At 60.6% G+C, this 68,522-nt stretch overlaps 2 protein-coding genes and 1 long non-coding RNA gene across 5 annotated transcripts; 2 read left to right on the top strand and 1 right to left on the bottom strand.

Annotated features, from left to right (window-relative positions):
- Window positions 1–28,696: 28,696 nt before the first annotated feature.
- GATA2 (GATA binding protein 2) lies at window positions 28,697–40,629 on the top strand. 3 transcript variants are annotated; one of them, XM_070777022.1, is made up of 6 exons: window positions 28,697–29,257; window positions 34,984–35,260; window positions 35,653–36,294; window positions 37,680–37,825; window positions 39,615–39,740; window positions 40,090–40,629. In XM_070777022.1, exons 2-6 carry the CDS (start codon window positions 35,032–35,034, stop codon window positions 40,387–40,389), a joined length of 1,443 nt encoding a protein of 480 aa, XP_070633123.1. In that variant the 5' UTR covers window positions 28,697–29,257; window positions 34,984–35,031; the 3' UTR covers window positions 40,390–40,629. The 3 variants fall into 3 exon arrangements, with proteins under 3 accessions (XP_070633123.1, XP_019840481.2, XP_019840478.2); XM_019984922.2 differs by lacking the exon at window positions 28,697–29,257 and adding an exon at window positions 33,702–33,716; XM_019984919.2 differs by lacking the exon at window positions 28,697–29,257 and adding an exon at window positions 34,140–34,326.
- A 305-nt stretch (window positions 40,630–40,934) lies between these two features.
- On the bottom strand, window positions 40,935–51,391 carry LOC139178669 (uncharacterized). The gene is made up of 2 exons (XR_011563101.1): window positions 45,704–51,391; window positions 40,935–44,936 (listed from the first exon to the last, which is right to left on the bottom strand). It is a non-coding gene; the product is annotated as an uncharacterized lncRNA (long non-coding RNA).
- A 5,816-nt stretch (window positions 51,392–57,207) lies between these two features.
- DNAJB8 (DnaJ heat shock protein family (Hsp40) member B8) lies at window positions 57,208–58,199 on the top strand. The gene has a single exon (XM_019984306.2). It carries the CDS (start codon window positions 57,436–57,438, stop codon window positions 58,129–58,131), a length of 696 nt encoding a protein of 231 aa, XP_019839865.2. The 5' UTR covers window positions 57,208–57,435; the 3' UTR covers window positions 58,132–58,199.
- The last annotated feature ends 10,323 nt before the right edge of the window (window positions 58,200–68,522 follow it).

A 68,522-nucleotide genomic window follows, 5' to 3' on the forward strand; every position in this document is an offset into this window, starting at 1 on the left:
CGGGAGCGACTGGGGACGCAGGCTGCAGGAAGCCGTTCCCTGCGCACACCTGCGCCCTGGTGTGCGCTCGGCGTTGTTCTCCACCCAGAGCTGAACAGGGGGGCCTTTCTCTCAGGAGCCTCCAGGTCGACCTGGAACGGAGCCCACGGAGCCTTCCCTCTGCCCGACGCGCCATTTCCTGGGGACGGAGACCCTGGATGACACGCGTTGAATAAGCCCCCTTCAGCTCAGGGTCCACAGACTCAGGCTCAGAAAGGCCCCCCACCAGGCACAGGACGTGGACCTGAGCCGGCTGGTCACCCACAGGTCTCTCCCACCAACTCTCGTCTACACAGGGCAGGTCATGGCTTGCGTGCGCCCCGCCCGGGCACCCCGGTGCAGGCAGGCACCCAGGTGACGTGCCCACAGGCCAATTCAAGCATTGGCACTTAAAGATGGGTACAGGCTACCATCACCCCGCAAGGAAGGGACTTCTAACCCCAGAGGGAGTCCTTGCTCAAGCAAGACTCAGACCAGCATCGTTTTCTTAGGCCAAGTGAGGTCGGGTCAAGGCCGGCTCCCTTAAGTGAAAGCCGTGCAGTCCCTGTAGACTGGAGCGTGCCAGGCCCCTCCTGTAACCTCCCAGGCGGAGGAGCGGCCTGGAGTTAGCTTTAGGGGTACAGCTGTATACTCCTGCCCCCGCCATAGCGCTAACAGCCATTCTGCCCCAGGTAGACGCTGGGTATAGGATCACTGCATCTTTTCCGGAAAAACAGGACCGTGTCTTCTTAGAGAAGGCGAGGAAGCAGGCCAATGTCTGGTTGGAGGGCCTGGGAGGTCCGTTCCAAAAGGCCTGGGCAGGAATCAGGCCTGAGGGCTGCTTCCATTTTTCCTGCAGGATATCTGAACTGCCCAGGAGGCTGCCCAGAGCCGCAGGACAAGGTGCTGGGTGGACAGGCCTCCTCATCCGGGCTGGAGGACTGCCCTGGGGCCTGGGGCTGCGGAGGAGCGGGGGAAAGTACTCCCAGGCCGGGGTCGCGGGCCTTCCATTCCCTTCTCCGGGTGGCGTCCCCACGGCCAGCTCCTCCCGCTCTCAGCCCGGGCGGGGCAGGGCGAGGGGGCGGTGTCCCAGGCTCAGGGCCGCCTTTTCCGTGCCCCGCCCCCTTCGGGAAGAACTGCGATGAACCTCTGTGTGTCTCTCTCTCTTTTCTCCGATTGGCCGTCGGAATCAAAGAGCCCTCTGGTGACTCAGGCGTTTCCCATTGCCCTATTGAGCATCCTCTACCCTCAGCACCGAGAGTGTTTCACGTCCTATTTGGAACTGATAGGAAACCCTTTCATTGTTTCACTACATGGATATTAGCGCTGATGAAGGAAGCTCTCCATCAGATAATCGGCGGCTGCAGGGAGCTGCTTTCCAGCGTCCGGGCCCCTGCCTCATCGCGTCCCTGGGCCCCGCGCTCCTGACGCCAGCCCCCGCCCCGGGCACCCCCGGCCGGAAGGAGGGGCCCTGCCAGCTGAGACACGCGGGGTCCCGCCCCTCCACGCCGGGTGAAGCGGGGCCTCGTGTCCCCCGCTATTAGAGAGGGGTGATGGTCCCCGTCGTCCCCCGTGCCCACCGGGCTGGGACCGCTCGGCCCCCTGCAGACGCTTCCTGCCCTCGCCCTCCACCCGCGCCAGGCTCCCGCTGTAATCCTCCGAGGCGTGCCGCCCCCTCCCCCCCCGCCCCCCGCCCGGCCCGAGATCCCTCCCAGCAGCTGCCCTTTGATCTACTTTTCACTTTCTGTGCTGAACGAAGGGGTCCTAACAAGTTGTTGGAAGAACGTTTGCCTGACCACAACTTTCTAGCTGGGTGTGATGTGTGGCAGTGACTGAAGCTTGACCCTCCCCCGAACCGCCCACCCCGCCCTCCTCCCACCCCTCACCGTCTCCCCTGCCCCCGGGTTGAGGGCCCGACCTCACAGACTCTCAGTAAAAACGTGCGTGAATGAATGCTTGTGACCTTCCTCCCCTGAGTTAGAGATGAGGAGCTCAGACTCAGAGAGGGTCAGCGATTTCCCCAAAACACACAGCAGCTGAGCCCCAGCTGAGCCTCCTCTTCCTGGGAGAGGCCGCGTCAGGGGAGAGACCCAGACAGAGCCGGGGGAGAGAAAGGAGATGGTCTCTCCCTGTCCGCTTCTTGACAAAAAGGCCCGCTCCTTGACAACCTCCGCTCCATTTCTCAGAGCTACAGTGTAAGCCACGTCCTGGACCTGGGTGGAAGGTGCTTCCCCCCAGGGAAACAGGCGCACTCCGGGTGGGCGGAGCCTCTGGGTGAGAGCGCGGGGCGGGGCTGGGGCGGCGGGGAGAGGCTGGCTGTGGGCTGCTCCGATGTCCTCTTTGATGTCCCTGGAGTCCCAACCTCAGTACTACTTGTGGTGTGTGTGTGTGTGTGTGTCTGCTTGTGGGGTGGGTGTGTGTGTGTGCGCGCGCGCAAGCGCGCGCGCGCCCAGCATCATCACAGACCTCAAAATTAGCTCTGCACCCGCAGGCGCGTCTGTGCCCGGAGCAGAGGTGGGACCCTGAGGTCAGGGAGGCTGATGCCCCACAGACCTGCCACCCTCACACCAGGGTTTGCAGGCACCCGGACCCCCAGCAGCCTGGGGGCCAGGGAAGGCTTGGGCAGTGGGCGATGGACGGGGGCTGCATCTCCATGCAGGACCCTCGAGGTGGTGGGGAGGCCACTCAGGGCCACGGCAGCAGGACACGGGCCCAAGCCACAGGCTGAAGGGGGCCAGCCTTCGGGCACCGTTCGGGCCCATGCCATGCCCTCCACGGGGGTCAGACTTCGGGCACTGTTTGGGCATGTTCCTCGGGCTCTCGCTGGTGGAGGGCTGGCTCTGGAACTGATTCCCAGCGTGGATATTCGGCCGTGCTGGTCTGGGCTGGCGCGTCCCCAGGCAGCCGTGGTGAAGATGAACGGACGCCCGTGTTCCCTGCGTTGGGTGATGACTGCGGCCCCAGCCCCCAGCCCTGGTCTCCGTCACCATCAGGCCCTGGGGTCCTGCGGGAGAGGTGACCGCCAGGCTTGGGGCCTCCTCAGGCGCCCGCGGCCATCTATAACTTGTTTATGTGGGAAAGCAGTTCCACCATCCAAACAACAGCCTTACGAAGGAATTTCAGGAACACAATTAGTTCATAAATTGAGAACTTCCTGTCTTTGTTGGGCTGGGGGTTGGGCACAGTCCCTGGTCTCCAGCCCCGAGCGACACAGTAGGTTCAGGGGCCTGGAGCCTGGTGGCGGCACACCAGCCCACCCGGAGCACGGTCGCTGTTCTATTATTATTATTATTGCTGTTATTGCGGTTTTGTGCGGAGGCCAATCTGTGTGGCTCAGGCCGCAGAGCTGGGCCCAGGGTGCTGTAGGGACTGACTTTCTCCTGCAGTAAAGGCTCGCTGGTCCATCAAGGCTTAGCCCCACGTGAAGCCCCATCCCTCGGCGTGTTCAAGCAGAGGCTGCTGAAGAGTCAGACGCAGGGCAGCTGGACTCATGGACGCGTCGGGCCCAAGGCCGAGTGGGCGGGGTGGGAGACGGGCAGCAGCGGCCGGGCCCTGCCTCAGTGGCTGCAGCTTTGGGCCAGAGCTCAGGCTCTCAGAGTGTCCCCTTCTTCCTTTTGTAACATGAAGGGTCACTGGAGAGCTCCCAGCGGCGATGCCAACACCAGGCTCCTCTGGCTGTTAGGGCGGGAACTAGAAATGCTGTTTCTGTCGTTGGGTCAGTCAGCGGCGTCCAGAAGAGACCTTGAGAGAGGCTGAATGGAGGGAAGTGGCTAAAATATTGACCAAGATTTTTCTCAAGACCCTAGAATGTCCACTGCAAGTAAACCCCCGCTTCGGTGAGCGCTGAGGACAGGGGGCAGACAGGCTGAGCTGGGCGTAGGGTGCTGGCCTAAGTCTCTCTTCTCCATGGCCAGTCTTCTGCATCAGCCCTTCCCTGGCGTTTTGAGGCAGGGGTTTGGCCGTCAACCCCCCTGTGGTGACGTTGTCCTAACCAACGGCTTGATTTCGGATCTCTGGTTCCCTCTGGGTAGGACACGCTGCTACCAAACTTCCATGCTATTTCTGTCTTGCCTGCCGGCTCGGGGTGGAATGGTACCTGAGGTTTGCAGGAGTTCAATACATTGGCTTAGCAATCTGTGTGCGCTTGGAAACAGAAGTCTGTGTTTAGCGTTTTGGCTACTAGTTGCCAACTCTGCTCTTACTGCTGTCTGCCTCTGAGTGTCCCTGCTGACGGCCCTCCCCTCTCAGACTTTCATCAGTGGAAGGGAACGCTCCGTGATGTGAAATAAGGCACTCCTTCTCCTGGGGGACCGGAAGCCATGACTTTTTCCTTTGAAAACTCCAGCAAGTTTTGCTGCTTTGTAAAGATGACTGAGTGACGGGTACCCCTCTTCCCATTGAGGACACTTGGAAAAGCTGGACGACACCACAGCCGAGAGAAACGCCAGCTTGAAGGCACTGGAGAGCTAACAGCAGCGAAAAGCTACTGGGCCAGGAGCCTAGTGTCAAGTCAAAATTCCGGAAGCCTGAGTTCAGCGCTTAGGGTCACCTTTTCCTTGACGCTGATTTCGGGAGCAGGTGCCGCCGGGGGGTGCGGGCTGAGGTGGGGCAGGGCTGCTGCCGCTGGTGGGGGGCCTGAAGCCGCACCCCCTCACCCCACCCTCCGGGGACCGAGGGCTGAACGGCAAGCAGAACTGCGTCGCCTGGCAGGAGCGGCTGCTCGGTCTCCCGTGACCTCAGCTCCCAGGACCAGATTTAGGGGTTAGGGTCTAAGGCACTAGAGAGGCTTTCTGGACGTATTTAATATGTGTGAAGATATTGAATACGTGTAAAGACATTTAATACATTTAAATATCTCTCTGAAGGAAGATTTCTGCATTTGAGGCCTCAAATTATTTGTACCAACAACATTTAAAATTTTAACAGCAAGCACCCAATGAAAGGAACCAGGCCAGACAGAGACAAGGCAATGGAATGGAAACCAAAAGAAGCAACAGACAAGGAGAAATAGCCAGAACCACAGAAAGAGCGCCGAATAAGCAGAAGCAGCTCAGGGAGGATGTAAGAGCTTCAAATACCAGCATTGGAGAACTTGACCTGATGGACACATGGCTACTTTAGAAAACACTCTTTTCAAGCACATGTTGGAAGTTTACCAAAAATGTACTCATAGAAGGAAGCAAGTCTGAAAAAGTTTCATTCAAAGAATTGGAATATTACAGGACGTGTTTTCTGACCACAACATATTGAAGTTAGAAATGTTGATTTAAAAATCACTAAAAATAACTATTTTTTAAAAGATGAAACGTTACGCATTTGTTACATAGATAGTAATATAATTGAAATGTTATTAATGCTTACAGTAGACAAGTTCTGAGGTTTGCACTAATAAAACAGTGTATCCTGAAACAATCTAAAGATTATGGAGATGTATTTGAGTGTGACACTTTAAATCTGACTAAAATTTCCAGATGTTAACTATGCACAAGATTCGAGGAGAAATTCCATCAAAAAGAAAGAAGCTGGAGAAAAATGTGGACACAAGTAAAAATGAGTCAGCCTGGGGTCAAACCATGGTTTCTTTGAACTCGGCCTCTCAATTTAAGAAAATTAAGTGACTTTTGCTTTAAAAATTAAGTAAAACAGCATCAACAATAAAAACCAACCCCCAAACCATAAGGGCCAAAGGGAAAAAACACTAGGGCCATAAAAATATATATTTTGACAGAATGCGATATAAAATACGAAACATAAAGCTGTGCGGAATGCAGTTACAGTCATACTTAGAGGGAAAATTATAGCCTTCATGCATATATTAGAAAAAAGGGGAAAGATGGAAAATAAGCGAGCTAAGTGGTCCTTTCTCTTCCTTCCTCTGGTTCTTGGAGTTGCACTGGGAGAACGTGATGTCACAAACGGGGTGTGGGGTCATGCTGTTTTTGCAACTCTCCTGAACGAAGGCTAACAATTCTGTGTGACAGAACGTGACAGACATCCCCCAGACGTCCTCACGCAGTTTGACACGTCAACAGCATTTAATATGAGGGTCACCCTTCCGCTCTTCTAATTCTTTCCCGGGCCTCTTTCTTCACTTGGCTTCCAGGCAGTGCTGAGCAGGAGCCAGTTCATATCAGCTTGCAAGAGTTGACTGTGTGCCAGCAACCTGCTCAGTGACACCACAGTGATGCTCGGAACGGTCCACGGTCAGAGCGTGTCACCGTCGAAACTGGAAAACTGCACATCGGTGCATCTGTCTATGGATAGACCAACCCGTCCATCCGTCCATCCGTCCGTCGCCTGCTGGTCTACTTGCTGTCTATCATCTATTTATCGTCCACCTGTAGTGTATTATCTATCTATTATCATCTGTCTGTTGTTGTCCAGTCGCTAAGTCGTGTCCGAGTCTTTGCGACGCCAGGCTTCCTTGTCCTTCACTGTCTCCTGGAGTTTGCCCAAACTCATGTCCATTGAGTCAGTGATGCCATCCAACCATCTCATCCTCTGTCGCCCCCTTCTCCCCCCACCTTCAATCTCTCCCAGCATCAGGGTCTTTTCTAATGAGTCAGCTGTGCATCAGGTAGGCAAAGTACTGGAGCTTCAGCTTCAGCATCAGTCCTTCCAAAGAATATTCTGGGTTGATTTCCTTTAGGATTGACTGGTTTGGTCTCCTTGCAGTCCAAGGGACTCTCAAGAGTCTTCTCCAACACCGCAGTTCAAAAGCATCTATTCTTTGCCTCTCAGCCATCTTTACGGTCCACCCCTCACATCTGTGCATGACTCCTGGAGAAACCAGTCTAGACTATAGGGACCCGTGTACACAAAGCGATGCTTCTGCTCTTAGTAGCTGTCTAGGCTTGTCATCGTCCTTCTCTCTACCATCTGTAGTCTGTCTGTCTGCCTCTCTGTCTGCCACCTACCGTCAGTGGGCAGGCTCACCAGCTCTGGAACCCCACTCTCTTCTCACCTTCGCTGGCTGATCGGAATCAGTCCTCCTCACGTGGGAATGCTGAACCTCAGACTTGGTCCCCAGACCTCTCCTCTGTCCCCTCCCTCCCTCGGAGATCTCACTCGGTCTCGTGTCTTTACACACCACGTGCGTGCTGACAACTTCCCGCCAAATGATCCCCAGCCCTGACCTCGCCCCAGCTCCAGACTCGTGGACGCCTCTGTGGACTCCACACCTGGGGACAGGCTGGACTTGCAGGGCCCGGCAGACATCCCAGGCGGCATGGGTGACGACGTCCTTGCCCAAGGCGGGGTGGATGGAGCTGCTGCCAGCCTGCAAGGGAGGAGCAGGGTGGAAGGCAGGGGAGAGGCAGCTGCCATGTGGAGCCTTTACAGTGCCCTCAGGAGAACTGGGGCTGAAGTCATAGGATGTAGCTCTGCAGGTGTGGGACAGGTGCCTCAAGGCGGGGGAGAGGGTTTAGGTGTGAGACAAAGGATGTGGATGTTTGTCTAAAGGTCTCAGTGCAAGATTTAAGAAGTGACAGTGACATAGAAGCTTTCTTTTAAAATATCATTTTTTTTTCCTTTTTTGGCTGTGCCACGTGGCTCGTGAGATCATAGTTCCCTGACCAGAGATCAAAGCTGCACCCCCTGCAGTGGAAGGGCAGAGTCTTCACCACTGGACTTTCAGGGAACTCCTGACACAGCATTATTTTTAACAGCCGCAAAGTACAAGCTACCCAAATGCCCATCAGTAAGTTAATAAAAGCATAATTAAAGCATGTGGTGGGACATGCCTGGTGGTCCAGTGGTTGAGATCTTGCCTTCCAGTGCCAGGGTTTGATCCCTGGTCAGTGAGCCAGGCTCCAGTATGCCTCATGGCCAAGAAAACCAAAACAGAAAACAGAAACAATATTGCAACAAATTCAACAAAAGATCTCAAAAAAAAAAAAAAGGAAGTACTCCACATCAAAAACAATCTTTAAAAAACAAAAGGCCACAGACACACACACATTATGGTGTGTCACAGAGTGAGATAACAGAGCATGAATCTATGGCTGGAGCTACAGCAGTCATCCTGTGACCATGAGGAAAGAGAAACAGGGAATTTATCAGCCCAAGCATGGTTCAGCCACTGAACACTTCGGATTTCTCATTATGTGAAAAGAATAAATCCCTATCTGCTTAAGTAGCCGAGATATTTTTTGTGTCAGAACACAATCCAGGCTGTACCCCAGGCTGTCGTCGGCTTAGCCCCCATCACAGTCTTCCTAAAACAAGCATGACTATGCCCCTCTTTGGCTGGAGATGCCCACCCGGGAGATGGAGTTTTCCTCTATCAGATGGAGAGGCGCCACGTCTGCGGAGAGGTGCGCAGACACGGCTGAGCGTTTCCCACTGGTGGGCCATTCGTGGGCGCCACGCCTGCAGAAAGATGGGCAGTGGCTCTGACAAGTAGAGATGCTCGCCAGCCTCTTGCCAGCACCCCGCAGGGTGGACAGAGCCCAGCTCCCCACACCCGGCCCAGCCAAGGCTGCAGTCCTGTGACTGGAGAGGCCGGGCCCGCGGGCGGTGGGGCCTGGTCCAGCCGAGGCCAAGGCTGCCGTGACCGCTGCTGTGGCTTCCACCCAGCTGGACGGGCTGCCTGACGGTGGTGGAGCTCAGGGCCACCTCGCCTGCCCGCCCGCCCGCCCGCCGCGCCCGGGGCAGGAAGCATTCCCAGAGCACCTGTTTCCTGAGGACCCCGCCGGGGGCTCCCGGGCACCATCTGGGCGCTGCCCCACATGCTGTTCGCATCAGGAGTTTAGAAAAACAATTCAGCGTGGACTAATCACTCTCTAATTTTTTCAGGCGCATCCCAGAGTCTCAGCCCTGCCCCCGCCCTCTTTCTTTGCCAGCTCTTCTCTAGGAGTCCCTGGGCTGCCGCACACACAGCACACTCACACACACACCCCAACTTCGTATACACACTCACACGCTACCCACCTACACATCCGCTCACAGCACACTCACACACACGCTCACACACACACCCCAACTTCATATACACACTCACACGCTACCCACCTACACATCCACTCACAGCACACTCACACACGCTCACACACTCACCCCAGCTTCATATACACACTCACACACTACCCACCTACACATCCACTCACAGCACACTCACACACACGCTCACATACTCACCCCAGCTTCATATACACACTCACACACTACCCACCTACACATCCACTCACTCACATGCACACACACGCTCACATACTCACCCCAGCTTCATATACACACTCACTCACACTACCCACCTACACATCCACTCACTCACATGCACACACACACTCACACACACACTAACCCCAACTTCATATACACAATTACACACTACCCACCTACACATCCAGTCAAACACACGCACACACAATGCACTCACGTGCACACGCACATGTGCAATGCACTCATAGTTTACACTCACACACACACACAGACGCCTCCCCCTTGCACAGTTCTGGAAAACGACTTCTTCTTGAGAGGGGACCCTTAGGGGTGGCAGGGGTGGTCAGCTGAGGGCGCTGGTCCTCAGGACCCGGCGTGCAGAGTGGGTTAGGAGCCTGGCCCTTGGAGGGATGCTGGGTTGAACCCCGGTTCTGCAACAGTCCCCCTCTGGCCAAGCTGTCCACCTGTCCAGGCCGCGGGGCCCGCCTCTGGTGAGTGGAGCCGCGGCCGCGGGCGCCGCTGTGCAGGCCGCATGTGGAGGGCAGTGCCCGGAACAAAGCCCCGTGAGTGTTTTGTTTACAAACATTCCCACAAATCAAGTAACATCAAAAGTCGTGCTGAAACCTGGACTTGCCTGCAGACTTCTCTGACTGCGTAATTCTAAATCAGTCCCTGAAGCCGAATGTTTGTCCCCTCATGGGGCCTGAGGCCGTCCATGCCGCAGCGGACGCCGAAGGACCGCAGAGAGGTTAGGTTGTTTTTCTGATGGCGCCCAGTGCTCCGGAGACAGGCAGGCCTGCCGGGTTTGTGCCGTGCCCAGCAGGTTGGCGTGGGGGGCGGTCACGGCCGGGACGGGGTGGGGGACTTTGTGAGGACTTTGTTGCGGGCTGTGGGCCTGGCTGCAGGAAGCGGGGGCCTTGCGGAGCCCACGAGCGCAGCTACACACCTGTCCGGCTGGACGGGGCCCAGGCTCCAGGCGGCTCCAGGGCGGGGGGCCCAGGAGTGGTGGAGGCGCCTGGGTGTGTGTGGGGGGGAGCGTGCCTGGTAGTGGGCCGGAGGGCAGCAAGGGGCAGTGCCCAGCCCCCCGCCAGTGGAGGGCTTCCTGGGGCGGAGCTTGGCCGCCTGGGCCTCAGGGCCCTAGCGGGGGCTGCTGTCTGGGAACAAAGCGTCCTGCAGGAATTCCGGCCACGTCCTGGAGCTGGCGCCCTGCCCTGCCCCCACCCACCCCGTCCCCGCCCCCTCCCCACCTCGCAGGCCAGTTTCCAGTTCGGGGGCGTGGAGGTTGCCATCAGCACGTAAGATGGGGCACCTGGGCCGCCGGCTTCCACAGCTGCTCCGATGTGCATTCACCTCTTCCCTTCCGGCCTCAGAAGTGCTGGCCTCGGACCCTGGCGAGGGCGGGGGAGGGGAGCTTCCTGGCCGGGCGGACTGAGACTCCCAGACTGTTGCAGCCAGAAGGTTTCCTTCCTGAAAAAGCACAGCAGCCCCTGCTTTCCGTCCCTCTTGCTTCTCTCCAGAGAGAGCTGCCCCCCGCCTCCCGCTCGACCCCCAGCTGCGGGCCTAGCCCCCTGGACGACTGGCCTGTGGCACGGGGGGTGAGCTGGGTTCGCAGTAGCCCACGGGCCAGCATGCGGTCCCGGGGGCAGACAGCAGGACCCGGCCTCTCGCCAGCAGGCAGGCACCACCTGCAGTTGCTCTGGGGCCGCCGCTGCAGCCAGGCAGGTGCCGAGACTGCAAACAGCCCGCGTGGTGACTCAGAGCCCAGAGCTTCCTAAGACCGCCTGGTCCGGGTTTCTCAGCGGCCTGTGCCAATCTCTCTCCCTCCCTCCCCCTCACCAGTCCGTCCATCAGCAAATCCTGCTGGCTCACCTTCCCCAAAAGTAGCTTTGTTTGGGGAAAGCCTTCCCTCCCCACCCCTCCCCTCTGACCTCAGCTCCCTCCCAGGCCGCAGTGGCCCCTTCTGCTCCTCAAACCCACAGCAATGGGTTCAGAGGTAGACATGACCTAAAGTTGACCAGACAGCCCGGTTTCCTGATGAAAGGGCTGGAACCGCAGCAGCCACCTCTCCACCAGGAGGAGAGTGTTGCCGTCACAGGAGGTGAAGCCAGTGGGAAAGTGGGGGGAAGGCCGCTGAGCTGGACAGCAGGGACAGCATCTGCTGGATCTGATCTGCCCGCTTGGATCGCAGGCAGCAGAAAGCAGTGCCCCTGAACATTTCCGCTGGTAGCCTCGCTCCCAGGGGCTCAGACACCAGCGGAGCCAGGCCTCCCCGTCCCTGATGGGTCCTCTCCGTGCAGCTCTTGGCAGGGGGATGGAGGGCCCTCCCCTCCCCACAACCTGGGCCATGTTCTCCCAGTTTCAAAGCCTCGTACAGCACTGCCCGCCTGGGTCCTCGTCTCACCCGTGTGGACCACCTGGGTTGACTGCTGTGTGGGGAGGGGTCAGACCCTGATCCGACTGCAGGCTGGGGTTCCAGAGGCCCTCACTGACCGCTGGCCAGATGGACGAGTGGACACGGGGCTGAGCCCCAGGCGTCTGGAGGCCAGTCCCTGTGCCTGGGTGGGTGTGCGGGGCCCCGGGCCAGGAGACGAGAGGCCCAGGTCACACTGGCTGCGGGCAGGCTGGACCGTCGTGCTGCTGTCGTGACGAGCCCTGAGCGGTGTCCCTTTGGTGTTCGGAGGAAGAAATTGGCTTATGTGTGGGCTCGCGTGTTGGGGGCACGTGGGGGACATGGCCAGCGGCCCCCACGTCTGCTCTGCTATTTCTCAGTCGCAGGACCTGCAGAGAAGCAGATGACTGCATGCTAAGGGATGTCCCTTCAGGTGTGCATGGCCCCCGGTAGGTCGGGGTGTCCCCTGTCCCCTTCCAATGTCCTGTTGTGGGAGGCTGGCCGTGGGGGTGTCCGGCTCAGGCACAGACAGCCGGGTCTCTGATGTGTGGACCTGCCTTGTGGGCCCCAAGGCTCCTGCCCACACAGCAGTGGGTTCTCTGCCCGAGGGTCCCTGACCCTGGCCCTCTCGCCACATCCCGCCGGGCGAGAGGTGCGGCTCCCAGGACAGGGTGGCTGTGGGCGTCGGGGGCCCAGGTGCGCCCGACACTGCCCACGCACCCGCCCGCCCTCTCCTCCTGTCGGCCATGCCCCCCCACCCGAGGCCTGCTGAGGAGCAGCCTCCTGCCCTCCTCCCCCACCCCTGCGTGTGCCAGGAAGTGCCGCGGATTCCCCGGCTCTGACAGGCAGGGCAGCTGCCCTGCGTGGGGAGGCCCGAGGCTGCTGGCCCGGCCTGTCCAGGCTGCCCTTCCAGAAACTTCCAGCCCCTTCCTGCCTGGCGTCCTGCCCGAGGCCTTCCTGGAAACCGGGCCCACCCCACCCCCCAGCCCAGGGCGCCAGTCTTTCCACGGTGTGAATCAGCCGACCTCTCCCAGCATCGCTCTCCTCCTACTGGGAACTTCTCACTGATGGGTGCCTAGGCCCAGTCCGGCGGCTGCCCGCGCAAGCCTGGCTCCTCTGTGGAAGGACCTCCATGATGGGGCATGGACGGCAGACCAAGCAGACACGAAATTACAGAAATAATAGCCATCATCACATGCTGTGGGGTTTACAACATTTACAGATGTAGCATGTTTAATATAAAAGACTCTGGTGCTGAGAAAGATTGAAGGCAAAAGGAGAAGAGGGAGGCAGAAGATGAGATGGCTGGATGGCATCACCAACTCGATGGACATGAATGTGGAAGCCTGGCGTGCTGCAGTCCATGGGACACGACTTAGCATCTGAACAACAGCAACGAGTTTAATATAATACTGTAAAAAGGAAGAGACGGGAGCATTATATAAGAGTAGTGTTTCTATATGTCACAAACTAAATTAGTATAAATATGAAGCTGTTGATAAGCCTTAGAGCAGCTACTAAGCAAATACCTCAAAACGATGTAGTGAAACCCATTAAAGAAATTCAAAGGCTAAGGCTGCTGCTGCTGCTGCTAAGTCGCTTCAGTCGTGTCTGACTCTGTGCGACCCCATAGACGGCAGCCCACCAGGCTCCCCGGTCCCTGGGATTCTCCAGGCAAGAACACTGGAGTGGGTTGCCATTTCCTTCTCCAATGCATGAAAGTGAAAAGTGAAACTGAATTCGCTCAGTTGTGTCCGACTCCTAGCGACCCCATGGACTGCAGCCCACCAGGGTCCTCCGTCCATGGGAGTTTCCAGGCAAGAGTACTGGAGTTGGGTGCTGCCTCCTCCGAATTCAAATACTACCTTCACTTAATGCAGACGACAGCAGTAAAGGAAGAGCAGAGGAACAAAAGGACAGGATACACACAGAAAATACAGAATTAGAAAAGCCATAGAGACAGACAGCAAAGCCAAAAGCTGGTTCTTTAAAAAAAATTCAAGAAACCTGGTAAACTTTCAGCTCGATTGAGACAAAGTGAGAAAAAATTCAAATGACTAGAATCAGGAAGGAAAGAGACATTACTACTGACCTTACAGAAATAAAAAGGATTATAAAGGCACCCTGTAAGTAACAGAATGATAATAAACTAGATAACTCAGATGAAATGAACCAATTCCTAGAAAGACACAGAATATCGAAACTGACTCAAGAATGAACAGACAATTTGACTGGGTCTTCAATCTCTCTTTGAAGAGATTGAAATATAATAATTCTTTAAAAATTACCCACAAAGAGAGGCAGCCCAGGGCCAGATGGTTTCACTGGTGATTTCTACCAAACATTTAAAGAATAATTAATATTAACACCAATTCCTCACAAAATCTTCCAAAAACAGAAGGGAACGGATCACTTCCCAACTCATTCTGTGAGGCCAGCCACCATCCGGACGCCAAAAGTGGGCACAGACATCACGTGAAGAGAAAACTACAGGCCTGTATCTCATACGAACATGGATGCAGAAATCCTAAGCAAGACGGCAGCAGACCGAATCCAGCAACATATGTAAAAGAATTATACACACGACCAAGCTGGATTTGCGCAAATTTGGCTTAACATGTGAAAGTCAATCAGTGGAACGCGCCGTATCAATAGAGTGAAGAGCAAAGTACACGTGGCCATCTTAGTAGATGCAGAAAGAGTTTAATGAAACGCAACACCCTTCTGTGGTAAAAAAAAAAAAAAGCACTAAAAAAGCTGGAATGGAAGGGAACTTCCTCGAGCTGATAAAGGGCATCTTTTAAACCACATCACTAACATTATACTTAATAGTGAAACTCTGGATGCCTTCCCTTCAACTACAGGCACGAGACAAGAATGTTCACCCCAGCCGCTTCGATTCAGCGTTGTTCTCAAGGGTCTATCCAGGGCAGTTGGACAACTGAGCGAAAAGATGTGCATCCCCATCGGAAAGGAAGAAGTAGAAATGATCTCTACTCAAAGATGAAAAGATGTTGCATGTAGAAATCCTGAGGAAACCACGCAAAGGCTATCAGCTCTAATAAACAAATTCGGCAAATTTGCAGGATACAAGATTAATACACAAAAATCAGTTGTACTTCTAAACACTTAGAAAGGATAATCTGAAAATGAAATCAAGCAAACAGTCCAATCAGCAACAGCACCAAAAAGAATAAAAGACTCAGCAACACATTTAACAAGTGCATGGTGTATACTCTGAAAACGATGAAAAATTGATGAAAGAAACTGAAGTCCAAATCAATGGGAAGACACTCCATATTCACGGGTCAGAGACTTAATTTTGCTTCCCTGGTTGGCTCAGCTGGTGACGAATCTGCCTGCAATACAGGAGAGCTGGGTTTGATTCCTGGGTTGGGAAGATCTCCTGGAGGAGGGCATGGGCCGTTCCAGAGCTCCTGCCTGGAGAATTCCATGGGCAGAGGAGCCTGGTGGGCTGCGGGCCAGGGGGTCACAAAGAGTCAGGCACCATTGAGTGAGCGCAGCAGAGTTTTGTTTAGCTGACGGTACTCTCTAAACTGATCTGCAGATTCAACACAATCCATGTCAGGATCGCAGATGGTGTCTCCATAAAAATCGAAAACCTAATTCTACGTTTCATATGGAGTCGCAGGGGATGAAGACAAGCCAAAACAATCCTGAAGGAGAAAATCAAAGTCGGAGGACTCGCACCTTTTCGCTTTCAAAACGTTGAGTGAAAAAAGTCAGGAGCAGAATAATATGCAAAGTATAGTAACATTTCCTTACTCTAGTGAGCGTGCATAAATTGAAGTTTCGCACAAATCACAATTTAACTCAGGGCTTCGGTCACAGCCGGTCTTTCTAAGAAGAGGGAAAGGGCACGGGAGAATGTGTCCAGGGATGTGTTCCCACCTGGACTCAGTTTAAGCGCCTCTCGAAGGTGCTGAGCCTCGGTGTGAGGTGTCAGTCTGGGGGTTTAAGGTGGTTGGCTGGTGGAGGCCTCTGACGGGACATGCACTGACGGGGGGCTGAGGTCGGCCTCCCTGTGACGCTCCCGCAGGCCCAGCTTTGCCACCTGTGCCCCTGAATGCCACTGCTCCCCCCGAGCTGGAACCTTCTCCAGGCTGAGCCCACTTCAGCTCCTTCAGCGGGGGGGGGGGGGGTCCCCAGCCTCCTCTGCATTCCAGCTGTCCCCTCCAGCCTCCCTAAGGCCAGACCTCCTCTCTGGGGGTCTGAGATGGGAGTCTGGGGGGTCCATCTCTTGGAGAAGGATAGAGGGACCCTAGACTCCCTCGGGGAGGAGATGCCAGCGTCGAGGGGTCTTGTGGGTCACATGCTCCCACTTCAGGGAAGATCTGTCACGGGTCCTGCCATGCACAGTCTGGGCCAGTCCGGACCCTGAGCCTGTGGCCGGGGTGGCACCACCGGGCTCCTCTCCTCCCAGGAGCGCTGCGAGGTGGTTTCCGTAAGTTGGCGGTGATTGCATAACTCCTTCACCAACTGCCGTGCCGGATATATTTTGCAACCCAGCCCGCTGTGCCACACGTGTTGGCTGGCACTGCCAGGCCCCCCGCAGAGGCTGGAGGAAGTCTGAGAGTGAAGCACACTGACGGCGCTGCCCGGGGACCCGCTCCTGGCCGTTCTCAGGGACGCTGCCAGGGCCCCACCATCCTCCGGCCGGAAAGCAGAGCCGTCGAGCCCACGTCGCAGCCCCAGGAGGCGTGGATCTCCGAGGAGCCGCTGTCACCTGCCAGGAGCCCTTCTTGGTGTTCATGGCAAGATCGGCCCCAAAGGCGCGCTGGAGGGAGACTGGCACACATCAGCCCACGGGCAGACCCTGCAGGTGCCGCTGAGCATCCTTTGGAGGAGGGTGCAGAGGGCATCTGCTGGTGACGGAGGAGCAGAGAGAAGGCCACCAGCCTGGAGACGCAGCTGTCTGCCCGAGCTCCTGGGGCGTCGACGCTCCAGGGACTGGCAGGCGAACCCACCCCCGCTGGGGTGCCCCCACTTCCTGGAGAGGTTCTCGGCAGAGTCAGTAGGCCCAGTGGACACGGTGATGGGCCTCGGGGTCCGCACTCACCCCCCGCCTGCCTGCCGGGAGTCCTGCCACTGGCTCCCAGCCGCATCCATCACTGCAGATCAGGGGAGCCTGTGTCTCCTAAAGTCAGGCCCCGTCTTGGGGGTGGCCGGTTCCCGATACCTACCTAGTGTAGGAGTCTAGAGGTGTGGCCCCCCGCCCCGCTCCCTCTTGGACAGAGGCCACCCCACCACCAGGGCTCCCCGAGGGCTGGCAGAGCATCATGGTGACTGCATTGCAGCCCAGCTTCTCCCTGTCCACTCGGGCAAATAATAAACCAAAATAAAACAAATCTACAAAACCTTACATACGGAGGTGGGAGGTGAATTAACAAAGTGGAGACACGTAGTGCAGTCATGAACCGGAAGTCCTGCAGTGTCCAGACGTCAGTTATCCTCAGACTGCCCGACACGTTCGGTACACGCCAAGTCAAAATCTTATGGACTTGATTAAAAGAAAAACTGACAAATGGATTTTAAATTTTATGTGGAAAGGCAGGGGACCTAGGAGAGCCAAAATAATCTTGAAAAAGACAACCAGTAGAGCTGGAAGACGTGCACAGCCTCCTCTCGAGACTTGTAACGCCTCTATAGCGATGAAGGCAGTGTGCTGCTGGTATTAGGAGAAGCCTGTGGGTCAATGCAAAAGAAGAGAGTCTGGAAACAGACCCCACATGCGTACGGTCCACTGAGTTTCTTTAAACAAATTTTTACTGGAGTGTAATCGACTTGCAATGTTGCTTTAGCTTCAAGTGCCCACGAAGAGAGTCAGTGACACGCACGCACACACGTCCGCTCTTTTTGGGTTCCTTTCCCATGTAGACCTTCACAGAGTATGCAGTAGCCCTCCCTGTGTACATAGTAGGCTGCTTTTCGTTACCTACTGTATATAGTGGTGTGTATATGTCAACCCCAATCTCCTGATTTATCCCTCCCCTGGTCAGTTGATTTTTTACAGAGGCACCAAAGTAATTCGATGGAGGAAAATACTGCTTTTTAAACATGGTGGCTGAACAATTAAATGTCTTTATGGAAAAAAAAGAATTCCAGCTCTTATCTTGCTCCATACTCAGAAATAACCCAAAGGGATCATAGCTCTAAACCTCAGAGCTTTAGGTCACGCAGTACCCATTCTGTGTTAGGGTTTTCACAGTTCTTACCGGTTTTTGTATTACAAAAGGGATATGTTTTTTTATTATAATTCAAGCTATGTCTCTCACAGAGAACCTTGAGGAGTGCACATGCAATTATCATATAGGGTTTTAAAATAACCTAGCGGGATTATACCTGTTGCTTATAACTTGGTTTTCCCAAGTTATTTATTTCCCAAGAAATAAATTGTGGACAGCGTTCCCTAGAGGCACATGCATATCTAAACTCATCCATTGAAAAAGCTGCATAGCAAGCCAAATAATATTTGTTGTCGTTGCCCAGTCGCTCAGTTGTGTCCGACTCTGCGACCCCGTGGACTGCAGCACGCCAGGCTTCCCTGTCCTTCACCATCTCCTGGAGCTTGCTGAGACTCCTGTCCATGTTTATATCAAAATGTATTGAACCAGTGCATATTTATGAATGTTAAAGCTGTTTTCAAGATTCTTTTCTTTGCAAATGAGGTGGGTCGTTTATCTTCTCGTATGCTGTTAGTGGTATTTCTGCATCATCTGCTACTTAGAGCGTGTGACCTGTGACCCAGCGTATGTACACTTTACACTTGGTGGCTTCCAGCTAATTGGTCGTGATACAGGCTTTACCGATCTACACTCCATCAGCAGTGGGGAGCAGGATTCCCGTTTCTGCGGGCTCAGGCTCGCAGTCAAGGGTGCTATCACTCCTGTTGCTGTGTGAGTCTCCGTGCACGTGGCCAGTCTGCTAAACGCCCAGTGCCATCTCGCTGTTCTTTTTCATTTTCGTTTATTTGGTTGCAAAGGAGGGCGTGCTTTCTTTTCATATGTTTATTGACCCTGATGTTTCTTCTTGGCGAATGGCCTATTTCTCTGTTTCTTGCCTTTCCCTTATTGATTTTTAGGAGCAATTTGCATATTACAGATACGACTAGTACTTCTTTATATGCATTGCAAATACTAATTCTCTCTCAGTCTGCTGTTGACCTTTTAAGTTTGTTTACACATCTTTAATTATACAGAAGTTGGCACTTTTTATGTAGTCCAATGTTTCACTTTTTAAATTTCTTTTTAATTAATTAAAAATTTTTTGGTTACACTGGGTCTTCATTGCTGCACACGGGCTTTCTGCAGTTTCGGGGAGCAGGGGCCACTGTCACCGTGGGCGGGCTTCTCAGGGCGGTGGCTTCAGAGCACAGGCTCCGGGCACACAGGCTTCAGTACTTGCAGCACGTGGGCTCGGTCATGGTGGTGCAAGGGCCTAGCTGCCCTGTGGCACGTGGGATCTTTGCAGACCAGGGATCGAACCCGTGTTCTCCGCTCGGGCAGGAAGACTCTTAACCACTGGACCAGCAGGGAAGCCCAATCCTTTTTCTTCATATTTTCTGCTTTCTGTGTGATGCTTAGAAAACCCGTTGCTACCTCCAAGTTACAAATGAAGTTGTAGAATGTAGTGAATTCCTGTGATTCAACTATACTGGTGATGTTTTAATGCTTCAGCCAGCTGTTGGTTATATAGGCATCTTTTACATTACTCAAGTACTTCTGTGTACCTGAAATATTTCAGAGTCTGTTTTTATAATGAAATAAAGGGAGGAGATTGAAGGCAGGAGAAGGGGACGACAGAGGATGAGATGGTTGGATGGCATCACCGACTTGATGGACACGAGTTTGAGCAAGCTCTGGGAGTTGGTGATGGGACAGGGAAGCCTGGCATGCTGCAGTCCATGGGGTCGCAAAGAGTTGGACAGGACTGAGCAACTGAACTGAACTGAAAGGGAGGAGAAAACCAAATACATTTTTGATAGGGTTGCACCGCCAGAAAAAACTCCAAGCCTGGCAAAAACAAACTCACAAAAACAAACAAACAGACTACGTGACATTGTCTGAAAGCAATCTTTAATGTCTGAAATCAGCACCGTCAGGAATCGGCTACCACTGAGCAGATGAAAACCCCCAACGCCCACCGCAGACAGACATGTCCATGGAGTGGGGGGTGGGCAAGGAGAAGCCACCCGGGAAACTCAGGGAGAAGCTTCAAGCATCTACAACACTGACAGACCTTGACATCATGCTAAGTGGAAGAAGACAACAGAGTGGAGTGCGTGGGTCCGTGCACCTCAAACATCCACAGCAGAGACAGCTGCTGGGGACAGAGAGAGGAGAGGGACTGCTGATGGATACAGGGTTTGGGGGTGATGCAAATGTTCTAAACTTACATTGTGGTAATGGTTGCACGAGTCTGTCAATATACTGAAAACCACTTACCACTACCTTCTCCATGTTTTCGTGTGTATCAGGGCTTCGTTCTTTTTTACGGCCAAGTAATATTCCACTGTGTGGCTGGACCACCGTTTGGCCGTTCATCAGCTGATGGGCCTGTCTCCACTCTGGGGCCATCGTGACCACACATGTACAAGCCTGTGTGTGGAAGCATTTTTCTCTGTCTCGGACACACACCTGGGAGTTGTGTTGTTCTGGTGGCGTGGAGAACACGGCGATCCTGCCTCACGTTTCCCAGTGTTCTTGCTCCCAAGCCTGGAGACGTGCTGCACTTTGTGCCCCCGGCTGTGGTCATGCCCTCTTGCTTCGCCGGGGTTGCAAGGCCCAACTATAAGAAGTAGCAGCTGTGCTCTCCTGCAGCCTTGCCTGGGCATGGGAACTGAAGCTGGCTGCACCGCAGTTAGAGCTCCTGGGGCAAAGTCCTGCCTGCCCGGCCATTTCTCACTCCCCTGCCTCTGTCTCTCAGTCTCTATCTCCCTCTCTCCAGAGAGCCTGCAGCACCCATCTGCTCTCTGGCTATTACCCACAGCTGGCCTGGTCGTCACCAGGAGGTGGTCCGGGAAGGCTCTCAGGTTGAGGCCTAGAGGATGTGATGAAGCCATGTGGCTCTCTGAGCAAAGGCAACAGCAGGTGCAAATGTCCTGGGCCGCCGTGCGCCAGGTCGGCTTGAGGAACAGCCAGGAATCCCTGCAGGCTGGATGTAAGCAAGCAAATGCATGAGGTCAAAGGGTCAACAGGGGGGAGATCAGATGGCATGGGCCCCTCAGGGCGAGGAGGAGCAGGCTCACATTTTCCCAAGCTCTCTCTGCCGTGGCAGTCTGAGGGGACGGTGTGGCAGCTGGGGGCCTTCCACCCTGCAGGAATCCAGGAGAGATGCCAGCAGCTTGGACCAGGGCTGGAGCTGTGTTGACGCTGGTAAAGGTCAGAGTTTGGAATAACCGACTGAAGGCAGGTGCGCGAGGAGGCGGGGTGGATGTTCCCCATGACCTTGGCTCACACCTCACTGTCCTCTGGCGGACCACTGCTCCGACCCCCCTCCAGTCCCCTCTGCCCACAGAGAGACTTCCCAAATGCCAACTGAGCCCACCCGCCAAAGTTTTCCATCTTGATGGTCAATACAATTATTGCCACGTGAGTCATAAAATACTAGCCCACTGAACCCATTATCTTGTCAGTAATATAAAATTATCTCTTAGTAACAACTTCCTGTATAAAGACATCCATCGATTTAAAGAAAATGAGGAATGCAACAGCACAGGACGTGAAGCGCTGCGGCAAACGTTCCTACAGGGGTCCGTGGATGCGACCCGGCCTCGGGGAGGCCCCCGGACACACCCGGCCCCCAGCCCCGCGGTGGCTGCCTGCCTGTCCAGGTGCCCCTGAGGCCACCCAGCCTCTGGCTTTGGCATTTCCTCCATCCAGGTTTCCTGTGTCGCCTCCGAGATTTTTTTTCAAGATTTATTTTTCGCGTTTACATTTTTAATCCATCTGGAATGTGTTTGGCTGTATCTGAGCGGGGTCCAGTTTTCTTTTCTTCCAGATGGATGTTCACTTGTGCCAACACCACTTATTTCACAATCTGCCCTCTTCCCACCGAGCCGAACGACTACCTTTGTCGTATATTATGTCCTCGTGTACATGGGAATCTATTTTTGGATTCTCTGTTGTTTTCCGTTGTCTGTTCCTCTGCCAGAGCCACGTTGATTTGATTACAGTGACTCTATACTGTGTTCTTATTTCCGGGAAGGCGAAAACCCCACGTTACTCTTTTTCCAGTTTTCCTTGGTTATTCTGCCACATAAACTTTGAGGTTGTTTTATCCAGTTTTTTTTTTTTTTAAATCACATTGTTGGTATTCCAGTCTGAATTTTGTTAAATTTGTGCCAAAAATATGGGAGAATTGACATTTTTATGGTATTGAGTTTTCCCATCCAAGAACATGGCCTGGCTTGCTCTCTTCCAGATCTTATTATGATATCTTCCAGAAGATTTAATCCCATTTCTGTCTCTATACTTCTGCTTCATGTGCTTTATTTTCACAAACAATATACGGTTCTGTTTTGTGTTTAAAAATTCTGCCCGTTTTCCCTCTGACCGAGCTCTGTGCCGGCCACGCAAGGTCCCCGCTGCAGGGCATCCACCCAAGGGCACTGCCACTCGGCTGATCCAGCTCCCTGGAGACGGGCCTCTACCTCATGTCCAGAGTTTCTTTTTAATTTCTCTCTCTCTTTTTTTTTTTTTTACAAATAGTGCACCATGAATATCCTTGCCTACATCTCTTCTGCTCATGCGTGAGGGTTTCTAAAATGCCTCGACAAGGAAATGCGGAGTCACATGCACTCCTGTCTCCAACTTTACTAGGTAGCCAAGGACTCTGCAGACTGCCTGGACCGACTCGCCTTTCAGCCAAGAGGGCCAGAGAATCCTTCTTGCCCTGTGCTGCAGCCAGTGATGGAGTTTCCTCCAACCTCTCTTCTTGGCAGACTTCTGTTCCTCTCTTTATCTTCTAATCAAAATATTTTGGTTTTTAACCTTTACTTTTTTGTATAGGATATGTGTATATCCATCTGGATCTCAATCTCCATCTATCATCTGTGTAATTTTAAGCAGTGATCAAAGCTTCCACAGTAAGGTCCTTCTCTTCTCCCTACCCCCAGCCACCCAAACGTATATCCTTTCATAGGTGCAACCACTGTTAGCCGGTTCTTTCGTTTTCCATCTAGAGAAATTCTGTAAATATGTGAGCAAATCTGTATGGATCGTCTCGTCTTATCCCTGTTTGTAATCACACCACACTTAGGCTTCTGCAGTGTGCTACTAATTCTCCCTTGGGATCACTTGATATCCATACAGAGAGCGGCTTCTTTCTTTTTTCTGCTTCCTTCTTTCCTCCCTCCCTCCTTTCTTTCCTCCCTCCCTCCTTTCTTTCCTCCCTCCCTCCTTTCTTTCTCAGCATAACAGTCCACTGTTTGGCTGTGTGACAGTACTTTTAAGAGTCTCTTCCAGGAGAGCATCTTAAGTTTCCAATTGTGCCGTAATGTACAAGGCTGCTGTGGATTCCCTTACAGATTGCACAAGTCTGGGAGCGCATCTCTCAGAAAAGTCCTATAAATGGAACTCTTGGCTCCAAGCATAAATGCATTTGTAAATTCGATAGTGTCACATTTCCCATGCCACCCTGACGGTGCATCGTGGACACTCCTGCCAGCTCGTCTCCCCACCCGCTGAGGAACTCATATGCAATCGTGTGTTTTGATACTTGCTAACACCGCTAGGTATCAAGTGGTATCTCAAACTGGTTTTTAGCTTATTTTTAAGCACCTTTATCCTGCTATGATTTATGCCACATAAAGCTAACTTAGTTGTATGTTTCAGTGAGTTTTAGTAAGTTAATGGAGTTACAGCCATCACCACAGTCTAATTTTAGAACATTTCTGTCATCCTGAATCTCTCACATATTTTAAATTTTCTTTTCTCTGACTGAGATCAAGCATTAAGATCACTTTCTTTTTCATTTTCTTTGAATTTTCTTTTTATACCTTTGCCCATTTTTTAGTTGTACTTTTTTTTTTTTCTTATTGATTTGCAGACACTCTTTATATATAATGCTCCCAGACTGGGGCAAGTGCCTTTCCTCACATAAGCACTGGGGATTCCAATTCCCCTAGACTGGGATGAGTGGAATCTGCTGATGTTCCTGTCCCTCCACCACAGAGTGACCATACCTGATCTTATTCCACACCCTCCCAACCTCTCAGCACAGGCCCTGGCCCAGAGTATGTCTCTGCCAAAAAGCCTCGGTTCGGTATTTGTAAACGTGTGGTGTTTCCCCCTCACGGTTCTTCTCAGTTTGCCACAGTGTGTTCATCGCTGTCAGTCTGCTTGCACTCCGAGGCAACCCCTAGACGGGTGCCATGGCCATTTTGTTCCACACTGTGCACCCAGGGTGAGGAACGCTGTTGCCGAGCACTTTAAAGCGGCCGCTGGATCTATAAACGGACAAACACTTACGTAGTTTACAGAACCAAGGGAAAAAGACGCTGGAAATGCCACCAAAGCGTGCAGAGAAGGAACGCAAAAGCAGCGTGGCCACAGCACCCCTTATTTCTACGAAGGACACATCCCCGACCCAGGGGCCTGCAGTGGAGCCCGGGGCTGGTGAGACCACCTCCACCACGCTGAACGTGGGGCTGGGACAGCCAGGTCTGGAAGCGAAGCTGGAAATGAATCTCTTCACGCGAACTCTTCCACTTCCAAATATCGGTAGTAGTGGGTTGTTGCACCCGACTTGCTGTTTACATACATGCTCGGGAGGAATCCTCGTAACAATGCCAGGGCCTGACCTGAGGCTCAGAGTAGGAAAGCAGCTTGCCAAAGGCCATCTAGCCGGAAGGGGCTGTGCGTGCTGGGGGCTCGGGCCCCAGAGCTGAGGTGCTCCAGGAGGAATGGGCACTGCTGAGTAGCCCCTGCCGAGGGAGATGGGCAGGCCGAGCTCCACCTGGAAGCCCACTGGGGCCGTGGCCTCCTGTCGGCCCACTCACAGCAATTCATCATCGAGGTCTGCTGACAAGGCAGGGCAATTATCTTGTATTATGAGTGAAGTCTCCTGGGGCCCAGGCGCGGGGCGACGCCAGGCTCCTGTCCCTGCCCTCGCAAACACACGCTGGGGGTCCTTAAGCCCCCATCCCCAGACTTGAAGGCCGCAGCAGGTCAGTGGAGCCAAGCACCCCGGGGAGCAGGGTGCACCACGCGTGGGTGGTGGGCAGGGTGCTGGGGCCGGCCCACCTGCCTGCATTCCCTCGACCCCCCAAGGATTCCAGGGCTGAGCTGCTGCGGGGAACAAGCCAGGCCTCCAGCCCCTGGAGCCAGCAGAGTCACTGCAAGAGAAACACTCAGTACAGACGGAGAACAGAGGGGCAGGCAGGGCGGGCAGAGAGCCCGGGATGGGGATGTTCCGGCCCCAAAGCGCGGGGAGACGGTCCCTGCGGCCATAGCAGGAGACGGGGACACAGGGTCTGAGGGTCAGTGAGGCCTACTAGGTAGGTTCTCAAGGGTCCTGCTGAGAGGTCATCTTGCTGCCAACTAGGCTGCGTGGCGTTGACAGGCGGCCCCGTCTGTAATTTCCTACCGATCCATCCATCCTTTCGACAGACACTTGTGGGGTATGTCCCGAGGCCCGGCGGGCCTGGGGACGCGTTGGTGGCGGACAGAGACCCCGGCCCGCCGCTCCCGCGCGGGGCCGCCAGGGGGCGCGCCGCGCCCGCGCGCCGGGGGTCGCGGGCCCGACCGGGGGGCGGGGCGGGGGAGGGGCGGCGCCGCAGGTGGGGTGACTTTGGGTTTGACCTGCCTGGCGACGAGCTAATCCCGGCGTATAATAGGCTCCTGGGAGACAGGGAAAATGGCTGCGGCGCTATCTGCGTCGCCATGGGGACCATCGCGTGTGCGTGCGTGTGTGTGTGTGTGTGTGTGTGTCCATGTCGGTGCGCGCGCACGCCTGGAAAGCATGGCCTTTGTGGGCGGCGCGGGTCGCTCGCGGCGCAGGGACCTCTGGCGGCGGGGCTCCGGTCTCTCTCGCCGCAGGTCCTGAGCGAGGGGGCTCTGGGCCCCCGGGCAGGCGCGCCCCGAGGCGTGCGGGGACCCCTAGGTGTTTCTGAACTCCTCGTTTGGTACCTAGCACACACCCGCTCTGGCTGGAGGGGGGCCGGCTGGTGTGTGCGGGGTTGGGGGGCGGCCACCACAGGCAGGCCCAGGGAAGGGCCCCTGCCCCCTCCCCAGGACACACAGCAGATACATAAGGCCGCACCCACCCTCATGCAGACCTGTGCACAGAGTCACGCGTGGAGGCACGCGCCTAGGAGCATGCGGACCCAGGACCTGTGGCACACCCACGTCCGGATACACACCGCCTGGCCTGGTGGCAGGCGACACCTCCTCCCGTGTGCACTCCTAGACCGCCTTGCGGAGGGCAGACACGTGGAACACCCCCCAACCACGTCTGCACCCGCAGGCTGGCATGATCGCTCCTTCTCGCACGTGTCTGGTCACTCAGGGGGACATGCATGCCCGCACGCTCACGCAGCACCCCGTCCTCAGGCAGCCTCACCTGGACCACCCCCTCACTGGGCCTGAGCATACCCCCCCCCCCCCCCCGCCCCCGCGCTTCCTCATCTCACACTTGTTCGACGTGCCCGCAGGTACGCCAACACCCCTGTTCGTTCGGTGCCCACCCACTGGCACACCGCCCCGCTCATCTACACACGCCGGGCACACCCGGGGACACACACTTGGGTGCCTTCGGCAGGCAGGCCGGCCGGCGGCCCGCGCACCGGGCGCCCGAATGCCCCCCGCGGACGGCTATCTGCCTGCCCATCAATGCGCGGATCTGCGGTGGTAAATGATGCATTCGATGGCGGGCGCATTTGTTGTGCGCGCTCTGAAAGGGCTCCGATAATCTGGAAGGCAGAGATAAGGAACACCATTTATTCCGCGGCACTTTGGAAACAATTCCCTAACCCTGTACAGCCCCATTCTCGGGCAGCCTCCGGGAGCCGGGCAGATAACGATTGGCTATTCATTATCTTCGCCGGGAACAAAGATTAGCCGGCCGAGATGAAAAATTACCCCCGGACAGCGGCGCAGCCCCGCGCGGACCCCCCTGCCCGCGCCTTGGGGCCCCGCCCGCCCGCCCGCGAGCTCCACGCTCACGCCCTCCCGGCCGGCGGGCCTGGGCACTCGAGGATGCTCGGACGTGCGGGGAGGGGGGCACGGCTGGCGGTCCGTCCCCTTCTGCCACCCCGCCCAGTCTGTCTTTCACGTCCCTCTCCCGCCTCTTTCCCTGAGGGGCCCTTTCTCCGCTGGCCCTCCCCCGAGAGGTCTAGGAGCCCCTGGGGTGCCCTCCTATCTCTCTCGTCTCTCTGACCGTGTCTCTTTCTCTGGTTAACACTTTCACTGCTTCCCTTCCCATCTCTCCAGGCCTTTCTGCCACTTTTTTCTTTTCTTTCTGCTACTTTTTGGTCCTATCCCTGAGGGTCCCCTAACCCTCCACCAGGCCCTCTATTGCTGTTGCTATTTACAGTCTGTCCTGGGGTCTCCCTGCTTTGTCCCCTTTACCTGCCTCTCTGGACCTTTCTAGCACAGATTCTCCACGTCTCTCCATCCACCCCAGGGAGGCTCCGGCCGAGAGGGGAAGGGAGATGGTAATTGGGGTGAAGACGGGGAGCTCCCCCTCCCAGGGAACAGGGCAGACTAAGAAAGGCCCTGTAGACACAGCGCCTGCTGGGTTTGTGGGGGTGCACTCCTGTGCCCCCCACCCCATCCCCCCCAAGGAGGCCACCTCATTAGAGCAGTTATTCAGCATGGCGCTGGCTTTGGCAGATAAGCCTTATCAGCTCATCTCCCCCTCCCACAGACAGACAGCAAGTGCCCTCACAAATGGCACCCTGGTTCCGCTGGCGGCCTGCCCTCCTGGTCAGGGAAGGTGCGCCGGCCGGCAATCTGGGAAGACGCACAGTGTCACCCAGAGACACACTCCTCCGCAGCCCGCAGACACAGAGTAACACTGGGAAGAGTCGCACGCGGCTCGCAGATAGATCCGAGCACACGGATGCCCACAGCCCAGTTCATAGACACAGGGGACCCAGAGACACCACTGCTACCGCCCCACCCCTGTGTGTGTCCTCAGGGATGTGCAGCAGCGTGTAGACAGGCACTTGGAAACACCCACTTCCTATCGCAAGGTCCACGGTCACACTGGCCTCACAGATACACAGGGGCACATGTCCAATTCCAGAGCTACTCCCTCCCGAGTGCACTCGCGGGGTCGCACTCTGAAACAGCCACACACAACACACAAACTCGCAGGGACCCACAGAACAGAGACCAAGTACACAAAGCATCCAGGACCCACAAGAGGAAGCAGACAGATTCATAGCCTCAGCTTTGCAGACTTCCCTTCCAGTGTGCTCACAAATGGCCACAGACACACACGGGCACTCAGCCCAGAGGACTCGCACAGGCAGCGCAGTCACCACCAGCTTCCAAGAAAGCCCCCCACACAGCGGACGCCCGCTGGCCTGGCAGCTGGGACGCACCTCCTCTCTGGGCACCTGGGCAAGCACTTCCCAGTCTTCTGGAGGCAAAGTACTTTGTCTTTGGGCCAAAGGTCCCAAAGGGCACTTTCACTCTCCCTGGGCACCTGGGATGGGACTCCAGCCACCGTGCTGAATCTCCTGGTAGGAACTTTGGAAGTTCAAGAACTGGCCTTCCTAGCTCCCAACCTCAGGAGTTTCTTGGGTGAAGACTCCCCGCTCCTCCACCCAGCCTTCCAAGAACAGCTCTCTGCCCCCACGGCTCGCTCACTCCAGGGCTCTCCTGGGAAAGGCCAGGCGGTGCCTCAAACTCCACTTCTGAAATCCCCTGGCTGCTCTGGAGTTGGGGTGGGCTATAGGTGGGCCAGGCTGAGGGCTTTGTTTACACCCAGCCTGATCAGCCTGGGAGTGAGGCAGTCGTGTGAATGCCAGGTGGGTGTCAAGCTACATTTGCGTGTGTGCACGTAGGTGTGACCCAGACCTCCTGCCTGAGGATGTCCATCCACACCGAGTGTGCTAATGTGTGTGCTCGGATGTACGTGCGGCCCTGTGACTGGAGGTGGGTTGGAGGAGGAGGAGCAGGCATCTGTGTGCGTGCGTGTGTGAGCGCCTGTGCCCATGTCTCTGGAGGTCCCAGGGGAGAGTCTCCGAAGACAGACCGCCGGCCTTTCTGGGTGCATCCCAGCGTATGCGCCCCTGCCAGGGCGGGAGTGGGCTGGAGTGGACGCAAGTAGGGAGAGGCGCCCTGAGTGCCCACCGCCCACCAGCCGCCAGTGGCTGGACCAGGGAGGCTGGGCGCGAGCCCCGGGCACCCTCCTGCCCCTCCGCGGCGCTCCCGCCTCCACCCGCCCGCCCACCAAAGTGATGTCGAAATAAAAGCAGACCGCGGCGGCGGGGGGCAGGGAGGGCCAGCGCCGCCCGGGCTCACCGCTCACGTCTCCTCCTGGCTGCCGTCGCCCCGTCATCCACCCCGCAAACAAAAGCCTCCCGCCGCACACCATGAGGCCGCTCTCCGCGCCGCCCGGGCCCCGCTGGTAACGCGGCCTGCCCGCGGCTCCCTGGTCGCCCTGCTCCGCCCCGGCCCCGGCCGCCCGGGGGCGCCGCCCACCGCATCTCGCTTGGTAAGTCGACCCTTCGCCTGGCCAGGGCCCTGCCAGCCCCCAGGCTCGGCCCACCTGGCATCCTAGTCGAGCGGTCCGCCTGGCCTGGTGCCCCCAACATGTGAGCTTCGGGGCTCGCTCTAAGAATCCGAGCGCCTGGAACCCCAGGTCATAGGGGCCCAAACCGGAGAGCGCGCTTGGGGAGTTGTGGCCAGCAGGCCCGACTCGGGCGGGAGCCTTCCCATTTCTCGGACGGAGCCGTAGGCCCCGGGTTCCCGGTTGCTCCGGGAGACGCAGAGCACACCCTCCCGCCCCAGCCCCGGGGCCGGGCCCTTTGTGTTGGCCGCCCCCCACCTCCAGGCCGCGGCGGCGATGCGCCCGAGCCGGGCAGCCGGTCGCGGGCTGCACCTGCCGGCTGGCCCCGTGCGCCGGCTTTGCGCGGCTTAACCCGGCGCGCTCTTGCGTGCGCCCCCGCGCGCCGCGCCCCGCGGCCCTTTATCTTGTGTGGCTGGGGTGCGGGTGGGGAGAACCTGGGGTCTGGAAGTCTCCCCCCTGCCCCATGCCGGAGTCGGAATCCTTTTAGTGGAATTTCAATAAGAATGGGGCCGCCGCCGGCTCGGGGATCTGCCTCCGGGGAGGCGGGAAGCATAGACGGCGGGGGTCTGGGTTTGTCTACACCCAGGGCATTTAGAATCGTTCCGCAGAGGTCAGGCTTGAACTCCAGGTTGCCCCAACCGCGAGGGGAAAGGTCTGGCATTCAGGGCCCCCGGATGCTGCAGCCGCTCCTTTCCCGGAAAACACGGAAGGAAATTCGTTGTTTTGGAAAAAGCCAGGTCTCCGGGGGTCGGGGACATCTGGCCGTGAGCTCTGGTCTATGCAGGCTCTTCGCGCTGGGATTCGTTCATGAGTAGGCAGGATCCAAGAAGCAGGAAGGGCCAGCGGCGGCCCGGGCGTCTGGGGCGCGTTTCCCAGCCGGGTTGACAAATTGCAGACAAATTGCATCTAACGAAACGGATTTACCCGTTGTCCTATCGCCGGGCTGCAGGGCCGCCAGGCCTCAGAGCAAACCGTGGCCGTTCGCGGAGGAGGGGGCACCACGCTCGACTGTCTGCAGGTCTCAGCAGGGCTCCACGCTGTCGGGCTTGGAGGTGGCGGGTAGAACCTCCCAAGATCTCCCGGGAGCCTGGGCCCAGGGTGCAGACACACGTAGAATGTTGGGCCCTGGTGTTTACGATTCAAAAAGGCCCAGAACATGCAGGGAGTGAGAGAAGCAGCAGGGAGGCAGGAGGAGAGGGAGTGTCGGAGTTTACGGGGCTGGGAGTGAGCTTCAAAGAGCAGGGGCTCCGCACGCACGGGGGTGCCCCTCTGGAGGATGGCTGAGGCCCGATCTCAGGCCTTGCCTTAGAGACTTCTGAACCCCTCTGGCCAGAGCAGTCCCCTACTCCTCCTCAGGACCCCTCAAGTCACACTGCAGGAGTGGAGCTGGGGGGCTACTGGGTGGCAAATTAAATATCTCTATGGAAGGCAGCCGCTAAGCAAATGGATTTCTTTGAGCGCCCTGCACTGCTGGCCAATTAGATGCCCATGGGGAAAGGTGAGAAGACAGGTTACAAAGAGAGGGCGAACTTACAGTCCCTGAGGGGAGCGAAGTTGAAACAAAGGGCGGGGAGGAGGCTTGCCCAGGATGGGGGAGCCCTGGGCAGCTGGGCGCGGGGCTGAGGCTCTGGATGTCTGCACTCCCAGCTCCCTGCGAAAGCACCCAGACACCGCTGAGCCACACTCCACCGGAAAGTCTCCAGTCATTTGGAAAAGGTCGTTAGAAAACTCAGTTTTCGCTGCTGCCCTTCCCCAGTCCTTTGTAAAATCTTGTTCCCATGTAAGGAAAGGAACAGCTTCAGTGAGACCAAAGGGCAGCGACCCGCATTCGCAACAATCCTTGCGAGTGAACCAAAAAAAAAGAGAGAGAGAGAAAGAAAAAGAGAAGAAAAAAAGGAACACGTGCCTCCAAAGTGGGTGTCTGGAGACCCCCAAAGTCCAAGGCCCTAAGTTGACATAAATCCGCTCTCTGCAGCCCCGGATCCCCACCCCAGCCCAGCCCATCCTAGGAGCTGGGAGCTGCCTTCAGCCTCCCTGGAGGTTTGTTCCCTCAGCAGGGATCCCATGGTCTGACTGCTCAGTCGGGGAGGCCCCTGGTTAGCATCCATCGGTCTGTCCAGCCGACACACGAGGGACCCCCCATTACTGGCCGGCTGGGGGCCGAGCTGCCTGGCTCCCTGCTTTCCTCTCCCTGCGGGTTCGTTCCTGCGGGAGAAGGCAGCAGTCCCGGGTCTAACGCAGGGGCTCAGTTACCGTGGAGGCCGCGGCCGAGCAGGCCGCCTGCCCGCCTGCCTTCTCTGGGAAGGCGACCCCACGTTCCCGGGAGACGGGGCAGGGTCCCTCTTTCCCTTTTTTCTTCTAGGCCGGGATTGCGGGAAGGGGGGCTGGTGCGGCTCTCCGGAGGCCCCCCGCTCGAGCATTGCTTAACTGCGCTGCTAAGCTCCTCTTCCCGGCGATTTTCTGAGCCGCCGAGCGGAGTAATTAAATCTCCCCGTTCGGGCTTCGAGCTGCGCCGGGCCGGCGGGCAGCGCAGGGCTGCGGCTCGAGCAGCGACCCACCGGGCAGGTCACTCCATCCCTGCGGCGGCCGGGACGCTGCCCCGGAGGGGCTTCAGGCTGCCCCGGAGGAGCTTGCAGCCTAGCTCGCGGTTATGAAACTGCAGACCCATCCAGCCCCGGAGATCATTTGAACCGCGCTTTGAGGGGAAAAAGGCGATTACCTGCTCTCCTGAAAGCTCGGAACGACCGTCTCCCCGCGAACCGACGCTGGGATCGCGGTCGGCGGTAAGCTTCCGCTCGGCTCCGGCGTTCACCGCCTGGCGGCCGGCCTGCGAGTCCGGGGCCTCCCGCGCTCCATCCCCGACTTTGAACTCCATGGGGCGGCCTTGCCGGACACCGGGGATTGTCCCCGGTGCCGCGTTGTCTTTGAGAAGCCCCTGCTGGGCTCTGAGGCGGCAAGACAGGCTGGAAGTTTCGCTGCGATCGCGTTTTACGCGTTGATGAGTCGTAAGCTACAGGCAGGGAGCAGAAACAGACGTACGGAGAGACCGCGGGTCCGGGCCAGGCCGCGCGCGTTTCGGGCGCGCGAGCCGGGAGGCGCCGAGGCCACTCACCTGCCTGGGCCGGCAGCCGAGGCTCGGCGCTCAGGGCCTCGAGCTCTCGCTCCCGGCTCCGGTGCGTCTTACCCGGCGAGCGCCGGCCTCCTCTCCCGCGGAGCGGAGTTCCGAGAAGCCAGGGCCCCGCGCGCCCCGGAGCGGGAGGCGCGGCCAGCGGCCAGGGCAGACGGGTTCCCAAGGGCCAGAGACGCTCGGGTTCCCTCGGCCCAGGCCTCTGCACCACTGTCCCCCCCTCTCCTTTACCTGCGCCAGGGCCTCGGACAGAAAGGGCCGGCGGGACGCCGAGGCAGGGGAAGGCTCCCGTGGCGCTGCCAGAGCTGGCCTTGGAGGGGGTGACGGGGGCATGCTGGCGGAGCCCGGCCTGGCCTGGTGCCCCCCGAGCCGAGGGGACCGAGGGCTTTCCTCCCTCCTCAGATTATTAAAAAGTTCATTTCCTGGCGAATCGGGTGACGTCAGGGGCCCGGCGTCGCGGTGGCGGGGCTGCCGGGCCGGAGAAGCGGCCTCCAGTTACCCAATTACCGACTGTCAATCCCGCCGCCCCTCCCCCCGCCTCCCGGGGGTGGCCGGGACCCCGGCCCTCCCCCCTGCCGCGGGCCCACCTAGCATCCCTCAGGGCTTCTACCCCCAAGGGCCGTGGGCCCAGCGAGGGGAGAGGGGCTGAGGACGTCGGTGACTCCCCGTTACCCCCGCACCTGTTCCAGGCCCCCTCCCCAATTTCCTTTTCCCGACCCACTCCCTAGGCGCCTCGGTCTCCTGTCTGTACAATGGGAGTGAGCAAAGACAGCGGCGCGCGGGGCCGGGTTCACCCGAAGCTGCATCTCCGGACTGGACGTTTGTGGAGAGCAGTTCCAGGTGGCTGAGGTCTCAGTTCTCAGACCACCGTCTCCTTCTGCCCGGGGGACGCCTTAGGGACCCCCCCCCCACTCCACCCCCCAGGAAGAAAATGCCTCCTCCCGCCCCGAGGCGTCTCCTTCGAGCCGGCGCCGGCGCCAGTCCGGGTCTGCACGGCCTCGCCCCAGGCAGTTCGGCCCGTCGGTCTGCAAAGGCCACGCCCGGGAAGGGGGCGCCCCCTCCCCCCTCCCCGGAGCCCCAGCCAGGCCACCTCCACCGCGTCCAGCGGTCCTAAGCGGCCTCTCGCCCGAGGCCCAGGTGCCCACGGGAGGCCCTGGAGTTCCTGCCCCTCGCTGCTCCTGACCCGCAGCTGTCCTCCGAAACCCTGGCCCCCGGTCTGGCCAGAGTCCCCCTTGGGGGACGGAACGGCCTGGGGAGGTAGGTGGACCACCGTGGCCACGTTCAGTGGTAAAGGAGGCGGGGTCCGAGAGAGTGGACGGACTGGGGTCCCCGGGAGAGGACACCGAACGCCCAGAGGGTGCGCGGCCCAGGCTTCTGGGGAGGGGGCCGGGTTGGAGGTTAGTTACTGGGAGCAGGGCCCGGAGGGTAGGGGGACCACGAGGGCCCGGAGAAAAGGGAGCAGCAGCTCGCCCCGGGGCGCGGGTCCTGGGGCTGGGGGCGTCGGCAGCAGGGGCCGCCGGGAGGGGGCGGGCGGGCGCTGGGGGCGGCCCGCGGGCGCGTCCGGAGTCCGCGGCCCGGGAGCCGCGGGCCGGCCAATGGGGGGCGGAGGCTGGGCGGCGCGCGGCGCTGATTGGCTGGCGCGCGCTTCTTAGGCGCGCGCGGCCCCCGCTTCATGTCTGTGCCGGAGCCGCGAGCTGGCGCCAGCTCGGCCGGACGATGCGGAGCGGCCGGAGCCGGGCGGGCCCGAGGCCGAGGCGCGCGCTGCCCCCTGCTCGCACCCCGTGAGACCCTCCGGCCCTCCTGAGGCGCCGTCCCCGAGCCCGCGCCGCCCGCGCCGAGGCCGCGCCCCTCCCGCGCCGCTGCGTCTGTAAGTTCGGGCTGCGAGAGCGGGCGGGGGGTTCCTGGGGCGCGCCGGGCTCCGAGAGGTCATTGCGGGGGCCGCGCCGCGGGTGGCCGCTGTGCGGAGCCTCGGTGAGAAGTTCGGCTTGTGTCGCCGGGGAGCGCGCGGGGGGCTGGCGCTTGGCCCGTGGGGCTGCGTGCATGTGTGTGCGTGTTTGGGCGGGGAGAGGTCAGCGCCAAGAGTAGTTCTATGAGTGTCGCCAGCATCGTGCGCCCCGCGGGGGCCCCCGGGCGCCGCGCTTTAACTTTTTAGTCTGTTTATGCGTTTGTGCACAGGGATGGTGCGGGGCGGCACGGTGCGGGGCGAGATAGGGGGTGACTAAAGTGCGGCTCTGTACGTGCGTTGGGGTCACTGGTGCCGGGGTTTTGTCCCCGCGTGTGACCCCGTGCTCAGAAGTGTGTGGCTCTGGGTACCCGAGTCACGGTGTGAGCGTGCGTGGCTGAGCCGGCCCCCCGCGCCCCTCCTTTCGTTTTGAGCTCTGGGCTTTCCTCCCACCCGGGACTGGTCCGCGGCTGAGCTCGGCTGGGGCGCAGCGGCGCGCGGGACGCCTCACCGTGGGGCTTGGGGGTGTCCGGCCACGGCGGCGCCCCTCAAGGCCCCCCTCACGCCCCCTCCGTCGTGCAGGCGCGCCGCCACCGCCTCCGCGCAGACCCCGCGCCTCCGCCGCCAGCCATGGAGGTGGCTCCCGAGCAGCCGCGCTGGATGGCGCACCCCGCCGTGCTGAACGCGCAGCACCCCGACTCGCACCACCCGGGCCTGCCGCACAACTACATGGAGCCGGCGCAGCTGCTGCCGCCCGACGAGGTGGACGTCTTCTTCAACCACCTCGACTCGCAGGGCAACCCCTACTACGCCAACCCGGCCCACGCGCGCGCGCGCGTCTCCTACAGCCCGGCGCACGGTGAGCCCCGGGCCCGAGGGTGACCAGGACCCGGACTCCGAGCGCCCGGCGCTGGACGCGGGGAGGCCCAATGCCTGCTTCCCGGATGTGGGGTCCGCAGCAACCGGGGCCGCTGAGAAATCGGGGCGGGAAAGGAGGGGGCAGCGGCCTCTTGAGGTTCTGGGACCCCTGGGGCTTCTGCCTGTTTCCAGCTGACCTGCGGGGTAGGGGGGCCCTCCCGGCTCGTCCAGGGGCTCCTTCTCTGCCACTTGTCCTTCAGCTGGGGACTGACGTTCCTGGTGAATTGTCGGTTGGGGTGTTATGTTTCCAGTTGTCTTTGGGTAGGGGTCGCGAGCGTGGGGCGTCCTGGCTCCCCCAGCGCACCCTGACGCCCCCTTCCCCCTCCCCCGCAGCCCGCCTGACCGGAGGCCAGATGTGCCGGCCGCACTTGCTGCACAGCCCGGGGCTGCCCTGGCTGGACGGGGGCAAGGCAGCCCTCTCCGCGGCCGCTGCGCACCACCACAACCCCTGGACCGTGAGCCCCTTCTCCAAGACGCCCCTGCACCCCTCGGCCGCCGGAGGCCCCGGGGGGCCCCTGTCCGTGTACCCGGGGGCGGGGGCTGGGGGCGGGGGCGGCAGCGGCTCAGTGGCCTCCCTGACCCCCACCGCAGCCCACTCGGGCACCCACCTCTTCGGGTTCCCGCCCACGCCCCCCAAGGAAGTGTCTCCGGACCCCAGCACCACCGGGGCCACCTCGCCGGCCTCCTCCTCGGCAGGGGGGAGTGCCGCCCCCAGGGGGGACGACAAGGATGGCATCAAGTACCAGGTGCCGCTGGGCGAGAGCATGAAGATGGAAGGCGGCAGCCCCCTGCGCCCGAGCCTGGCCGCCATGGGCACCCAGCCTGCCACTCACCACCCCATCCCCACCTACCCCTCCTACGTGCCAGCCGCCGCCCACGACTACAGCAGTGGGCTCTTCCACCCTGGAGGCTTCCTGGGTGGCCCGGCCTCCAGCTTCACCCCGAAGCAGCGGAGCAAGGCCCGCTCCTGCTCAGGTGAGGCGAGGGCCCAGGGCCTCCGGGGAGTGGGGAGGGCTTGCACTTCGGTGGGAGGGGGCTGAGACCTGGGCGAGGGGGCGGCCCAGGTCTCTCTGATCCGGGGGTGGCTGATGGCCCCCGACCGATCTTTGAGTCCCCAGAATGGGGGAGAAGGTGCCTGCAGACATTCTTAGGTGCTCCTGGTGGCCCCAGAGTTTGCTTCCTGTTCCCATTCCTTACCCTCCTCTCCAAGGTGGGCCACTGCCCGCCCAGGGGTCCCCTGTCCCTTCCCTGAGCCTGAAGCGAAGGTTCTCACGACTGTGTGAGAGAGAACGCCGGGTGCAGGGAGCGCGGCCTGGCGGCTCGGACGTGTGTGTCCGTGTGTCCCTGAACATCGGTGCTGCGCTGGGGGCCCTCTGCCCTCCTCAGGGCTCTAGACCCTTAAGGAATCTAGATCTGCAACTCGGTCAGGGATCTCATGGCTCCCAATCTCCCTGGGAGAGTTCCCCCGAGGCCAAATTCCCGGGACCAGCTCGCTCCCTGCCCCCTGGCGTGTCCTTCCCTCTCCCTCCCTGCTCGGGGGTCAGGGGCTGCCTCTGCCCGGGGCTGCCGGGACTGGCTGGAGCCGGCTAGGGAGCAGACGCGGAGGCTGCTGTGGGGCTCCCGCCGTCCTTACCTCCTTTCAGCCCCTTCGAGAGCACTTTCAGCACGTTCGCTCCGGAGTCCAGCAGCCGCACGCTCCTGCCTGTGTGGGCTGCCAATTTAAAGGACGTGGGGAGAAACGTGCAGGGTCAGCTCGCACTGAGGCTGCTGCCCGTGCCCACTTGGGTCTTACGTTGGGGGGCCCTGTCTGACCAGCTCGCTGGTCTTTTAAATTGTCCTTTCTCTCAAATTGGTTTTACGTTCTATTCGAATTCCAGATGGTCTTCTCACAACAAAACAAACTAGCACCACCAAGAGCCGCCCCGCAAGGTCACTCAGCCCGCTCGGCCTAAAAACGAAAGGGCTGAGTATTTACTTCTACTTCGTTTGAAACAGCAGCAACTTCCATCCCAGTCCAGGGCCTTGGCGGAAGGCACGGGAGGCTGGGGAGAGAGACGGAAGTGACCGAGGACGGGGGATGGAGAGCAGAATCTGAGGGCCCGGTACAGGGACCCAGGAGAGGCAGGCACAGCTGGGGAGAGAGGACGGGGCGGAGAGGAGAGGGACTCGAGGGGGCCCAGCCTCCGGCCCGGCTCGAGCTGGTGCTCTGAGCGGAACCCGGGGGCCTGCTCCCCTCCCCACCATAAGCTGCCCTCTGAATCCCACCTCCTGGTCCCTCTCCAGCCCAGCTGGAACTAAGAGTCCGCAGGCCCCTGCAGCAGCCTGGCCCGTGTGACCCTGTGTCCCCCGTCCCCTTGCAGAAGGCCGGGAGTGCGTCAACTGCGGGGCCACAGCCACCCCTCTGTGGCGGCGGGACGGCACCGGGCACTACCTGTGCAACGCCTGCGGCCTCTACCACAAGATGAACGGGCAGAACCGGCCGCTCATCAAGCCCAAGCGGAGGCTGGTAGGAGCAGCGGGGGGCCTGGGGGTGGGGGAGCACCCGGGCCGGAGCGTCGACCTGGGCCGAGCCGCATTTAATTACACACAAAAAAACAAGCCTTCAAATGCAGCTGCTGGAAATCTTTTATCATGAGAATCACTTGCTTGGCAGTTGGGGCAGCCCGGCTTTTTAGGCTAGATTCTTTCCAGGCCAGGTTTCCCCTGGGCAGCCCACCTGGTATGTTCAGGGATTCCCCCCCAACACCACCACTGGAGCAGAGCATCCAGGGGCCCAGGTCCCATCCCCTGGCCTCTGTTAAACTTTTAAAAATAGGGCCGTGAAGTCATGTTCCCTGTAGCCCGGGGCTGCTCTCCCTGGCTTCCCAACACACAGTCTCCTCGTGCTTATTTAAATAAAACACACACACCAACCACCAAAAAAAAACCTGCCCTTTATTATTTTTCCATGGAGTCACCTATACTGTGTATTTTCATTTGAGTGATTTAAAAAAAATGCCCTTTCGGATCTCCTGCCGGAGTTTCCTATCCGGACATCTGCAGCCCAAAGATAAGGAAACTTCGCGTATCTGTTTCCGGACTCCGCGAGTTTTCAGTCTCTCTCCTCGGCTCAGTCCTGCCTCTCGCTGGGCTGTTTTGAAATTTCTAATACCCTCCACTCTGCAAATAATGCGTAAAATGCTAAGAATAATAAATATATTTTTTCAGGGCGAAGTGATTTACGAGGGAGGCTTAAATCGCTTGCCGATTCGGGGGCCCCTGGTTTTTTTTCCTGGAGCAAGGGCGGGGTGAGGGCCCGGGCAGGCGGAGGATGCGAGGCCAACCCCTGAGTCAGAATTCCAGCTCCGGCTGCTTACTCACCCTCACCCCTCCCCGCCCGGGGCTGCAGGCTGGCCCCTCTGGACCAGGCTGGGGCCTGGGGTCACGCCTGCCCCTGCTGGCCTGGGTTCCCCGCCCCCAGCCCGCCGCCCACCGTTCCCTGGGATGTGCTGCTGCTGTGGGGCTGGAGAGGGTGTCTGCTTTCTGGGGTGAAGCTGCTCTCACCCCGCCTCTGGGGCGCCTGCTGCTGCCTTCTCCGGGAGGTGTTCCAGGTCAGGCCTGTACTCCTTGAGGGGCTGGGGGCAGTCGGGACCCTGGGGACTGGGGGACAGGTAACTGGACAGGTAGATCGGCATTGTCCAGTAGGTTGTGACTGATGGATGCCTTCTGGGTGTGCACCATCCATTGTGGTAGCCTCCAGCTGTGCTGTGATTAGGGATCCCCTCAAATGTGGCCGCTGCGACTGAAGAAACTGTATTTCTAACTTGCTTAAACTGTAGTTCAATTGAATTTAAATGGCCATGTGGCCAGTAGCTACTGCGCTGGGCGGTGTGCAGCGTGACTCCTGAGCGTTTCTCCTCCCTGCCCTGGGCAGCTGAGGGGCCCCGTCTTCTGGCCCTGGGGCTTGGACATGCCCAGGACTGTGGATTTTGTGGGAATTGCAGCCCCAGCTTGAGGCGCCCAGGGGCTCCCTCTCCGAGCCTCGGTTCCGTGCGTGGCATTCATGTTCAGAGGGCTGGGGGAGGTGGCTGCTTTCCCCTTGCAGCTCTCGCAGCCCCTTCGGTTCTGAGAGCGCTTTAGTCTGAAGTTCTGTGATGGTTTAGGTTTCTGATTCTGAGATGCGGAGACTCCTGGGCGATTTGCGCTCCTGGGCTCAGTGGGTTGGGGAAGGGAGCCAGGGTGGTGTGAGGGTCAGGAGGGAGGTCGCGGGGGCCGTGGGAGCCCAGCTTGCCGACCCTGCCCCGCCCCGCCCCCAGTCGGCTGCCAGGAGAGCAGGCACCTGTTGCGCAAACTGTCAGACGACGACCACCACGCTGTGGCGCCGGAACGCCAACGGGGACCCCGTGTGCAACGCCTGCGGCCTCTACTACAAGCTACACAACGTGAGCCGCCCGCCCCGCCCCGGGGACCCTGGGGACCCGCCTGGGCCGCCGTCCCCGGCGTGGCTTGGCTTGGGAAGCGAGCGCCAGAAGGGCTTCCCACGAGGGGGGCGAGCTGGCTGGAGGACGGCCCCCTGGTCGGGCATCTCTGCTCAGAAGCAAAGCCTGCAGTGGGTGGGCTTCTGCAGGGTGGGGAGGGGGGCAGCGCCCTACAGGCGCTTCTCTTGGCAGGGAGGGCAGGAAGGCCCTGGAGGCCAATGGGCCTTCGGGAGGGGCCCCCCTGGCCAGGCTGGGAGCGTGGTCTGGCCGGGAGGGGAGCTCCAGCCTCTGAAAGCTCTGCGTGGGCCCCCAGGTGAACAGGCCGCTGACCATGAAGAAGGAAGGCATCCAGACCCGGAACCGGAAGATGTCCAGCAAGTCCAAGAAGAGCAAGAAGGGGTCCGAGTGCTTCGAGGAGCTGTCCAGGTGCGTGCAGGACAAGGCCTCCCCATTCAGCGCCGCTGCCCTGGCGGGGCACATGGCGCCTGTGGGCCACCTGCCGCCCTTCAGCCACTCCGGTCACATCCTGCCCACCCCGACGCCCATCCATCCCCCCTCCAGCCTCTCCTTCGGCCACCCCCACCCATCCAGCATGGTGACCGCCATGGGCTAGGGACCGCCCCACGGACCGACAGAAGGACGCCAGGGACGGCGCTCCCAGGGCGCGGGGGACCTAGTGCCCAGCTGGCCGGCCCGCCCCGAGACCGCGGCCCCTGCCCGCCCAGCTGGACACGCGCGGCCTCACCTGTGGGCGCCCTGGCCACCACTGTGAAGCCGCTCCCGGGCAAGCCTGGCTGCACCCACACGGGGTTTCCGCCGAGGACTGTAAGCGTAAAGGACAACTCTGAAGAGACACGAGTGGGCGAGGGACACTCGGGGGCTGCGGAGAAGGCAGGGGAGCAGGCGGAGGAATTTATTTGGCTCAGGTTTCTCACAAGGATGGGGAGACTTGGTTCTTGGGGCCAGGTGCCACGTGGCCAGCCCGCCTGCCCGGCTCTGGGGGCAGGTCTCTGGGGGGACCTGGGCCCCCTCTGCAAGCGCCGAACCCAGCTGGGCTGAGCCTCTCCAGGGGGGCTGCGCAGGCCCCGGAGGGCAGAGACAATCAGGGGCGGCCCTGTGTGGATTCCCAGGCCAGGGCTGGGTCACAGGAAGGAAGCGCTTTCTTGAGAGGGGAAACGTCTCCCACATCGCTCTCTGGTCCTGAGGCTGGAGCCAGCCTGGCCCGAGCACCCTCCACGGCCCCGAGCCGGTGCCACCGCCTCGGCCGGAGACGCCCTGTACATACGTCTTTTTTCTGCTAGCCCCTGAACCCCCCTCTTCTCCAACACCGACGCAAAAGAGAAACATAAAAAAAACAAAAGGAGAAAACCTGCATAAGCTTAACTCGCTGACGAGTTGTTTTATTTTTAAACTCTCTGGGTCCAGTCAATTGTACGTGGCCACAAGAGCCCTTGCTGTGGAACAAAGAAAACCTACAAACCAAGGCTGTGGCTGGAGAGACTCTCAGATGGCACCGTCTTCGGACGGGGGCCGGGGCTGCTCCAGGCTTCGGGGGGCTTGCCCAGCAGGTGGGGCTGCCGGGGCCCCGCTGTGCTGCGCTGTGGGTGTCTGGACCCTTCCCAAGGTACAGCTGTACATAACCGTGTCCGGGCGGAGAGTCTGTGCGCGGCCGCGGCGGCTGGCGGGGGCCGGCCCAGGAAGAGGACTGTGCTGATGTAGGCCAAGTGCAATAGGGGGCACCACAGCCGGAAGTAACTTATTTTGTACTAGTATCCGCATAAGAAGAAGAATCGGCAGTATTTTCTGGTTTTATGTTTTATTTGGCTCGTTTTATTTTGGATTAGTGAACTAAGTTATTGTTAATTATGTACAACATTTATATATTGTCTGTAAAAACTGTATGCTCTCTTCCTACTCCTTCAAAGTGAATACTGTTAAGAATAATAAAATACTTTTTGTGAATGCCTCTGGCCTGCCTCATGGGCTCACGGGGCTCCTGAGTCCCACCTGGGTGTGGAGATTGTTAAGAGCCAACAGGTCCTACAGCCCTGGGATTCAGATGGAAGGGCTCCTGTGCCTCCCCTGAACTGTGCCACCTGAACTTCCTCACCGCCTGGTGGGGGTCCTGGGGTCTCCGTGCGTGTGGGGAAGGCTCAGGGAGGCTGTGGGCTCTGCACCCTTTAGCCACATGCTGGCCCTATTCCTAAGGGCTCAGCAGGGCTCAGGGAAAGCCCAGGGGGTGGCTCCCCCTGCCATCCTCTCGAGCTCCTGTGTCTGAGCTCCCTGCTCACCACTGTCCGTGTGTCCATGTCCACCGGCAAACCTGCTTACCGGTGTCTTTGACCACTGACGTCACTGAGTGCTGTTCTCTAATCAATGATTCTGGTTACTGGGGACGGTCCTCATGACTGACACTCCTGATCAATGACACATCTGATCACCAGAGCCTGTGACCGTAGACATCCGCTTACTAACAGCCGATTGCCCAGTCGTGATTGCCGGTGTTTCATCGAGGCCTCTGCTCGGGGCTGTGTCCGGTCACTGACTGTGCTCAGCAGTGTCTCCAGCGGCAGGCCCTGCTTGCCGGTCACGTCACCTAACCACCTCTCACCACCCATGCCACACCCACTCCGGCAGTGTCCCCAGCCAGGCTGCCAACGCCCCTGCGCCCGACCACCACCTTGCCGTCACTATTATCCCGGGTCATGCAGGGTGTGGTCACCAGCGTCACCGATCAGGACTTTCCTAATCAGGGACGGGTCTGATTGCTCATACGTGATCAGCGTCCGTAGGCCCACGCCACCCCGCACCAGCGTCTCTCAGCAATGTCCTTGGTCACTTGTCTCCAGTGACCTCAGGACCACTGCCCCTGGTTGCGGAGGGGCCTCCTTGCCATCAAATCTTCCAACTGCCCAGTGAGAGTCATCGCGTTCAACACGGGTGACTGCCAAGTCTTCCCTTCCAAGTCCCCGATGACCAGTGTCTGTCATCTCCCATCATCAGTGGCAGCGACCGCCAACCTCACAGGTCCCCAGCAACACCTCAGTCTCTAACCATCAGGGCCTCGATCCCCGGAAGATCACACACCTCTGGGTAGTCGCGGTCACTGACTCGAACCCACTCTTGGTCTCTGATAAAGTGATAGTGATGCCCCATCGCCTCTTCACTCCCCACAGCCCTGCTGTGACTCGTGGTATCTGCGACCAAGGCTCCCTCTCGCCAGCAGGATCTCTGACTCCCCGAGGTCACATTCCTCCTCAAGTCTCTCTGCTCACCATCCATGACCCCGACCCCCACCGTCTCTGCTCCCCGGGTCCCTGGCGACGTGTGTCTGACTGCCATCTATCTGCTCCCAGGCCCTCATGTCCACTGCCCAGGAGGCTCCCCCTTATCCGCCTCAGCCCAGACTGCAGGCTGGAGGGTGCAGGCTTGGGTGCCTGCTGGGGCTCTCAGATGACCACCCCCCCAGTCAGGACAGAGGGAGGAGAGTGCCTGCCTGGGGCCCTGACCCAGGCTGCCCCTGTCCCTGCTGTGCCCCCCGCCCGTGCCCTCGCTGGAGCAGGAACAGCCCGCTGTGTAGTTGGGGCGGGCTCTCAGCAGCTCCCCTCCCGGCCACAGGGCTCGGCCTCCCCTCCCGGGGTCTTGCTGGCCTGCGCCCTGGCTCCCGACTGCAGGATAGGATGTCTCACTTGGACAGTGCATCAAGCATGCACATACGCCTGGCCCTGCTGTGGTCTGGGGGTTACGCAGCCCACAAGACCAGCAAGAGTCTCTGTTCCCAAGCAGAGGCCGTTACAGACTGTGAGCGGCATGGCGACCCCGCCCAGCCTCTGGTCAACAGGCCCTCCACCCAGAGTCCAGGGCCACCGCCTAGAGCCCGGAGACTAAGCTGCTGCCCGAAGCACAGGGCACAGAGCCTGACCCCCGACCCAGAACTTAGCACCTACCTGCGGGAACTCAGCCTGAGGCCCTGAGCCCGGACCTCAGAATCCGGGCGTCAGAGCAGAGCCCAGAACCCCCGGGGCCCTGCTGTGGGCCCCAAGCCTCAGTCCAGAGCTTGCAGCTCAGAACCAGAGCCCACTCCCGACCCAAGCACAGAATCCACAGCCCAGGATGACCCCTGGAAGAGGCCTCCCTGTCCCCAGTGCTTCTCTAGCAGACCCCCATCTCCCTCCTTCCTTCTGCCGCTGGAGTCCCTGCAGGGGCCTGGGCCATGGCCGCGGAAGGTGCCGAGAGCCGGCTAGACACTGGGCTGCTGGCGGGAGCTTCTCAGACACCCATGAACCAGACCAGGTCACTGATCCCGCACACGGGAACTGGCCCTGTTGGTTCTTGGCGTGGGGGTGGGCCCGAGACACATGAGGCTCCTTGCTGGGGGGGACCTGTTGCCAGGACTACGGGTTTGCAGGGCAGGGGGCTCTGACAGAGCTGGGTGGAGGGTGGCGGTGGGGGCGTGGTGCTGAGGGGGACGGTGGCCCCCACAGTTGGGGGGCGGCTCGTGCTGGCTCTGGAGGCCCAGCTCCCAGGCCAGCAAGTGCCTCCCGAGCAGCAGGCCCAGGCCCAGGGCTCCTGTCCACACCGCTGTTCCCAACCCCCAGCGACGTCTCCCACAGCCCAGGGTCATTGTGCTGGAAACAGTTTCGATTCTGTGGCCGCCGAGCTCCCAGGCAGGGCGGGCGTGCTGCTCCGGGCGCCGGGGCCTTTATGACTCTGCGGGCGGCGCCGGGCGCCGGGGGTGGGCCGGCCTTTGTTCCATCTGTTTGCACCCAGGGGGGCAGGCGGCCTGGGCCCTTCCTCCTGCGGGGCCCCTTCTTCCCATTTATGGGAGGAAGGACCCAACCCCTCCTTGTAATTCTTACAGTCCAGCTCGGTCCCCAAAACCCTCCTCCCCACTCCTGGTGACCCTCCGCCAGGAACAGGGCAGGGAGCCAGCATTCCAGGCCCCAGGGTCCCAGACCGACCCCACCCAGGGGGAACTAGGCGTGGGCGGGATGCCTGGGCCCAGCTCACCTGGGAGGAAGGGAAGGTGAGCCACGGGACTGTCCCGGGGGTGGGGGGTGGCGCGTCCTGAGCCGCGGCGGCCGGCACATCAGAAGGCGGCCTGGCTTGTTTTGCTTTTAGGCAAAATGATGAAATGATTCCGAACTTTATCTGGAAAAACTAACAAGACCAGCAGAACAAGTCAGAAAATTAGGGAAAAACAGAGCACAGAGTGTGTGTGCGTGCACGGCTTTCCACTATTAAACACGATTCTCTCGGTCGTTCAAACCTCGTGGCTGGGCGGACAGAATAAGCCGATCAACGGCTCAGACTCGTGTAAGTCCGAAAGAGACCCGATTATTTACAAGATAACGGGTGATCAACGAGGTATCCTGCATTGATGCGGGGTGCAGGGCTATTCAGTCCCGGGGGTCGGAACACCCATACAGCAGCACCTCCATGGGTGAAGGCCTGCTCAGGTCTGGGACCAACGGCCTGCGGGCCGGACCAGCCAGCGGACAAGTTTTGTTTGGGCTGCACCATGTTTGACAAAAATATAACTGAGTTGCAAATACTTCTAAGTTAGGAGATTCAGGGAGTTCCCTGGCAGTCCAGGGGTTAGGATTCCAGGCTTGCACTGCCTTGGCTTGGGTTCCATCCCTGGTCAGGATACTGGGATCCTGGAAGCTGTTTGGAACAGCCAAGAAAAAAAAAATTGGGAGATTCACTTAAAAAGAGGCCGAAGAGCTGGCGCTGAGGGGCTGCGTGTGTGCAGGGCCATCTCTGCACTGCTCCCCTCAAGCCCCACTCTGTCCTCACCAGGCCCTTCCCGCCCAGGCCTGTCTGGGTCTTGGGGACACGGGGCTTGAGTCCCAGCGTCCCATGGAGTCTGTGCCGCGTCCTGACTTCTCAAGGAGTTGTTCTCAAAACCATTCACTGCAACCTACCCAGCTGGGTCACCCGGGTTGGTTCTCTGAGAGATTGGCCAGGGAACACTGCGAAGCTCTAGGTGAAGTCTGGCCTTTGAAAGAATCAAAGAGAAAGAAGGGCCCATTTTAAGGAAATGTGCTAAGCTTGCAAACCTTCTGGGGCAGGGAGGGAGTGGGGATGACGCCTGGGGTCGTGCGGTGCCTCTGAAATGAGCCCTGAGACCACATTCCAGCTCCAAGGCTAGAATGCTGAGTAATGTTCCAAGAGAGGCTGGAACAACCCACGTGCTCAGGAAGAGGGCATGGTGAGATCTGCTCACTGAAGAAGTAAAAGCAGGAACTCGAGCAGGCATTATCGGCACCCATGCTTACAGCAGCTTTGTTCACGGCAGCCCAAAGGCAGAGGCAGCTCAAGTGTCCGCTGACGGATGCGTGGATACAGGAATGGGGCCCATCCACACAGTGGAGTATTACTCAGCCTGAGAAAGGAGGGGAACTCTGACACCCGCTGCAACACAGACAACACAGATGATGAACCTGGAGGCCTCCGTGCTCAGCGACACGAGTCAGTGACAGAAACACACATACTGGCTGACCCCACGTATCTGAGGCCCCAGGGGCTCCCAGATTCACAGGGACAGAAAGCAGAGGCCGGTTACCAGGCTGGGGCGCGGGGGCCGCCGGGGACAGTTTCGGCTCGGCAGACGCAGAGGCCCTGGATGTGACGGTGGTCAGGGCTGCACGTGAACGGGGAAGCCCTTACGGCCAGTGACTGGACACGTTACAACGGTGACCTTTACGTTATGAGTGTTTTACCACAATAAACAGAAAGGAGGGAGGCGCGGGAACCACAGGACACCCACTAGAAAGCCTGAAAATGCCTCCTGAAGGCTCTGCTCTGAAGCCGACCGTGTAGGAACCACAGGACACCCGCTAGAAAGCCTGAAAATGCCTCCTGAAGGCTCTGCTCTGAAGCCGACCGTGTAGGAACCACAGGACACCCACTAGAAAGCCTGAAAATGCCTCCTGAAGGCTCTGCTCTGAAGCCGACCATGTAGGAACCACAGGACACCCGCTAGAAAGCCCGAAAATGCCTCCTGAAGGCTCTGCTCTGAAGCCGACCGTGTAGGAACCACAGGACACCCGCTAGAAAGCCCGAAAATGCCTCCTGAAGGCTCTGCTCTGAAGCCGACCGTGTAGGAACCACAGGACACCCGCTAGAAAGCCCGAAAATGCCTCCTGAAGGTTCTGCTCTGAAGCCGAACGTGTAGCACGGTGACAACCATCGCTGCAACGTCTGGGGAAGGAATTGTCCCCAGACGCTAACAGATGGTGACGTCTCTGTGACAGGTGATTTCTCCTTCTTCTCCCCATTTTCCAACTATTCCGTAATGAGGTTTAATAGCTTTAATAATAAACAGAATTATTTAAGACTAACCATTGCAAAATGGGAGATAAAAACTTTGCAATTGGGCTGATATGCAAAAGCTCAAAACAAGAAAATGCAACATGTAATAAAAAGACAGCTCCCTGCCGCCCCGGCCCCGGGGAAAAAAAGAAAAGAAAACAGGCAAAGGAGATACCAAGGGGTCCTTCCCAACAGACATTAAGTACACAGCTGGCAATCATCTGGACGGGTGCTCAACCCCAGAGAGAGTCACGTCCACACATATTTTGCACGGAGGCACCACTTTTAGCCTCTCCTCTCAGGAAGACGGCAAAGGCCAGCAGACTGTAGGAACGGCTGCTGGCACGTGCCACCTGTGGGAATGTTGACTGGATTCCACGTGCTCCCTGGCCCAGCAAGCTCGTCTCAGGAGCGCTTCACAGAAACACTAGAGATAAAAAGTTCAACTGCAAGGGTTTTTTTTTCTGGGAGGGGGAAAGGAAAATACAGAACAATATATAATGCGTGACTTTTTTGTGTTAAAAATATTTGTGTGGGTATATAAAGAAATCTGGGGAGACATGCCTCATGAGTATAGTTGTTACTTCTGGGAAGTGTGAGAGGCCACGGGTGGGGAGACGGTACTTTTCACTTTATAAATTTGTGTTATGATCCTAAGCTGCCACTTACGTTATGCAGAAAATAAAGAATCATTATTAGAATTTTCTCTTTGCTCTGCCTTGTTTCTGGTCGGTCTCTCTGTCTCAGGGGTTCTCCCCTTCAGATCGGCCTGGAGAACACCTCTTCACCCTTCAAAACCCCAGCCAAAGATCCTAGAGGAAGCCTTGCCTGACTTCTCCCTCCCCTCAGCCCCTCAGGGCTCCTTGGTCCCTAACAAAGTCGCTACCTGGCTGTGGGGCAGACAAAACGGCCTCTCCCTTGCTGTGCGGCCTTGAGCAAGTGACTGTCCCTCTGAATCCTCACTCCTCATCAATAAAGGCATACCACGCCTTTCAGGGCTGGTGAAAGGGTGATGAGGAAGGCCAAGGGTCCTCCACCCTTGGAAAGCCCACCCAAACAGGAGACGGCCTTCTGGGGCCATTTCAGCTCAGGGGGCTTCAGATGGAGCCCTGGGGCTTGTCTGCACCTTGGAGGCTCACGTGTTTGGCGGCCTCTTTGTTCTCGCTTCTCCAGGGCACCTAAGGCCGGCATGGACAGGAGTTTGTTAAGGCGACAGCCCTGGCCGCTCAGTGGGTGCTTTCCACGTTTCCCCCTGGCCTGCCCCCAGCAGGGCGGGGTGCCCCCAGCGACCCTCCTGCATAGCTGGGGACGCTGGGGACTGCTCCCCAGGAGGGGCAGGCAGGATGGCTCCCACTGGCATGCAGGCTGGAGCTGGGGCTCCTCCCCAGAGAGGGGACTTGGGGGGCCCGGCCCAGCTGCTTCCTTCCAGCTATCTGGCCCCCTAGCCCCTCACCCCAGCCCTAATGCAGGGCTCCCGGGGGGACCCTGGGGAGATGCCGGCTTCTTTCTTCTCCCCACCCCTCCCTCCACGTGTGGCTGTGCCGATCTAGGGGAGGCCGTGATCCAGGCACAGAGTGGATGCTGGGGGAGGCCCCCGTCCGTCCTCAGGAGCGGATGCTGGGGGAGACCCCCAATCCTCAGGAGCAGGCACGCAGATCTACAGACACACGTCCCCCTACGCCACCACCGCGTACCACCCGGCTCCGCCCACACCCAGAGGCAGCACCGTGGCCACCTCTGTCACTCCCTGCCCGCTGCTCGGGCCCTGCCACCTGTCTCTTCTGCCATGGGGTTCGCATGTGACCTTTTCATTTCAATGGTGAATACCCAGAAGGAGAGCCAACCACACAACACCTCCAACCCACTGCGGGATCCTTGCCTGGAGAATCCAATGCACAGAAGAGCCCGGCAGGCTACCGTCCATGGGGTCGCAAAGGGGCAGACGCGAGTCAAGTGACGAGCACACAGCCCACCCGGTACTGGTTTTGTAGTCTATGTAAGAAGCCGCCACCAACTCAGGAGCTCAAAGGTGCGCGCGCGTCTGTCCCACCGTCTGTGGATCAGGAGCCCGGGGCAGGGCGGCTCAGCGCTCCACGTGGCTGCAGACGAGGTGCCACCAGGGCCGGCCTCTCAGCAGAGGCTGGACCGCAGACACACCCGCCTGGCTGCCAAGCTCCTCGACTTCCCCGCAGCTGCACCATCTGGCAGCTCCTCCTTCTAAGTTAGCAACAGACAGACTCTGACGGTAGGACCCACTGGGCAGAGCCTATATAAAGCCCCACAGTCCCAGAGCGACACTCCCTGTAAGTTAGAGCCCCCTTTTCTCGGGGGAGTGGGAGGAGCCTAGAACTGCAGCTACTGAGTCAAGGGACGCCCCCCGCCGCCCACCTGGAGGCTGAGGCCAAGGACTTTCCAAACTTGTCCCAGGTACCATTCCCACCATGGGGTCCGGGAGCTTCACGCCCTCGCCGCCACTTGGTACGTTTTGCACACTGCATTTACACTAGCTTGCTGGGCATGAAATAGTCTCTCTCGTGGAGAGGTCTTTCTGGAACCTGCAACTGATCAAGCCCCTCCTCTGCTCCTGCTTCAAACCCTCCGCAGGGCCCCCCAGTCCAGGACACACCCACCCCCGGCCTGGCGCCCGCGCCTTGCGGCCCAGCCCTGCAGCCCCTGTGCCCTCAGGCCCACAACTCCTGGATGTTTCGAGCTTCTGACCTTGTTAAGTTATTAGGAAATAAACAGCCTAACAAGTCACCTGTATGGTTTTAAATGTGCATATGACTGAAACGAAAGCCTCTGGTCCATCAGCTCAGCTCAGTCGCTCAGTCGTGTCCGACTCTCTTCGACCCCATGGATCGCAGCACGCCAGGCCTCCCTGTCCATTACCAGCTCCCGGAGTTCACTCAGACTCATGTCCATTGAGACGGTGATGCCATCCAGCCATCTCATCCTCTGTTGTCCCCTTCTCCTCCTGCCCTCAATCTCTCCCAGCATCACGGTCTTTTCCAGTGAGTCAGCTCTTCGCATCAGGTGGCCAAAGTATTAGAGCTTCAGCTTCAGTCCTTCCAATGAACACCCAGGACTGGTCTCCTTTAGGATGGACTGGTTGATCTCCTTGCAGTCCAAGGGACTCTCAGGAGTCTTCTCCAACACCATAGTTCAAAAGCATCAATTCTCCAGTGCTCAACTTTCTTTATAGTCTTAACTCTCATACTCGTACATGATTACTGGAAAAACCATAGCTTTGACCAAACAAACCTTTGTCAGCAAAGTAATGTCTCTGCTTTTTAATATGCTATCTAGGTTGGTCATGGCTGTTCTTCCAAGAAGCACGCTTCTTTTAATTTCATGGCTGCAGTCACTATCTGCAGTGATTTTGGAGCCCAAGAAAATAAAGTCTCTCACTGTTTCCATTGTTTCCCACCTATTTGCCATGAAGTGATGGGACCATGATCTTCATTTTCTGAATGTTGAGTTTTAAGCCAACTTTTTCACTCTCCTTTTTCACTTTCATCAAGAGGCTCTTTAGTTCTTTACTTTCTGCCATAAGGGCGGTGTCACCTGCATATCTGAGGTTACTGATGTTTCTCCCGGCAATCTTGATTCCAGCTTGTGCTTCCTCCAGCCCAGCGTTTCTCATGACGTCCTCTGCATAGAAGGTAAATAAGCGGTGTGACAACATACGCCTTGACGCACTCCTTTCCCGACCTGGAAGCAGCCCGCTGCTCCACGCCCGGTTCCGTTGATTCTTGACCTGCACACAAGTTTGTCAGGAGCAGGTCAGGTGGTCTGGTGCTCCCATCTCTTTCAGGATTTTCCAGTTTGTTGGTATCACACAAAGGGTTGGCCCCTTCAAAGCTGGCGGTATCTCTGTCCTCCCCAGAGCCTGGGGCAGGCTGTGTGGGGTGGGGAGAGGGAGGCGACCCAGCTGAATCCACGCGTTAGGGGACATTGTTCCCTGACCCCCAGGCACAGCAGCGCGCCCGGCCTCGTGGGGGCTGTGCGTGCTTGCGTGCACGCGTGTGTTCACGTGCACAGGTGTGCCCTAGCACCGGGGGCCTGGCCTGAGCACGCGTGTGCAGGCTGCGCGCCCTGTCAACTGCCCCGTCGGGAGGAGCTGTCTTTCTGTTTTTTCTTCACGGCACCTCTCACTACCTGACATTACACGAAACCTTCACTCGCTACCAGTTTCTCGTATCCTCTACACTGGGGTCACCTCCATAAAGGCAAGACCCCATTGAGTGCACTCACTGGCATATATACCTACAGCACTCAGAGAGGGCCTGGCACACAGCACAGGGGCAACAGGAGCTCAAGACGTGTTTGAGATGGATGGTGGGTGGGTGGGTGGATATGTGGGTGGGTAGATATGTGGGTGGATGGGTGGGTGGGTGGGTGGCTGGCTGGCTGGCTGGCTGGATGGGTGGATAGATATGTGGGTGGGTGGATGGATGGATGGATATGTGGGTGGGTGGATGGATGGATGGATATGTGGGTGGGTGGATGGATGGATGAATGGTTGGGTGGATGGATATGTGGATGGTGGGTGGGTGGGTGGATATATGGGTGGGTGGGTGGATGGATGGGTGGGTGAGTGGATGGGTGGGTGGATGGATATGTGGGTGGGTGAGTGGGTGGATGGATGGATGAATGGATGGGTGGATGTGTGGGTAGATATGTGGGTGGATGGATGGATGGGTGGCTGGATGGATGGGTGGGTGATGGGTGGGTGGATGGCTATGTGGGTGGGTGGATGGATGGATGGATGAATGGATGGGTGGGTAGATGAGTGAATGGGAGGATGGACAAGTAGATGGATGGATGGGTGGATGGGTGGATAAATGGCTGGATAAGTGAATTGGTGGATGGATAAGCAGATGGATGGATGGGTGGATGGACTTGTGGGTGGGAGGATGGGTGGGCAGATTGATGGATGGGAGGATGGATAACTGGGTGGGTGATGGATAGATGGAGGGAAGGATTGATGGATGGATGGATGGGTAAGTGGGTGGGCGGGTGAGAGGTAGATGGATGGATGGATGGATTTGTGGGTGGGAGGATGGATAACTGGGTGAGTGATGGATAGATGGAGGGATGAGTGGGAGGATGGGTGGATAGGGACCTGGATGGTGGGTGGATGATGCAGAGAAGGATGGGTAGATAAGTGGGTGGGTAGATGGAGGGTGTGAACGTGTGTGCAGGCTTCAGGCTTCTTTGTTCTATGCTTTTCCCAAAAAGACCTAGGAAATCGCACAGCGTGGAAGCTGCAGAGGCTCGTGGGTGCTGGGGGAGCTTCTGGGGGTTGGATTCTCCTAGATGCCTGGAACCAGCTGCGGGAACTGGGATCAGAGCCTTCCCAGGGCTGGATTCTCCTAGATGCCTGGAACCGGCTGCGGGAACTGGGATCAGAGCCCTTCCCAGGGCTGCTGCAGGCGGGGCGGGGAGGGGAGGGCAGCTTCCCTGGAGGCTAGCACACCTTGGAACTTGGGGGGTGGTCCCACATGTGACGCCTTCTCTCAGGCTGTAATCGCCCACTGGAGGCTGGAGCTGAGCCTCCAGAGACCACGTGGCCCACCCCAGGGGTGTAACCTGGGTGGGGATGAGGGTGAGGACGCAGAGACCCAGTGGGCACGTGTCCCTGGCGGGACGCTCCCCTGGAGGTCCAGGGGAGGGCCGGCAAGTCCGAGCCTCGTCTGTATGGAGGCCGTCCTGGGGCGTCTGGGGGGACAGGCCGCCCCCGCGCCCTCGCCCACCTGGCGGCCCTGCTCCCAGCCACCAGCCTGTTCGTCCCTCCACCACTCACCCACGACTCCTCGGACCGCCCGTCCACCCCTCCGCCTTCGTTCATCTGTCCAGTCCTTCCGCCCGCCCACCCTGACCTCGCCCCTCTCCCACGCTTCCGTCATCACCCTATGGTGGCCGGCTCCTCCGCCGTCCGAAGCTGTCCTCTCAGCAACCCGACGGGGAAGATGCTATTCTGCCCCCGTTTGACAGAGGAGACCGAGGCCCAGAGAGGAGCAGTGACCTCCTCGAGAACGCACAGCGGGCAGACGGCGGCTGTCTGGCCCAATGGGCCGAGCGTGCACCTTCCCCGCCCGTCCGTGCGTCCACCCGTCGCCACCCGTCGCTCAGTCCCTGCACTCGCGCCCAGGGCTGCCGCCCATCCATCCTGGAGGTAATGCACTTAGTGCACCGGGGCCCTGAGGGGAGACAAGGCCTGAGCTGCCCATCTGGCCGGGCGGGGGGCAGGGGGCGCTGGGGGGGCTGCCCCCGGCCGGGCAGGGCTGCACGGGGCTGGGGGAATTAACCGAGTGACTGCCAGGATCATCTAATTAGGGACGCTAGTGATAAGCAGATAGGATCGGGGGTGATTAGAATCCTTTTAAAAAGCCACTCCATTAATTACAGAGACAGAGAGGGGCCTCTGGCCGCCGAGAATACCAACTGGCTGCCTGGCCGCCCCCCCACAGCTTGCCCTGGGGCCGCTGTGTGACCTTGGGTGTGCCCTGCCCTCTCTGGGTGTCCTGGCACGGGGTTGGACTCTGCCGGCCAGCGCCTGGTCACCCAAAGGCCTGTTTCTCGCCGTGGGCCGGGGCTCTGGGTAGGCCTGAGACCAGGGAGACCAGGGGCTCCCCAGGGAGCAGGAAGCCCTGCACAGAGAAGCCTCGCCACCCACGGGCGGTCCAGGCAGAGAGGAGGGTGGGGGCCGGCCAGCCAATGTTGGCTCAGCCCTGAGCCTTGGCGGGTCTGCAGAGGGGCCTGGGCCCGCCGCTCCCACCATCTCCACAGACACTTCCGGCTCCTGGGCCTCAGAGGACGCCAGTCCAAGCCGGCAGAAGGGGAGCCCTCTGCACAGAAGGGAGCCCCTCTGCGTGCGGCCGTCCCCACGGGCGCTGCCACGGTCCCCGGCCGCCCTCCATCCTCGCCCTGTGGGCTCCTCGCCCAGCCCCGCCCCCCCTTCCCCACCCCCGCACCTCCTGCACTGTGCCCCACTCCCCACGGCCTCCAGCCTGTCTCCTTCCCCATGGCCTCCAGCCGCCCGCCCACTCTGGGGGCCTCGGGCCAGCCCAGGACCTGGGGGAGAGCAGAGCAGAGAGCCCGCTGAGGGGCTCGGGCAGCATCAGCATCAGAGGAGGTTCCTCCGCGGGAGGCCAGTGGAGGCCAGGGGAGCCCCAGGCAGGATGCAGAGAGGGGGCCTGGGCCAGGGTTGTGTCTGCGGGATGCCCCGGGGTTTCAGCACCCTGGGTCCCATGCCCGACCTCGCTGTGACCGCTCCACGCTGTGCCGACCGTCTGTTACGGGGCCCGGGCTTCCACCAAGTTCATACCCCTGTTACCATCATCAGGGCGACAGGCCAGCACGCGCGCCTGCTCCTCCCGCCCCACCGGCACCACCCTCGCAGCGGGGTCGTCACCCTTCACCCCACCAGCGCCTTTGCCGCCGCCGCCTCTGATGTCACTCGCCTCGGCAGCCCCTTGCCCCGTGCCCGCTGGTGGCACCCCCACCTCTGCCACCTGCCGCGCCCTGTCTGTCGCCACCACCCCAGCCTATGTCTGCACTGCCGTGACCATCCGCACACTTCTCCCCCTCCCTGCATCGCCACCAGCATCCCAACCTTAGCAAGCGGCGGTTACCGTGGCCACCGTTTCTGCACCGTGACCACGCCCTTCACCCCACCCCTCCCGCGTCGCCCCCATTTCCACGGCCACCACCCCCTTCACCCGAGCCACTGCCACGGGGTAGACAGTTGCCGACCGTGTAACAGGCATGAACACGTGGCACCCGAGGTCACAGCTGCCGGCCAACACGGGGCATAGAGCCCAGGGAAGCCAGTCGCCGATGACCGCGGTCTGCGGCTCCAAAGCAGTGGCTCTCGAGGGTCACCTGGCAGCTGCTCGAGCCCCGGGACAATCTGGCGCACGCGCCCTAAGCACCTCAGCCCGCTGCCCCGAAGCACGGCCTCTGGGAGGGTCACCAAAGCTGCTGCAAACCTCCGGGCTGCCCTCTGCCTGCTCCTGCCTCCTTCTCCTCCACACCTCAGGCCCCTGCAGACTCCAGCCATAAGGGGCTCTCCAGGGTGCGAAGGAGACCACGGAGCAGTGCAGTGGTCCCTGCGTGAGCGCCGGCCGGCGGGACTGCCGTCTGCAGGGCTGTCACCATCGCTCTCGGAGCTCCCACTCAGCGCCGCTCCCCCCTGCGCCCCCCATCCCCGCCAGCACCCCGACTGCTCCTGCCACGAGCCGCCATCACCATTGCTGTCCCCAGCAGGAGCAAGGCCAGCCCCTCCTCCCCCAGGACCACGGCCGCCTCATCCACCACAGGGCACTGCCCTCTGCCCTCTGCATGGACCGCACCGTTCACGGTGCTGTCGGAAACGCGTGGACCTGTCCTGAAGGATCGCCACTCCCTACTCTGTTGAAAACAGCTTTGCCTGTGTGCCGTGGGCAAGACTGACTTTCGAGACATCCCAGGAGGGGCTGTGGGAGGGTCCCCAGTGTCTGCCAGCTCTCGCTCTCTCCCCCGGAGACCCTTCAGTCTAGGCTCCAGGAGGAAAGGATGTGTCTTGCAGCCCCAGCAGCTGTCCCGGGGGTACTGACGCGTAAAGCAGGAGAGGGCCAAGCATCAGTCCTAAGCCTCTGCGACATGGGGGAGGCTCTGGCCACCGCCTCTGCCACCAGGCACCTCCTGTGGGCACCTTCCCTCAGCCCCAGCGGACAAGCCTGCCGAGAACAGGCTCCCAGCGCAGCGACAGACACCGAGCATCCCACCTACGGAACTGCCTGTACGTGCGTCCAGCCGGGTTACTCCACTGCCGAGCACGTGGGTGGGTGGGCTGGGGACAGAGAGTGAGCCGTCCTCTAGGCAAGGAGTGTGATGAGACAGCGCTTGTCACTCCAGGGTCCCCACTGTCTGCTTTCAGCCGCCCCCCCCAGCATCTGGGGTTGATTAGAACATGCTGTCCCCACAAGGTGCTGGGAGCCCAGCACCCGTGAGCATCAAGGGAAGAGGACCCATTGAGGGGGGAACAGGAAGGGGTGCAGACCAGACACGGGCGTGGGGAGACGCTGTCCCACTAGCTCTCGGTGGGCCCACTGACTCCCCGGGGTGGGTGCCTCTGTCTCACCTGGAGGGGGTGAGGTGCACGGGAACCGGTGTGTTTAACGCGCTTGTTAATGCTGCTTCTGAATGCGCCCAGCGTCAGAACAAGAACAAAGACACAGGGACGGCCCCCGGGCACCGCGGGTTCCTCACTTCCTACAAAGTGCCACAGACAGCACGGGCCGGAGGCCGCTCTCCCTCAGGGTGGGCGGGGGCTGCTGCCCCAGCACCGTCCCAGGGAAGGCCGGTGGGCCTTGCTGTGTCCTCTGCCCCACCTTTGCTCTCAGTGCGTCTCTCTCTTTCCCAAGGACTCCTGCTGTGCATTTCAGACCTGCCCAGGCAATCCAGGGTGAGCTCTAATTGCATACGAAGAAACGCTCTTCCCCAATAGTAATACGAGCACAACCACAGGTTCTGCGGCTGGGATGGGGCCACTGTTCGACCCACCGCGCTCCCTGGCCTGCCCTTCCCACAGGTATTGAGCGGAACGCCCCTTCCGGGGTGCCCTCCACCGCGCCCCAGCACCTCCCTCCCTCTCCCACCTGCTGTGTGACCTTGAGTCTGATGCCACAAGTTTCTGAGCCTCATTCATTCAAAGAACGTGTGCTGTCAGCCAAGCGCGGTCTGAGATGCTGACACACACCCCTGCCTCCACGGGGCTCGACTCAGACGACCTGAGAGGCCCACGCAGCTCCAGCAGAAGGAGCTCCAGCCCCGACCCCACCCAGCCTCTGGGCTCAGTCCACTTGCACCCCGGGGGGCCTCACGCCCCTCCCTGACCTCCAGCACAGACCCCGGGGCCCACCTCCGGAGGCTGGTCCTGTCTCAGCCCCTGGGGTTCAGCCCTGGCGGCTCCAGCAGCCTGAGCTCCGAGTGTGGACCCCCAGGCGTGGCCTCCTGCGCAGGGCCGGCCCGTGTACCAGGCCCCGGACTGCAGGGACCGGGCTCTGCCCCGCCCAGGCCCGATGTCACAAAGGGCCGGGCGGCTCTGCGGGGGGCCTTGTGGCCGAGGGGGGCCCCCAGCGGCACTGCCTTCCCTCCCCCCGCCCCTCCAGCGAGGCGCCCACCCGTCCCCCTGCGCTGGTACTATGAAAGGGTAGTCGGCCGGGCAGAGCCGCCCCGGAGCCCGAGTCCAGCCAGGCCCCCGCTGAGCGACCCGCACTTGCCACTGGTGCCCCCACCCAGCGGCCACCCGGGCCCCGGGCCCGCGTCTCCCCGCCGCCGCGCCCCGGCCCTCGGCATGGCTAACTACTACGAAGTGCTCGGGGTGCAGGCCAGCGCCTCCCCGGAGGACATCAAGAAGGCCTACCGCAAGCTGGCCCTGCGCTGGCACCCCGACAAGAACCCTGACAACAAGGAGGAGGCCGAGAAGAAGTTCAAGCAGGTGTCCGAGGCCTACGAGGTCCTGTCCGACTCCAAGAAGCGCTCGCTGTACGACCGCGCGGGCTGCGACGGCTGGCGGCTCGGCGGGACCGGCTCCCCGCACGGCAGCCCCTTCGGCGGCGGCTACACCTTCCGCAACCCGGAGGACATCTTCCGTGAGTTCTTCGGCGGCCTGGACCCCTTCTCCTTCGACTTCTGGGATGCGCCCTTCGGCAGCGAGCGCGGGGCCCGGGGCCACGGGCTGCGCGGGGCCTTCTCGGCCGGCTTCGGCGAGTTCCCCGCCTTCATGGAGGCCTTCTCGGCCTTTGACAGCCTGGGCCGCGGGGGCGCCGGCCGGACCACCTTCTCGTCCACGTCCTTCGGCGGCTCCGGCTCGGGCGGCTCCGGGTTCAAATCGGTGATGTCGTCCACCGAGATCGTCAACGGCCACAAGGTCACCACCAAGCGCATCGTGGAGAACGGGCAGGAGCGCGTGGAGGTGGAGGAGGACGGGCAGCTCACGTCGGTGACCATCAACGGCAAGGAGCAGCTCAAACGCGTGGACAGCAAGTAGGCGCCGCCCGTGCCCGCCGCCCGGCGGTGCTCAATAAACGAGCTAAGTGAGCTTTGGGCGCGGTGGTTCGCTTGGGGAGCCGGCGGGGCGGACGGCAGAGGCCGGGGGATGGGTCCGGCATCCGGCGCACGCTGACCTCACCAGGGCACCGAGCGGCCCCCTGGCTGGCACCTCCTGCGCCTGCGTGCGTGTCCTTGCGTGTCTGTGCGTGCGTGTCCGTTCGGGTCCATGCGTGCGTGTCCGTGAGTGCAGGTCTGTGCGTGTGTGTCCGTGCGCACGTCTCCGTGCCGGCGCCCGTGCGTGCGTGCCCGCGTCCGTGCGCGCGCGTTGTCGGGGTCGTGAGGGTCATGACGGCCGCCCGCCTGCCCAGCCCACGGCCTGGGGCCCCTAACCACCACTGGTTAGGTCCGCCGCCGGCCGCGGGGGCGGGGTGCACTGCTGGCTTCAGCATGAAGATATCAGGCCTCGCCCTGAGGTCCTGGCGGCCCGGCCCTTGTCCCCTCCGTCCCCGCCACAGGGCAGCACCCCAAGATCCCTAGGGGCCCGCGAGTCCCCTCGGGTGCTGCAGGGCCCTGGGCAGGAGCACACAGCAGCTGACCTGCTGCCCCTGCAGGCTCAGGCCTCCTGGGTCCAGCCCTGCAGAGCCCTGGGGCCGGGCCGGCAGCTGGAGGCCCCCTAACCGAGTTAGGCGAGGGGCAGCGGAGCCCCATGGCACACAGAGGGTCGCACCGCGGCTCCCAGCCCTGCAGCAGGGCTGACTTCATCAAAGCCCCCACGACAGCATTAACCACCCGACCTCTGCCCCCGCCGACCTGCTAACTTCACCAATTACCGGCTGAGCGTGGCTGCATCAAGTGGGCCTGCTTAGCCCTGACAGCTGCCTGGCAAATCCAATTACGGGCCAGCAGCCCACCGGCGGGCGCAGGGTCCCGGGGCTGGGTGGTCGCAAGGCACGGGCGTTCACAGACATCCCATGGACCTCGCCTTGGTGTCTCCCCCGACTCATAGGCCTGTTGGAGTGGTCTCCTGTTCCAGTCCCTTCGAGTGGATGGAGCCAGGCGGCGGCCAGACCCAGCTCAGTGGGCTGCACACCCTCAGCCCCTCTCTGATCCTAAGCCCCTCTCTGCATCCTCTTCTTGGCCTGGAGCCCCATCTGACAGACGGCCGAGCTGAAGGCCAGACAGACTCGCGGGAGGCAGGCAGAGAGGGGCCTGGGGGGAGGGTTCCGGGCACGGCGCGGCCCGTGCAAAGGTCCTGAGGAGGAGATAGCGAGGCCCTCCCATGCTCACCCCCGCACGGGGCCCACGTCTGCTCGTGGCTCATCCAGACACTGCCCCAGCCTCCTCCCTTCATCCCACTGTCATCCCCGCAGCCGGAAGGCTCTTGTGAAAACCTGAGAGGTTCGTGAGACACTCAAAGGGAAAGTCAGGTCCTCGGGGTGGCCACGGAGGCCCCCACGACCTCCCTGGCTCCCCGGCACACCCTGTGCTCCAGCCCCCGTGGTCTCCTCCCGCTCCTGCACACTCACCAGGGGGACTCCTGCCCCAAGACCTCAGCGTGGGCCATGCCATGCCAGGAACCCTCCTCCCGGGCCTCTGTCTCCCCGCCGCCCCTGGGTCCCCGCTCACCTCCCCACCCTCCCCTCCCTGCAGCCCCCCTTCCTGAAATGGGACTTTTGCACAGACCGACCCGGTTCCTGAAACACCCTGCTCTACCCAGGCCTCTCCTGCCACCACACCCTTGGGGAGACCTCACACCCCCTCTCCTACACGTCTCTCCTGGGTCCCCACATTCCTCTGGGCCCCTGACTGTCCGCTACTGCTGGGTGGACATGACGGGGTCTCAGCATTGCCCCTCTGGCACTAGGTTCAGTGACGCTGGAGCCTTTATGAGCGAGGGCAGCAAAGCCCTGGGGAGGGACGCACCAGGCTCGCAGGGCAGGTCTGCAGCCTCCGACCACGTGTAGTCTGAAGCCACCTGGGACCCTGATGGCCCGGGTTCTCCCCCAGGGCTCTGGCTTCTCCATGGATGGGAACGGGCCATGTTTTCAGCCCTACTGAGCCCCCCAGTGGAGAAGGCGATGGCACCCCACTCCAGTACTCTTGCCTGGAAAATCCCATGGGCGGAGGACCCTGGTAGGCTGCAGTCCATGGGGTCGCTAAGAGTCGGACACAACTGAGCGACTTCACTTTCACTTTCATGCATTGGAAAAGGAAATGGCAACCCACTCCAGTGTTCTTGCCTGGAGAATCCCAGGGACCGGGGAGCCTGGTGGGCTGCCGTCTGTGGGGTTGCACAGAGTTGGACACGACTGAAGCGACTTAGCAGCAGCAGCAGCAGCAGACCCCCCAGGGCTCCTCCTGTACACTCTCCCCAGAGACTCTCACTGAACCCCCAAAATAGGGACGGCCACTTGCCCCCATTTTACAGATGGGGAAACTAAGGCTCGGAGACCGAGAGACGTGGACGAGGTCGCCTATCTGTACTGGGAGCCCGTCTACCCCCCTCCTGCTCCTCTCGCCCTGCACCCAGGCCTGGGGTGGGGTGGGTGCGGCCCGGGCAGCCTCCTGCCTGCCCCCCTCCCCTGGCCAGTCGATGTTATCGCAGCTGATTTAATTTCAAAGACGGATTGAGCTGTGGCGGGAGGGAGAGCAGCTAATCGCAGCCGCCATCTGCCCCGTTGTCATGGGGATGGGCTCCCAGCAATCGCGCAGGGGCTGGACCCAGATAAGGGCACTGGAGTGGGCGGGAGGGGGCTCCGTCGGCAGGCAGGGGCGGGCAGGACGGTGGGGATGAGGGGGGACCCAGAGACCCTCAAGGAGCAGGGCCTTGGAGCCAGGGGAGAAGCTTGAGGGTGCCCAGGCGGGAGAGACGAGGCAGTACCGGGGGCAGCGGCTCGGGGTAGGGCTGGTGGGGCAGAGACCACCCCGTCCAGAGCCCGGCTGAGCCCAGCTCCAGCCCCAGCGTGGCCCCCGCTGCAGCCCGCTCTGCGCTGCCCTGGGAAGAGCTGGGTGTGTTCAGGCCTCCCTGGTCTGCCCCCTCTGCCACAAAAGGGCCACAGACCCCAGGGTCCCTCCCTGGCCAGGCAGGGGCCCAAGCTCGGTGCAGAGCAGCGGCCAGCGCCCTTGGTCTGGCCTCTAGGACAGTCGCGTCATCACGACTCCTGTCGTCAGGGATGGCCTCCCGCTGCAGCTGGCGGTGGGGAGCTGCCGAGCACCCACTGCATGCCCGTCCGCCGCATGGCACCCCGCCTCCCGACCGCCCTGCGCTCTTACAGCCCAGGAAGGAGCCCCACGGCAGCTTGTCAACAGACGCTGGCCCGCCTTCCCAGGGTCCGGGCCTTGGGGGCGCAGGGACAAGTCGTGGGGCTCTGCTGCCTGCCTGCCCGCGTGCCGTCCCGGCTGAGACCTGGCCTCGGATGGGCCTGTCCCGGGGCAGCCCGCCCCCTGACCCGCACAGTAAGGCCCGGCCCGCCCCCTCCTGGGCCTCTGCCCCTCGACAGGGGCCCCTCCCCAGGAACCTGCTGTGTGGGGGGAGCCCCGGCACCCTGCTCCCTGCTCAGACCTCCTGCAGACCCTCCCTTACTGTGCACCTCTGCATCAGGACTGCAGGTCTGGATGCCCTCAGCGGCCACCAGGAGTGTCCTGAGGACCCGGGGGGCGCCGTGGGGCCCGGGAGCCCGAGCGCCTGCCCGGGGTGGCCCTGCCCGCCAACCACACCGCGCTGTCACCAACCCCCCCAAGCAGGAACCTGCACCACCGGCCGCTTGAGCCCCCAGGCGCCGTGGTTATGCCTGCGGTCACCCGAGCCGCCGCTCAGGAAACCCCTGGGGTCGTGGGGTTCCGGGGTGGCAGCAGGGGTATGTACCAGCTACTTTCCGCTGCAGACGCCGGGCGGCCCCGGGCCGCCCCAGACCTGCAGACGCCTGCCCGCCCCAACCCCCACCTCCGGCCAGGCTGCGCCCGCACCCACCGTGTCCTTCCAGCCGTCCTCCCGTGCCCCCGGTTTCTCCTTCCTTGGGATCCTGGGAACCAGCCACTCGCAGGTTGCTGAGTGTCTCCCCCTCGACTTTCAAGAGGCCGGCTCCTTGAAGGCAGGGCTGGGTCCTGCTCTGTGTCCAGTGTGCCCAGCGCGGCGGTGACTGCAGGGCTGAGCACTTTCCCTGCGGCTGGAGGAGACAGAGCGGGTGTCCCGGGGCCCCCGTGGCTCCAGGAGGGGCCGGGTGGGCCGCCTGGGCCCCTTCCCTGCACTGCGGGATCCCGCGTGCCCGCCCTGTCCCCCTGGCCCCGGAGCCCGGATCTCCCGTCCAGCCCCTTACTGAAAGCAGAGCAAGAGCGTTAATTGCAAGAGACTGATTCCCATACTTGTTTTAAATTGATATTTAATTAAAAAGTTAATTATTAATTAAGCTTATCGATTGCCTGCCAGTTGCTGGCTGGGCACGGCTGGCTGGCAACATCACCCTGCCTGCGAGTGTCTGTGGGTCTCCGTGAGCCAGGCCAGCATCTCTCAGCCACGAATCCCGCTGCTGGGTATCCTCCCGGCGGGCCGGCTGGCTCAGGAGCCTGGGTGCTGCCTGACCCAGGGTTGGCCCTGCCTGCTGTCTAACTCTGTCCTGGGCTGCAGCCCGGAGCCACGGAAGCTGCTCGCGACTTGTGCTGAACGAGGACGTGACGTCACCCTCCCCAGGCCTGCCCTGTGCCAGGCCCCTGCCAAGCGCTGGTCCCTCTGGCCTCCCGGCTGCCCACCCAGACCCCCGAGGGTCACCTGGAGTCCTTGCCTTGCAGACTCTGCTTCCTGCGGGCTCCGCGGCTCTAAGCCCTCTGCCCTGGGCTCAGCCTTGCAAGCCTGCTCTTCCTGGCAGAGGCGAGGGAGGTGTGGGTTGAGTGCTCCCTGCAGGGGGCACACGCCCAGGCCCCGAGGCGGCGGCTTCTGCTGAAGGGACAGCAGCTATGGGAAGGCCTGGGTCACCTCCGAGGGCCCTGTCTGCTCTGAGATGGGAGGACGGCTCGGCAGGGGGAACCAGGGGGTCCTGGGGGCCTGTTGAGTGTGACATGCGTGACAGGCAGCCATGAGCTTGGGCTCAGGAGAAAGGTCAGGAGTGGGGTGAGCAGTCACCCCCAGTGCCATCGCCACCACCACAGACTCGCCGCACTCACTTAGGGAGGATGGGTTTGCACACCCGCTGCGCCACGGGCAGGGCGCCGTGTTATGTCGACTCTGTGACGAGCAGAGTTCATTCTCACCTGTGAGGGGACTGCCGTCTAGAGGGAGAGAGGTTTTGACCGGTCATCACGGAAACTGAGCCGGCGGGGGGCGGGGGGGCCACAGGGGACAGACAGGATGCGGGGAGACCTGGGTTCATTTGCCCCGGACTTGAAAGTGAGAAAAGGCTGCCCCAGGGCAGACAGGGGTGCGGGCGTGTGCATCGGGCAGCGTGCCGGTGTTGCCACGCGCCAGCGGCGCCGTGGAGACTGTCCCGCAGACCTGTCTGATGGCCCGGCTCGCCCTTCCTTGCCCAAGAGCTGCTCTGACCTAGCGTGAGGACGCCTGCAGGACCTGCTGAGCCCCTGTGTGCATGAGCGCTGCAGGCAGACGGACGAGCCTTGCCTGATGGGGTGAGGGCTACAGCCACGCCCCGCTCGTCTCCGGGTGGACAGGCCTCAGCACACCCCTCGAGGTTTCTCAGCTGGCCTCCCCAGGGTCCGTAGCCCACTGACCACGGAGCAGCAGCTCCTCCTCCAGCTCGCTTTCCCCCTTGCCTGGCCTTGTTCCCCACCCCAGGCTGCCCCTGTTCCCCGGGACCACTTCCCACGACTCCATCCTGCACGCAAAACCCATTTTCCAGGCAGATCTGAGGGCCGCCTTGCCCAAGGCCCGTGCTGAGCTGAGGGAAGCCCTGTCCGGGGGACTAAGGGCTCCTCTGTGGCCGTCCCCATGGGGCTCCGGGCCCTGAAGTGCGGGCACCACAGCTGTTCCCTGGGCTTCGGGGCCCCAGAGGTCTGCGGGTCAGGGTCCTGGCAGGAGAGGGGTGACACGGGAAGCAGAGGAGAGGATCAAATGAAGGGACTCTCGCAGGCGTGGTGACGTCAGAAACAGCAGGAGGCCCAAGACGCAGCCAGTCCTGGGCCCTGCTGAGACCGGGGGTCCCGAACAACCTCGCTCCCGGGCAACCTCAGTCTGCCTGGCTCTTGGCGCCAGAAGCTTGCCGTGTGCCTGGACAGCCCTCAGCTGCAGCGGGCCTCGCCTGGGTGACTGTGGGCCAGGAGCCCCCTCCCCAGGGTCACCGTTTCGTGTGCCACTCTCATGGCAGGCAGGGAAGGGGTTCAGACAGGGCTCCTGTGTGGGCCCTCAAGGCTGGTGCCAGAAGCTGGGACAAAACTGGCTCAGACCCCAAGCCACCCTTGAGTGGGTGGGGTCTGGGCCACCCCCTTCTTAGCCCAGCCGACCTGCACATGCCTTATCTCAGCCATCCATCAGGGCCACCTAGACTAACCAGTCCTGCCAGAAACCGGATCTGGGCATGGAGGCCCCTCCCTGAAGGTGTGTTCAGGAGAGCCCCCCACCTTCCAGGGTCTCTCCGCCAGCCTGAGCAGAGGGTGGGGGCCTGGGGTGGAGGTGTGGGCCGCCCGGCCTGGCCTCCCCAACCCTCTCCTGTGACAGGCAAGGGGGAGTCTGGGCTGGGACCTATGCCCCTCTCCCAGCCATCAGAGCTTGGGTGCAGGAGGGTGGGGTGGGGCTGGACACACCCGAGGCACCCTGGGAGGGATCTCATCTCCGTTTGTTGGTCACATCAGGCCCCCCGACTTGCAGGGTCTTCGCCCTCCTCAGGCAGCCTTGGAGGGTGGCCTGCCGATGTTCCCGCCTCCAGACAGGACACGGAGGTCCGTGCCCAAGTTCACAGGCGGCAGAGGGCACACACACTTCACCCTTTGAAGATGAAGTCCTAGGAGTGAACTCTCTGGACCAGAGCTTCCTCGGAACTACCCGCGTGATTGGGATTGACAAACCGGGTGCCGTTGGGGTGCCCTCAGGGGTGCCCCTGGGAGGGGTCCCTGCCCACTGCCCGGCTGGGCTGCCCAAGAGGACCGACTCCTCTGGTGGAGGGTCCCAGACCCCGAGCACCAGGCCCATGCGTGGTGGTCATTTCTGCAGCTTCTGGCATGAATCCCAGGACAGCATCGGCTGGGGCTACGGGGCGGACGCAGTGACCCCGAGCACCCGGGCGGCTCAGCGCCTGATCCCACCCAGGAATGTTCCTGCTCCCGGCCTGGCCTCGGGCCTGACTCCTGACACCGGGCAGTAAATAACTTTCCATTTGATCACCTCTCTCCTGGTGCCTCTGGCTCCGGGGAAAGTGGGCGTGTCCCCAGGCCAAGCTGGGGCTGCGGTCGGAGTCATCAGCCTCCGCGGCCCGAGGCCACGCGCTCATCCTGGTCACCTGGTCACCTACCCTCAAAGCACAGATGGGAAGACTGAGGCGGGGGCGGGGCGGGCCGCAGTGCTCAGGGAAGGCGGAGGAGGGCCGTCCGCGGGAGGGATGGGGGCTGGTCCCCAAATGTGCTCCCACCGCGCAGGGACGACTCGGGGGTCTTCTGCCGGGAACGCGAGGAGACAGGCCCAGAGACGCCCGCCCCCGGCCCGGGCTGCCCAGCACCAGGCAGATCCGGTTCCGGCGGACGATCAAGCGGGTCTGGGGCCGCCCGGCCGCCCGGGTCAGCTGGGGAGCGGGCGCGCGCCGCCAGCGGGCATCTGCATGACAAAGCGCGGCGCCGGTGGGAGCGGCAGGCCGCCCACCAGCCCGCGGCCGCAGCTGCCCGCTAAGCCGCCGCCCCGCGCCCGCCGCCCGCCCGCCCGGAGCTGGGGCCCGCCGAGCCGGGGCGGGGCGGCACGCGAGCCCGGCGCTCAGCTGTGTTTGCTCGGGGGGCGCTGCGCGGGGCGGGACAAAGGCCGGTCGGCCCGACCCCGCAGGTGGCGTGGGGGAGGGGAGGCCCGCAGGCCCCAGCCGCCGAGGCCGTCAGGTCGGGCGTCGCCCCCCACCCCCCGCCCCTCCACTGCCGTCTACACTCGCGCCCCCCCCCGCCCCCGCGCGTCCACGTCCATGCCGGGCGGGACGTTGGAGGTCGTGTCCCAGTGGGCCCCTGCTGCAGCCCCGAAGCCGGGAACCAGCTCTCTTCGCCTCTCCATCCCGGCCTCCAGGGGCCTGGACCAAGCCCAGGCGTCTCTCTGCCCCCTCCCTCTGCAGGGGGACCTTCACCGTCCTCCCAGCCCCACTGCGGCCTGGTCAGCCCCTCACCCCTGCCTGGACCGCCTTCCTGGGCCCCCACCTGCGGCCCTAGCAGCAGCCAGGAGGCTCCTGTGGACCCCAGGCAACCTCACCTGTGCCCAGCTCCACACCTCCCCTGGCTCACCTGACTCAGGGGAAAAGCTGAAGCCCCCACAGCCCCCAAAGGGCTCATCTCCCTCCCACCCTGCCCCAAATCCTCCCACTTCAGCCTGGTTATTCCTGGAGCGGCCAGGCCCCAGGACCTTTGCACTGCCCTTTGCCCTGCTGGGTCACTCCACCTGATGCCTGTTTGCCTCTTGGTCCATTCTCTCTCCTCGGCCTGCTGGACACACGGCAGTCCTGTGTGGTGGCCACTCACTCATTCCTTTCCTGCTCCTTGTGGAGGGTAAGGCCCCAGGGTGGACACTCTCTCGTCCGCCACTACGACCCCCACTGTACCACTGACTCGGGCACACGGAGGCGTCCAGCAGTCGGCTGCTGAATGTACCTTACGGCACGGGTCCTCCGAGGCGGCCCCTTTCCAGGTGGACGCGCTGAGGCGCAGGGAGAGCGGGCAACCTGCACAGGCTCACACAGCAGCAAGTCTGGGAGGCAGGACCCGAGCCCAGGCCCCAGCTTCCCTGGCGGCTCAGATGGTAAAGAATCTGCCTGCAACGCGAGAGACTCAAGTTCGATCCCTGGATCAGGAAGACTCCCCTGGACAGAGGAGCCTGGGGCTACAGTCCAAACATTGCGCTGTTCACTTCCGAGGGGGTGCTTGAACTAGAGGACCACCGGCTGTTTTTGGCCCTCAGAACAGTTTCAGGGAAAGTACAACTGGTTGTGGCTATTTTTAAAAAATCGAGGTTTTGTGTCAAACCCAGATCGCCAGTTTTTCTTGGCGAATTGGAACCTCTGGCCACACTGGGTGCTCAGACCACCAGGCTGCTCCCAGGCCGGCCGGCAGACCCCCGCCCTGCCCGGGGCCCCCCTCCTGGGCCCTCGCCCTTGCAGTCCCACTGCCTGGAATCCTCTCCCAAGAGCCATTCCTTGGCTGCCTCATTGTTGTTGCCAAGGCAGGTTTCGGTCCAAATGATCCCTCCTCAGAGAAGCCCGCCCTGATTATCTGCCATCGCGCTCCATCTCTTTGATGTATGCTGTCCCTTCCCAGTGGAATGGCATTCCTGGGAGGGCAGGGCCCGGGTCAGGCTCGCCACACCTGTCCAGGACAGCGCCTGCCCCGCGGGCACTGGGTGCATACCTGGTGACTGACCGAATGAGTGAGTGAGGGGCTGGCCCGCAGCGCCCCTGGTTCTGGGCACTTCTCGGAGCTTGGGGCTCACACCCGTGCCCCCCAACCCCAGCAGACCTCAGCAGGAGCTGCGCTGGGCAGCACAAGGGTCAGGCCTCAGAGTGTCTGCTCTGTGACCACCTCCGCAGGCTGGGGGAGCCTCTTCCACTTCAGCCCCAGCTCCCTGGCTCCCGAGTCTTCCAGGCCAGCACTGGGGGGTCAGTGCCAGGGTCTCCGCCCGCCTCGCTCCTGGTCTGGCCACACTGCCTTCAGGAGTAGAGGGGCTGCAGGGGCTGACCACTTATGCAGGCTTGCTCGAGACCCGCTGTGTGACCTTGAGCAGCTCACCTGGCCTCTCTGAACCCAGCTCCACTCCCCCATGTGAACTGGGACCCCCGCCCGCCCTGCCTGAGACCCGTGCTGGTTCCTGGGTCACGCAGGGCCGCCAGCACCCAGTGGGAACTTGGGATGAGGGTGCCCCCGGCCTGTATGCAGCCTCCCCAGGCTGGCGGGCTCCTGGAGCCCAGCCCATGGTGGTCACTTCTCCCCGTGGGCCGCAGGCTGACTGGGTACCTGTGTGCTCACTTGCGTGTGGTCCTGGGTGACTTGTGACTATGGGTGGGAGTGTGTGTGTGTGTGTGTGTGAGTGTGAGATGCTGGGGGTGAGGTGCCTGGAGTGGCCAGGCCAATCCTCCCCAGCCAGGGGCAGGTGGGTAGGAGCGGGCTCTCCGGCCTTGCAGGCAGCCCTGGAGGCAGGAGTCTGCCGGGCCCTGCTGACCAGGGCTGGCCAGTCCGCCTCAGCCGGAAGGGACTGGTTGGTGTCGGGGAGGAGAG

This window comes from Bos indicus, chromosome 22 (genome assembly GCF_029378745.1).
Source record: "Bos indicus isolate NIAB-ARS_2022 breed Sahiwal x Tharparkar chromosome 22, NIAB-ARS_B.indTharparkar_mat_pri_1.0, whole genome shotgun sequence".
Lineage (NCBI taxonomy): Eukaryota > Metazoa > Chordata > Mammalia > Artiodactyla > Bovidae > Bos > Bos indicus.

Excerpts from the sequence above, each read along its gene's own strand:
- GATA2 (XM_070777022.1), top strand. The coding sequence starts at position 35,032 with ATGGAGGTGGCTCCCGAGCAGCCGCGCTGGATGGCGCACCCCGCCGTG. Across the intron at positions 36,295-37,679 it reads CAAGGCCCGCTCCTGCTCAG|AAGGCCGGGAGTGCGTCAAC; the intron begins GTGAGGCGAGGG and ends GTCCCCTTGCAG. Across the intron at positions 39,741-40,089 it reads TCTACTACAAGCTACACAAC|GTGAACAGGCCGCTGACCAT; the intron begins GTGAGCCGCCCG and ends GTGGGCCCCCAG.
- DNAJB8 (XM_019984306.2), top strand. The coding sequence starts at position 57,436 with ATGGCTAACTACTACGAAGTGCTCGGGGTGCAGGCCAGCGCCTCCCCG.